The following is a 72,089-nucleotide window of genomic DNA, read 5'->3' on the forward strand; positions in this document are numbered from 1 at the left end:
TTGTATTGCTAGGGCCAATCCAATGAATCAAATGCAAAAATATAGTCTTCTATGCCATTATTATGCAGTAGATTAGGAAATGTTATAGTTGCACTAGCAAAGGGACGACATGATGGTTATTAGAAATCAATAGGGTGGATCCTCCTTCCTCAATCAGAACCATCCATGAAAGTACCTCCACATGTGATGATGACTTTCAAAGTATTATGGGGACTCCTGTGCCTCAAATCGTGGGATGGTATTACCCTTATACCTCTAGGGAATCTACTTTCGAAAGCATTACTCTGATTCTGAGATATAGGAAGTGATATCATACTAGTAAGAGGAAATATCACCCTAAGCAGCCCCATTATCTGAATCAGACCTTCACTTATTTAGCCAATAGATTTGATCATATGTACACCTGATGTAAATCCTCGAAACCAACCCAAGTCAACCTACACACACACATGCACGCACGCACAAAGAGAGAGAGAGAGAGAGAGAGAGAGAGAGAGAGAGAGAGAGAGAGAGAGAGAGAGAGAGAGAGAGAGAGAGAGAGAGAGAGAGAGGGTTAAGATGTGTGAAAGAATGTAATTTGCGAGGTTGGTTTCTACCCAAAGTTGCAAATGGCATTCTTTTGCACATTTCAACTTCTGCAAATTTTGTATGTTAAAGAGTGTGGTCAGAGAGATAGAGATAGATAGATAGATAGAGAGAGAGAGAGAGAGAGAGAGAGAGAGAGAGAGAGAGAGAGTTAGAGATGCATACATTTCTATAGAGGAAACCCCTTGTTGATGTCCCTAGTTGTCTTGATGGCTGTCCTAATAGCTACCGATAGTGGAGTTGTATGTGTTGGTGGTCCTGATACTGGTTGGTATTGGAGGTGGATATTGTAGTTAAGGTAGAGGTGGATGTGGGAATTCAAGTAGCAATGAAAGTCTCAGTGCAAGAGAGAGTGCTGGTGAAGGTTGTTGGAGTAGCATGGAGACAAGATGGAGAGAGCAAGATGATGAAAAGGGAGACTTTATTCATGAGAGATATGTCCAATATATAGGCACAAGTTACATCCAAGAGTGACATCATTTGTGAGCTTGAGAGAGCATCTCTAGATCCACAATTATCTCTCAATCACACACCACACTCCTATATTCACTCAATCACACCTACTGATTGACACATCATCAGTCACACCTAACTCAGGCACACCTACACACACCATGTGATATTTTGTCCCTCCATCCTTTGGTGGTATCCCTTAGATATGCCCCTTGATCTAATGGCTGGGAGTGCTCTACCTCAAATTTTAATGTATCCCTTAGATTGGAGATTAGATGAAGGACTAGGAGTGAAGATCATGGGTCCAAACTCCGGGTTAGAGGTCTCCACGCCCTTAAATGCTTTTGTAAACTTCAACATTCCATTGCCCCACACCTCAAAGAACTCTCATTAGTAATCTCAAATTGCTCTATAATCCCTTGAAATTAGGCAACACTAATTAGAGGCCCTTTTGAGACCCCATTTCTCCCCTAATGTATGTTCTTAAATTTCACTCATGGTAATCATGAAGAGATGCGAGAAATGTTGTGTGTGTCGAAAAAATGAATTTCGTATGACCAAATTGCAAGGCATCCACGTGTTTTGGCAAAATATGGAAGGTGAGAATAGATACTGCAATCACAAAAAAGATAAGTCACTATCATTGTGCTAGAAGATGCCAAAAATATCTTCCTGACAAGACAAATTAATTTTTCTTACCATGCAGTGTGTTATATTGTAACTTCCCCAAGATTGTTTCATTGATTTTTAAAAATTCTTTAGCTCATCTTCTAACACACGGTAATTAACTTGCTCAGGTCTTTTTGCAACAAAGTATGAATAGCTTGTTTAATGATTCCTATACTTCTACTTTACTGTTTCGAGCAACACCATCTGCCTCATGATCTTTGATAGCATTATGTACGAGCTTCTAAAGGTCATACATTACTCTTAAAACATATCTTGGCTGTTTGCTAAGCTTTCTTTCGCTTTGTGGTTCTGATAAAAACCTAGAACCAGCGATTCTGAATAAGAAAACCATAATTGGTGACTATTTCAAAAGATTACCTTGTGAGTTCATTATCCAACTTTGACTCCACCAATGAATGGCTTGATAAGAATGTCCTTTCCATTTGTTGAATTCTTAAGGTCAATTGTGATATGAACATCTCATACATGGAGATCCATGTCCAACAATACTTTTTCTAATGTTGTAAGTTCCTCCTTCCTATGCTTTTTTGGTCGAAGCTTCCAAGCGAATCCAATATATAAAAAAACCAACTTAACCAACTTGTTAAGGTCTATTGTGATATGAGCATCTCCTCCATGGAGATCCATGTCCGACAATACTTTTTCCACTGCTGTAAGTGCCTCCTTCTAATGCTTTTCTAGTCGAAGCCTCCAAGCAAATCTAATATATAAAAAAAGCAACTTTTCAATGATCCGACATAAAGCATGCAATGTATATATATGTACATTGCATAAAGGAATGTCAAGAATGGGATGCGTCAATTTTACGAGCAAAAACCTATGAGCAGGTTTATCCGAGCATGTTTTTCAAGAGATTTAAAAAATAGTATTTCTTAGGAAACAAGGTATTTTCACTTTTATTTTATATAGACTACTCACTCATTCATTTTTACATAACATAAATCGTCTTATTCATAGACATCCATTTGTACCCTTGTTATTACCTTAAAAAAGTGTTGAAAAATAATTCCTTTAAGAAACATCTCTCATAATCACTCTCAATGTAATAATATTATACATAAATAATTACTTATTAAAACATTTATATCATATGGCAATATCTTTTTTATAGTATTAATAACAAGATATTTATGGACATGTTTTTAAAGAAGTTTAAATTACTATAAACAAGTATTAACTTGGGCTTAAATATCACTTTCATAAAATACATATAATATTTAATACTATATATGCAATATTTTCCAAAATATAACCCCATAGATGTGCTCAAATGGGGTTTTCCGATCAATTTGAGTGGCTGAATGACTATATTTGGACATTGAATGTGAAAGTTATGTCACTTTTAAAAGTGTTGTCCAAGGTAGTTTCGCCAGCGAAACTACCTTGGAAGACTACTTCAAAGGAGTTTCGCTAGCGAAACTACCTCGATGGCTTGCTTCAATGACTTTTATTTGGAGAAGCCCTTTCATGAAGATAGGTTGAGAGATTTTTCAATGTCACCCCTTATTAAGTAAAAGTTGTAAGAAGAATCATAAGGGAATTTTCATGGAGAAGTCTACTCTACATGTGGGTTTCTTCAAAAGCCATCCCATTCTATTCTCACCATTCCCAAAGATTCATGTAAAGATTCGTGTATAAAATAGGTATTGCTATAATACTTTGCATATTTCTAAGTGAAACTATGTTTACTTTCGATCCATTTTTGTCATATTTTTGCATAGTTGGAAGCTTTTTTTTTCCTTCGCTCGGACGCTCGGAAGATTTTGCTCAGAAAATGCTTGTCCCCTCAAGAATGGCTCCGAAATTTGGATTCATCTTATCTCTATTAGGTGCTTTCTTTCACCATTTAGGATCTATGACATGTGCGGGCTAATGATTGCTGTTAGCTTTGAAAAGTTTGAAAAACAAGGATATGACGAGATTGGTTATGTGGTCTTAACAGAGAAGCTAAACAGATAGCCCAAACAACTAGGAAATCTATCAAAAAAGGAAGTGACTTATAGAGACATTGAATGTTAATCTCGTGAGATATAAGTGTCGAATATAGAAGAATATCTTTATCCCTCCATCCTTTGACAAGCTTACAGTTATTGTATATACATTTTTAAGTATTTTATCCTTTTTGCACTTTTCAAATGAAAAAATATAAGAAATTGTGAAGTTCTTACAGCGTCCCAAAATGAGCTTCCCTTTTTCCTAATGCCAATGAGTTCACTTAGGAAAGGGTCTAGGATAGTGTTGGTATTCAACTTTTAATCTCCTTGTTCTGCTACTATTGGGACAATGATGAGAAAGAGAATTGGCACAATTTATGTGTTCGGCTACAATCTTGATACTCCGTGCCCCACCTCCACTCTCTACTTTTGTTGACCACTTCGAAATAACACAACCCCTACTGCAAAGTCTATCTCAACCATGAAATGGTGAATAAAACAAAGATGACTACCATAACAATCATTTGAAGCAGCTCAAACTGGACAGGAATCTCTTTTGTTAGGACAAGATACTTGCTTATGAGAGGGGAGACAAAATTGAGATCGGAGACGAATTGAAGGGAGAAGAAGTCAGAAAGGCGAGAAAGAAGAAAAGAGCAAAAAGAAGGGGAAGCTGGGAAGCAAGAAGAGCAATGCAGAAGAGAGAAAAGGAAGTTGAAGTGAAAGATGAGGCAATCCACATTAAGCTAAGTAATTCAATGAGAGTTCAAGAAGAGTAATTTTCTATGCTACTTGGTGTAAATATTATTGTCATGGGTGCATTGCCATATTATTGTATAAGATGATTACATAGAGAGGGATTCTGATTGGCAAAGTCCTCAAATCTTTTTGGCCTATTCTTATGGCAAATGGTCTCCAATCTTATTAGTATAGGGCCGTGGAGTGTTCCCAAAGTTATCATATGCACATCAGCCTCTCCAACCATTGTTGGCCTTTCAAACTGTTCATTTGTGAAGGTAGACTCAGGTCCTTTGAATAAGGTAGATTCTCCCTTCTTTACTTGGCCAGCACTAGAGCGTTTTATGAAACTCTAAAATCCAACGAAACCATGTGGCACATTCGAAGCCATTAGATCAATCGACCTATTATTAGCTACTTACAATAGCCCATATAGTTAGCAGCTGGCCAAGCATTCTAGTTGATATCCAATGACTTTGATGATAGAAACTTTCCAATCCAACTATCCAAGGAAGCCCCTTTTGAGCCAACTACACCTGGTTCCCATCACTCCCTGTTTTCCTCCTTTCATTCCCATTGCTCCCTTCTTTCCCCCCCTCTCCTCTCTGCCTCAGGCGTGTGCCCCCAACAGAGAACAATGAAGCAAACAGTGCACACAGAAACTTCACAAACCTTTGCAACAAATCTGAGACTCGAAAACCTTCGCAAGAATTTTGAATTTCTATATTTTGATTTCTGAAGATGCAGAGGCAGTCCATAACTACATTCAAGAGAGTTCTATCATCAACCTTTAGAAAAAAAAGGGTCTGCGATTCCTAACTGGTGCTGCATCTTCCTGCAAACGTTCTCATTTCTGACATGTATAAAATTTACATTGCGATTGAGTATTTGTCAACTACATCCGTTAATAGAACAGGCTATACATGAAGAGAACACCCCAACGGCAGCACAACAAAATATGTCTGCATAAAGAGTCTCGTCGTATGCCACAAAATTATGACATACAAAACCAAAAAGCCATTCAATTCATAGCTAAAAGAACCAAATGAAGATACAGGCACTCATGATCCTGGCTGAATAAAAGGTATTGCCAAGGTTGTGCTTCACATAGTATTTTCCAGTCAAGGTAACGAAACTGCAGCAAAATTTCCTGGTTCCCAACCTTATCAGAACTCGAAGAATCATTTATAGACTAAATTTCATGTACAATGAAGATTATGGCCCACATAATGTTACAATCAAGTCACCATGCTATACAACTATAGCCTCCTCTTCCATCCATATGAATGGTGACAGTAATCAGCTTCCAGGGTGAAAAAAGCCGTGAATAACGGACAAAATGTTGAAACTCCCTGGGAAATCATAGTTGTTTTGTCAGTCGAACACAATTGATTATAAATGCTCTGTTATTGAGGAGCTAAATCTTTTGGACGGGTCACCAGGTAGATTCGCCCATATGCCCACGGCCAGCCAAACGGTGAAGTAGATCGCTGCAATTAAACTAGATCAACTCAATCTTTGACCACAGATTACCCTCTTTTAAATAAAAAAGTGAGAGAGTGCTTGCACTCAACATTTAACTGATCGCTGCAACTAAACTAGACCGACTCAATGGCTACAGATTGCCCATCCTTAAAATTGCTTGTCCTCAATATACCAAAAAGAAAGAATCAAGATTCCAAAAGAAACAAATTACCAAGGCACATTAAGAAATCTCTTCATGAATGGCATAGCAATAGTCAGTGCTTTGAAGAAAAACTACCCAGAAAGCATGAATGACATGAGCGAAAATTTTATCATGAATTCAATGGACTTTTACATTATCCTGATTAAGCAGTTATCATAGTCAGCATACAGATATACCTCAACTTTTGCGTGAAAAACAAGTGGATGTTGACACACATGACACTCAGTTTTGTGCCGGGGATGCACAGAATCATCTGCCCGCACAAATGCATACACCTGCTTTATTCAAACAACGAGTCACGGGCCTTTCTAAAAGCTTTCTTAAGAACCCTTAGGTCAAGAAACTCCAAAACATGAATGATGCTTACATAGATGTCATATAAACTGATATAAGACTTCATATTTGGAACTGTGAATTGTATGAAAACAACCACATAACTGGAAGTTGCGGCCTGCAAATGAGGGCAATGAAATGCTTCTGTGATAAAGATTCTTACCACTTTGTGAATGTGCGGAAATAGTTATCCAAAAAAGCATCTTGAGAATACACAGACTTGAATTATTATAAAGAATTATCCTTAACGCGTCAAAGTTTTTTGTTTTGCTAATCAATTTTGGTTGAGTTTAGTCTAGATGTACAAAATAAAGCCTGATATCTAACTTCATATTTGAATCTAAACTTAGATGAAAGCATCCATATAAATGGAACTCTGGAGCTTGCAAATGCGTGAAATAAAAATGCTTCAGTCACAGGAATGCTTAGTGAAGAGAGGGAAAGGTCACAAACGGATTATCCAAGACATTTTAAAGATACGTTTTGCCTACTGACTGCTTTGATGAAAGACTTACCCTTAGCATTTTATTTCATTTTGTTAATCAATTTCTATTGTGTTCAACTTACATATATAACTAGCATTTCATCTAGCTCAAGGAACCAATGCTCATGTTAGCAGTATTCCTTATTAAGTTCATACACACTAAGAAACAAAAGGATGCTTTAGAGGGAAAGAGAGAGAGAGAGAAGGGGGAAGGGGAACATTCATCACATTAAAAGATAATACACATTGGCAAAAATTTTGACCAACAAAACCTGTCACTGTAATGGAGCTTCTGCAACTAAAGGTCACAAACCTCTTCTCCACAGCTTGGACAAGATCCCTTGAGTGAAACAAGCTCACCTCTCCACAGACCCTGCAGTGCTGCCACTGACACCAGGGAGAATCTCGCATCAGTATATTTTGTGCTGTTTTTGTCCCAAACAGAGAAACGTTGTCTGCTTCCTACCAAAATTGTAACGGGAACAAGAGAAACAATATATCAAAGTTTTTACAGCACCTCCTTCAAATCATCACAATAGTCATATATTGCAGCATTGTGGCCTAACCTTATTCCCCAAAAACAAGATAGACTAGAACACTCACCCGATGCTATTGTCACAGGAATTCCAACTGAGAGTCCAATTGCACTTGCTATAAGCCCATTTACTGCCATTTGTGCATCAGATGTGAATTGAGAACCGCGAGGAGAGTACCATGCGTGCATAGAATCTCTGCAAACAATACTGAGAGCACAAGCAGGTAGGCCTGCTGCCGCTACAATCCCTGCTACTAGGAGTATTGTCCATATGCCAGCTAGTGCCCAAACCAGAGACCGGTCAACCTGATCCCAAACCCTCCATGCCACAACCAGGATATCCTGACTCTCAATGGTATGTAGAATACAAATTCCAAAATAAACTACCAGTTCAATTCAATTTGAAACGACCGATTTCAAGCATACAATGTACCTACCTCAGCATCAGCATAAGCCGATAACCGCTTAAGACTGCACCGAGGGTATTTGAGAACCAATTTTGAGCCATACCAACGCAGCCTAACCTGTACAATCAAGTGAACTTGCTCTTGTTACGTTTTTGCATCAATAGTCTCTAAAAAAAACCTCTATTACAAACTAGCCAGCATTCTTAGGATCTTGTGAGCTAAAACTATGCTCCGTTTTATCGTGCCACCATTTTTCAAGAGGTATCGCTAATTTCAGACATCGTCCTACACAGCAGACTCCAAATGTACTGTGCTACATAAGAGAAATTACACCTCGACCTTCCTTATTTATTAAATAGTGTTCCAGTGGCAAAACTATGAAAGTGCAAGATGAGAGTTTCTTGAAAACCACAACATGCCCACCCCTATACAGACAAGAGCAAGGCTGAACAAACACATACTGTTAAGGCTAAGAAAAAGTGGAAAGCATCGACCTCCTTTACACCATACTTTAAAGTTCTTCATCATGGTCTATAATAAAAACTGACCAAACTAGAAATTTACATCTCCATCATTGTACCTCAACTTTATCAAACATGTCATCCACAATCAATGGTTGTCCATTGTAGTAGGAATCTCGTGCCTGCCATGTAAACAATTGACATATTAGTAGAACCCTAGAAGGAAAAAATAGACATTATTCAGCCAGATATTTTCTATAAGCTGGAAGGTAATCAGAAGGAAGGGCAGGAAACAAAGTTGAACACTGACATTACATTCCATGCACAAAAGAATCAAAGCATGAGAGAGGACCAAACAACAGGACCTAGTGCTTTAGGCCTAGAAAATCAATCACTTCATGAACTACATACATTTATAAGCTTACTAATTGAGGAGGTTAAAATATAGCAGGACAGCAAAACATGCAGGCCCTAATAGAGACATTGTTTGCAGGCTCAGGCCCTGGCTATCTGCTAAACCCTCGGGCAGCCACAAAGGCTTGCCAAAGTTAGCCAAACCCCCAGACAGAGGAATCAGGGCAGCAGACAGTTAGCAAGCCATGTTGATAGGCACATAGGGTTGCTACATCAACAACCACAGTTCCACGCCTTCCTTTCGCTTTCTCCAGCCTCAGCAATGGGAGAATCAGTTCCACCAGCGCCTACAAGACGCCATAGCCAGCCCTATGCTCAGCCTCTCCATTGAGGAGAGACAAGATATATGTGTTACGCTCAAGTCGAGGTAACATGACCTCGGAAGGGTCAAACGGCATTTTCCTTTAAAGGATCAATGTTTGTATTATATTTGTTTGGGCTTCATGTAAATGATCAAAAAGGAATCAAGGTCAAGGTCCTTCGTGAGGGTGACATGGCACTAGACTAGGTGGATCTAAGGCTAAGGGACCTAAATGCATGAAATGTGCCAAGGGGCAAATGGTTTCAATGATATCCCAAGAGAGGGGTAAATGATGCATTAAGGAGGGACCCTAGAATGAAGACATGTGGCATTCTAGATCCATCTAGGGAATTTTGGGACTTGGTGGAATTTTGTAAGCAAGAGCCTTCACGTAACGAAATTTTTTCGAGAGAGCTTACTACCACTGAGGTCGGCTGGGAGGTGAATTCGTGTGCCTGTGCCCGTAATTTGATGAAAAGCTAGAAGTAAGCAGGTTTGGATGTTTCATTTGGTATCAGAGCATTTCGTGATTGGGTTGGATCGAGGACTCATCAGCGTGGCGATCTGTGAACGGTGAGGGAACGATAGGTGACGCGTCGGACTGTTGATCTGATTTTTCGTCAAGCCTTAGCGTGACTCCACCAGGAAGCCAATAGAGGAGCGGGGAATCCTGTCTTACGGAATCTGAGGAAAAAAAAAAAAGACAGAGACTGACGCACACGCTAGTTTACGGGTGGTTACTTTTGGGATTCCGTCACAACGCGTGCAGGAACTAGCTGTGTAATTTGTGATATCATATCACTTGCATGTGGAAGACAAAAATAGTGTAGCTGAGAACGGTTGCATCGTTTAGTTCAGGCCATCAGGTAGTTCATCAGCTTGGGTAAGCGTTGACGAGCAGCGCACGACGAGAGCTACTGTGTGGTCACGAAAGTATTCCGAAAGCGAGTTTGGTGGTAGTGGTGCGTTGACGATTTTTGCTTTTTTGCGGTGGTAAGAGAGCCCGTAAGCAGTTCACATATTCTGTCTGGTGACTCAATCGAGGTGACCTATGGGTCAATAGCTCTACAAGGTTCGTGCATTGCGATGGACAAATGGTTGTGTTAGTCTGTAGAGATACGTGTATTTTGCTGTGATCGAATATGAAGAAGCTTGGTTATATTTAGTCGTATCATTTGGACTGTGTTCACGAAGGCCTATATGGTCAGCAATAGCCAAATCGACGTCACATACATGAATTCGTTAAAGGAGTCCCACTAAGAATGATGGAGTGGTTTTCAAGGACAAGTTAATCTCGTCATTCAGCAGAAATATCACCAGGGAGCTCTCTATGCCTTCTAAAGTTCATTGGAATATGTACTCGTTTATTTGCATTTGTGTTTGAGTTATTTCAGATTGCAAGAGTTTTCCCTAGCCTAGGGAAAGTGGGTTTTGGTTGAAGTGTGATATATGCCTGGGCAGCTGTAAATTTGGAAGTTGGACTTTCGAATTGTAAATACAGTTTCAAGCGGTGTTTTATTATTATTATTATTTTTAAAAACACCCATCGACCTAAATGGAAGTAGAAGAAGAAGCTTCTAGGATGGATCCCGTAGAGTCGGGAGTCCAGCCGACCCCGCAGGTGTCGCGCCCAGCAAGTCATACACTATTTGGCAGAATTGCAATGTTAGAGGATGCCTTGCAACAGATTTTAGCGCAACAGTTACAAGCAAATGTAGGGCAATATGAGCTTAGGAAAATGGTCCATAGTATGTCTGCTAGACCATCCCGTGAAAAGAAAGGTAAATCTCCAATGGAACCAGAGTCCAGTGTTCATACGGTTGAGCCTAGGAGGGCTAAGGTGCCTAATATTGCCAATTATAGGCCAGAAAAGTATTCTGGTCGGATGTTTGACCGTAGTTCCAATATCATTGAGACCTGGTTATACAAATGGAACGAGGCCTTCGCTATTTGTGAAATCAAGAATGATATGAAGAAAATCCGCGAGGCCACCCATATGTTTAATGAGGCAGTGGATAGGTGGTGGATAAAAGGAATTTAGAAAACACTTCTTACCTCCTGACGAAGCATTCCAAGCTTGGGATCAGTATCGAAACCTTCGTAAGAGAAATTTATCAGTGGCGGAATACGCTGATAAGTTCAGAGAAAGTGTAATGAAGGTTGATGAACCTCTACCTCAGTCAATCCAAGTAAAAGGTTTTATCTTTGGATTGAACGATCGGATCAAGATGGAAGTTCGGACTAAGTATGCGAACACACTAGATGAAGCAATTGCCATAGCCCTCAACTATGAGGATGCAAAAGGGAACAGACCAAGTGGGTTTGTGCAGGTTGGGACTTAGTATGGGTACCCGAAGAAAACTGGGTTTAAGAAGGAGTGGATTAACAAAGGGAGTGTCTCACAGCCAAGTAGGCGAAACCAATTGAGACTCCTAAATCAAGTACCACCATTGGGATGAAAAGAAAAGTAACACCAATGGCAGCTCGGGCTTGGTCGAAGTCTTCTTTGAACCCAGAGCAAAGAGAAAAAGCGAGGAGAGAAGGCTTGTGTTTTGAATGCCTTCAGCCTCATCAGTGGAAAGATTGTCCACGAAACAATCGTCGGATGGCTGAGATGGTGATCTCAAAATACGACGTGGAAATGGAGGGAAGTCCCAGAGCAGAACAGATGCAGATTCAGCTAGCGGGATCTTCTCAACGGTCAATACATGTTTTGTTATGTGTGTCTGTTGCTAAGTTAGTAATTAGTGCGCCTGATAATATCCTGTCAAAGCCCGCAGCAACGGGGTATACAGCCTTTAATGATACGGAGTTAATTAAGGAAAGGGTAAGTAACTAATCATGATGTCATTGTGTTGTTTGACTCAGCGTCAACGCACAATGTAATTAACTCCAAGCTTGTAAAGAGGCTGAAACTAATGACTAGCCCATCTGACTATGCATATACAATCAGAATGGCAGATGGAAGTTCAACTGAAGTATGGGACCAAAGGGTTATCCAGTTAGAGCTTCGAATTCAGGACTATGCTGAGAAGCTTGATTTTGAAATGACAAAGCTTGCTCATGCAGACATAGCCCTGGGTAAGGCTTGGCATTCTAGGAAGAATCCAGCCATAGATTGGAAAAAACACATTTATCAATTCAAGATGAATGATGTGTTGTATGTCTTATGAGGTGAAAAAGATATACCTCAAGGACCGTTGGTGTCCGTAATGGAAATTCGAAAAGCTCAAGAAGAGTTTTTGTTTCTTTGTACAGCATCGGTAGAACCGATTGATGATTCTTTGGCTAGTACTAATGTTGCTCAAAATGGAGAGATGGCCAAGCTGGCTGATCAAATAATAGAGGAGTTCTCTAATTGTTTTAGGGATGACTTACCTTATGGGTTACCTCCAGAGCGGAATGTTCATTATAAGATTGAACTAATCCCGGGGGCAGAACCTATAAACATGCCTCCCTATAGGTTAAGTTTTACCGAAGAGCCGGAGGTACGAAGACAACTGGAAGAATACCTTAAGTTGGGACAGATTCAACCAAGTTTCTCACCTTTTGCTTCACCAGTGATATTAAAGAACAAGAAGATGATACTTTTCGCCTCTGTATAGATTACAGAGCATTGAATGATATTACTATTAAGCACAGGTATCTGATGGCTCGGATCGATGATTTGCTAGATGTATTACATGGAGCCGTAATTTTCAGTAAGATAGATCTTAAATGTGGCTACCATCATATCCGTATTAGAGCCGAGGATGTGCATAAAACCGCTTTTAGAAGCAGGTTTGGACATTATGAGTTTTTGGTAATGCACTTTGGACTTACCAATGCTCCAGCTACATTCGTCATGCTTATGAACGATTTACTACGTCCGTATATCGGAAAGTTTGTAGTACACTTTATTGACGATATTCTTTTTTCAGCAAAAGGATTGCTGAGCATTACGAACACTTAAGAATAGTGTTCAGTACTTTGAGGAAAGCCAGTCTTTATGTAAATAAAAAGAAAACTATACTGTGCATGGTAAGACTTGAATATTTAGGATTCATAATTACTCTTTTGGACTGCGGGTGTTTGAGACACGAAGGACTGAGTTGGGAATGAGTAGTGGGGATCATCCGGAAACGGATGGTTAGACGGAAAGAATCAACCAAATTTTAGAGGATATGCTTAGAGCATATGTGTCATTGAGGCAACATACATGGGACAAGTGGTTGCCATTGTTAGAATTTGCCTACAATGATAGAAAACATTCCTCTACAGGGTTCAGTCCGTTTGAGCTGAACTATGGTTCTAGACCAACGAATCCAACTACAGTTGGAGTACCTCAGAAAGTACCTAGTGCCGCGAACTTTGTGATTCAGTGCGGGAGATGCTAGCACTTGTGAGAGCTAACATCCGCTAAAGCTATGGATGGAGCTAAGGCGTATGCGGATGAAAACCAATCCGCTAGAGAATTTAAGGAAGGAGAAAAAGTTTTTCTCAAAGTTCCTTCGCACTCTAAGTCTTTGACTGCAGGAGAGTGTGCTAAGTTATCACCTCGATATTATGGACCATGGTTAACTCTAAAAAGAATAGGCAAGGTAGCCTATAAATTAGAATTGCCACAGGGTTGTAAGGTGCATCCAGTGTTTCATGTTTCTCGTTTAAAGAAATTTTTGCATACAGGTGACTCACTAATCGAGGGTGTTGTTTTGTTTCAGGAGATAGAGGATAATACAAGACGCAAACCAATAGGAATCTTGGACCGAGGAACAATGCAAGTACGCAATCGGAAGATACCCACGGTGTTGGTTGCATGGCATGGTTTACCTCTATCAGAAGCTACTTGGGAATCCGTATACCAGTTATGGAGAGTGTTCCCAGACTTTATCATCGAGGACGCTGATGCCTGAAGAGGGAAAGAAATGTTACGCTCAAGTCGAGGTAACATGACCTGACCTCGGAAGGGTCAGTCGGCTTTTTCCTTTAAAGGATCAATGTTTGTATTATATTTGTTTGGGCTTCATGTAAATGATCAAAAAGGAATCAAGGTCAAGGTCTTGGTGAGGGTGATATGGCACTAGACTAGGTGGATCTAAGGCTAAGGGACCTAAATGCATGAAATGTGCCAAGGGGAAAATGGTTTCAATGATATCCCAAGAGAGGGGTAAATGATGCATTAAGGAGAGACCCTAGAATGAAGACATGTGACATACTAGATCCATCTAGGGAATTTTGGGGCTTGGTGGAATTTTGTAAGCAAGAGCCTTCACGTAACGAAATTTTTTCGAGAGAGCTTACTACCACTGAGGTCGGCTAAGAGGTGAATTCGTGTGCTTGTGCCCGTGATTTGATGAAAAGCTAGGAGTAAGCAAGTTTGGATGTTTCAGTATGCAGCCCGCTTCAGTAGGGATGTTCACAGATCTATTATTTGTGTACTAGTCTATGGGTCAGTAATCATGGATCATATGCATGCAAATGGTCTCTCTCTCTCTCTCTCTCTCTCTCTCTCTTCGTCCATACCTCTCCCTCCCGTCAGCCATACCTCTCCCACCCATAGGCCGTACCTCTCCCTCCCGTCAGCCGTACAGCCTGTCAGCTCGTAGCTCTCTCTCTCAGCCTGTCAGCTCGTCGCCTCAGCCCGTAGCCCGTCACCCTTCAGCCTGTCAGCCCGTCACCTCAGCCAGCAACCCCCAACAGCCAGTAGCCGCCAGCCGCCAGCCCCCCCCAGTCTAGTCGTCAACAACAAACTGCCCCTAGTTTCTTCAAAACAGCAAACTAACCCTAACCCCAAGTTGGGCTAAATCCCCGACCCAACCCGGGGGTTAGGTTCAGCTAGGGGGTTCAACACACAGCCAATTATGGACTGGCCTACCCTCTCCTCCAAGTCCCCCTCAACTCCTTCAACCTCCATCACGACTCAGTACTCTACAGTTGCAGCCATGACACCCTCTCCATATGCACGCAATTGCCGACAAGAAGGCTCAAAACGACCCATCCTTGGGCAACAGGATCAGATTTTTTACCTGCAGCAGGCACTGAGAGAGCTACGATTGGAACTGGCAGAAGTAAAGGCTCGACTTCACATTCTGGAAGGGCTTGGTAAGCAAGTAGTAATTGATGAGGCTATAAAATCTTGTAAGGATTCCCCCCCTACCTCGAAGCTAGTCTCTACAGTCAAAGATCTTGTTCACATTGAAGTACAAACTACTAAGAAGGAAGTGATTGTGGAAGTGGACACCAAAGCAAGTAAGTCTGATATTCAAGCATAGATTAAAGAACACGAAGCTAGATGTGATAATGTGCTGAAGATTAGAATAGGGGGACTCCCAGAAGATTGGTATAAAGAGGACACATATAGTGAAATATTGACAAAGATCAAAGCAGGCTTGCCCAACATTGAATAGACGGATGATGATGAGCAGGATGATGACTCCTCCAGGCCAGCTTCTATAACGCACTATAAAGGTCATGCAATCCTTACACTGAAGTCAAAAGATATGCGGATCAAGCTTCTTCGACAATCTTACAAGATGAAGGGTACCAAAGTATGGATAGCTGAGAAGCTTAACAATGGGATGCGAGACCTAAGAAGCCAAAGACAAGTGGGATTTTCTTTTTCTCTCATCTTTAATCTAGACCAGAGTAGTGCAGACAGCAAGGCCAATTCAACCACTGGCCAAGTCTTCATCCCCAACGAAGCTCGACTTTGCAAGGTATGATGTAAAAGTTAATCCTCGTATTGCTCATGCTGTGTGAATTCTACACCTAGTTTGGGTTGTCCTATTTTCTTTGTGTTTTCACAATTATTGCTAATTACCATCCCTTTTCATAATCTTATTATCGTCGTACTTTATGATTATATATGTATATATTTTTTAATAATTTCATTTTCACACTTGTTTCATTTTTTCCTCTATTTTTACAAGTATGATATATAAAGTTATACATATGCAGAGTTCTTTATTATTTTTGGTTGACAACCCTTGTTCTTCCCCATCTCCATCAGTGTACGCATCGTGTGTGCCACCAAGTGATGAAGCAGGTCCTGATTCTTTGCAATGAACAATTAGCTCTTGCGTTGACGAGGTGCACTCAACCAGTAACTGAGGTTAGAGGGGAAACCTTAGATAAGTAAAAAGTGCCCATAACCCTCCAAACTAATTATTACATTGGCACTACCTTAATATACCAACATTTCCAACAACGCCCCTACAATGACAATGTCTTGATGTACAAGACGTGATCTCACGTACCAAGTCGAAGCAAGGCCAAAACTTTGCGAAAAGCTTCAAACTTTTCTCTGGGTACAGCTTGGGTGAAAAGATTTGCAACATTCTGATGTATGACAGTAGGGCAAACTGGTCTATCCTGCATGTAATTCTTCCTGTGACATAGTGATAATGTATCTCAATGTGTTCCATGCAAAGATGAAACACAAGATTCCAAGTCACTGCATAGAACGCTGACCATCAGTGAGAATGAGAGTAGATGGTTGCACACTACCACGAAGATCTGTCATCAATCTCCTGAGCCATACACATTCTACTGTAGTAGTGAAAGATGCCCTATACTCAGCGTCACATGATGTTACCACCGTAGATTGTTTCTTACTCAACTAAGAAATGCACGTACAGCCAATAAAGAAACAATTGCCACTCCAATGCCACGTCTTTGGGCTGTACATATAGCTGCTCAACTAGGATACATTGAACTGAATATATGGATAGGTATTGCAAAGTAGGCATCCAACAGTCTGACTGACTGTAACAGCATCAAAATGGATTACTTGCAACACATGGACATGCTGCATCCCTAGCTCCATGGGAGTAGAAATGTGATTGCAGTCCTGAGAATTGAATCTTTGTAACAGTCCCTGGATTTATTTTGACCGTTCTAGCATAATTATTTGATTGCATAAACTGAATGCCAGATATAGTGTATTAGCTGCAAATCAGGCATCTTAAATGAAGCTTCAAGACAATTCTTGTAACCCTGAAATTTTCTCTTCACTTGTGCCTATAAGCAGCATATCATCCACATACAGTATGACAATCGGCAAATTCTCCTTGTCCTTTTTGACACAAAGGGTACTCTCAGTTGGACTATTCTATAGACCCGCTGGTCAAATATGTATGAATCTTCTCATAGCAAGCCCATGGCTTTTTTCAGCCAAAGTGCCTTGTGCAGCTTGCATACTTTGTCTTCCTCACCAGGCATCTAAAAACCAACAGGCTTCATGCAAGTTTCCATTGAGGAAGGCTGTTTTGATATCCAACTGATGTACTTTCCCCCCAAAATGAGAAACCGATGAAAGAACACATGTGATGGTGGTCATCTTGACGGTGGTAATCTGTCCCCTTTTGCTGAGAATCACTACCAAAACTATGGAAGAGCACATGTGGACATAGCGCACGAGGCATGGAAGGCCGTGGGCAGATGTCTGGGACAAAAGAGAGTCAAACCCACGACTTCCTAGTGAAGGTAAGAGATTAACTCGGAGCAATGGGTCACAAGGTGGACAGTAACCAATTCTCCATGCTCCTGGTCACTAAGCTTTTGAGCAGCTGCGGAGGGTTGGTGACACTCTCACCGTTAGGGAACAAGGGAGACCACTCACATTTGAGGAGCTGGGTCTGTTGTTGCTTCAGAAAGAAGCTCAAATGAAGTTGTCAAATGGGAAGGATGAGGACAATGGCAACGAGAAGGCTCTTATAGTGAAGAGCAAGGGTGACAAATGGAAGCCCAGCAAAAGAATGATGCCAAGGTGAGGATGGAGACACTCTTGACAACAAGAACAAGTAGATAGAGAGAGAGCCAAAAGACGTGCTTCTATTGTGACATGCCTGGACACTTTGCCAAGGATTACAGGAAGAAGAAGGATGACCAAGCAAGGAAGGGGGACAAGTCAGACACAGCATTTGCCAATGTGGTAGCTGAGAAACTCCTCTAAGTGACGACACCATGTCTCATTGAGACAGAGTATGCAGACCCAAGGGTGAAGATGTTCATAACAGACATCAAACGGTGGTGCACAGATTCAGACTCTGCTATGGAGGATGGAGAGCGTTGCTTAATCATGGGACCTGAGGACCAGCATAGTACCACATATAGAAATGGAGATCACTAAAGGCAGCATAACTACAAGGTTACACTCATGCACAGAGGATCATGGTACTTCTAGGAGGTACCTCTCTTGCTCCAATCGCAAGCATTACAAGATTGAAAATCTATGGTATGTGTTTTCATTGTGTTTCTGGAAATTTCAATAGATTGCTTTGGGAACAATATATGTACAGGTGCTCTTAGTTCAATGGAGAGTGACGGGTGAAAACCTTCCGTACAGATTGAGGGGGATCTCTCATCACAAAGGCTTTCAATGCCTACTGTAAGGTTGTCCTTGAGATTTACCACAAAGACTTCAACAACTTGGAGTTGCCAATTGACATAGATGACTAAGAGAGGCTTCTCCAGACAGGCCCAATTGCATCATGCATGATGCTCGAAGGAACCAGCTGATGATTTTGTCAGAGCCTTTTTGGTGGAGACAAAGGATCCGGAAGATCAGCAGGTGATAGACTCACGCCAGAGTTGGGGGATTCCAACCAGTAATCTACGTGGATCAGTCACTAGATCTCAGCGGGTGATAGTCTTTATGGTGGAGACAAAGGAACTAGGAGATCAGCGGGTGATAGGATCACTCCAGAGTTGGCTGGAGGGATTCCAGTGGGGATCTACATGGATTAGTCTCTAGGGTCTCACTGTGCACCAGGAATCATGGACCAAAATGCGAATGGCACTGGTTAGATGTTGGGTTGAAACGGACCCAACATCTTTGGTACCTTAAAGGGTTTAGTCCATCCTTATCTTCTGAGGGGGACGACTGGATAGTGTTGTTGGTTCCTTGGGTTACTGAAGAGACCAGAGTGTTCGTGACTTGGACTAGAGAATGTACCATTGTTCTAGACTAGATGGCTCTTTGAGAGCGACGTGGGGAAGTTCCCAGGGATATTGGAGGTGTGGGATTCAAGGCCAGATTAGTGAAAACACCCTCGACAGTTTCTGAGTGCTTCTGCAAAGGAGCTCATGGAGCAATTCTTTGGTACAGTTGGTGTTGGGCCAGTGTGTGTCAATGGGGGTGTTGGAGAAATTGGATCAATGCCCCAACTGTGAGTCCCCAAATGAGGAGAGCTCAAGGGGTTGACACCGCAGCATGTATGGGAGTAGATGAACCTGTAGGGGGGATGAGGTTGCCATGTAGGCAGCAATGTGGATGCCACATGGGCAGCAGAGGGTTTACTTTGGGGGCCACCAAGGTACACTTCCATGGGCTGGAACAGACCCAGCTATATGCCATCCCATGAGGCTTTAGGAAAAGTATAACATTGGGGGATTGGGGCCATTTATAGACCTGGCCCCAGGTCTCGAGGACAACAACCAAGTCAGGGCAGCAGAGGCTGTATACAGCCTGATCTGCAGCAGTCAGTTGGTGGCAGAGCAGACAAAGTCGATGTAGATTGGAGCAGCTCGGCATGCTCCAGGTTGGCTGAGCTGGGTTGGTCTGCAGACTGCAGGTCGGCCAGTTCTAGGCCTATATAAAGGCCTCCCCAGGAGGCATTTGAAGAATTCAGAGCTGCAGGAGCTGAGCATTCATTCGACACTCCAGCCTGCAAACCAGTATCTTGTTGGAGAGCATTGTGGAGGGCAGGAATGCAGTAGCAAACCTAGAAATCTATATCAGCAATACACACACTGAAGCAGTTCTTATAGGAGCAGAGTTCCAGCAACCCAAAGCACATTTAGGGTGCATATCTGCAGATTGTAGGAGAGCATAATAAGGCGCACAGGAGGGAGCTCTGTCAGCAGTGAACTCAGAAGTAGAACTTTGCAGGAGTGCTCAGCCCTGATCAGCTACTAAAGCCCACACAGAGGCACGTGCTGAGAGGAAGAGTTCCTACAGAGGGTGCAGCAAAACAAGGCCTGGTTTGGTACTGGACCACAGAGATTGTCTCTAGGCACATTGGAGGGCAAGTTTTGGTACTAAGGATTCTATGTGTGTCTTTCAGTTTTCATCTATACATCTCAGTACTCTTTCAAATCTGAATTGTCCTCCTACTTTCAAGTACAGCACATGTCTATGAGTTGTGTTCCACGCATTAGTATCTTGTGAGCTTGGGGTTCATCTTCTGTTGCAGAATAGTGTTGGCCCTAAGCATGCAACCTACCTCTACGCTTTTTAACACTTCCCTGTATGACTTTTCTCCACAGCATCCTCTTTGATATAAGGGAAGGTCAGGCCCCACTCACGTGGTTGAGACTCTGCATGAAAATGTTGGACTCTTAGTGGCTCTTAGTGGGGCATATCAATTCACCGAGAGGCATGAACTGTTATGGCTGATCCAAAACACCCCATTTTGATACAGTTAATCAAGGGCATCAATGATAAGAGGGTGCACCTCCTCAAACAGGTGTAAAAGTGCAGCAGGAATGCGAGCAAAAATTGAGAGCAGAACAAGGAAATGTGAATGGAATGCGTACGAGATGTCAAGGAAAACCCTGCATTGTCTGCTGAGAAAAACCTCGACAAGTGGTACAGATACAAGAGGACGGGGTCCTATTTATGGAGAGTTTCCATTTCCATGTAACTGCTAACAGATAGCCTTCGTCAGCCTCCACTATTGCAGGACCACTGACTTAAAGAATTACTGAATACAACGACTTGCAGAAACTGACAATTCATAGGACCAGCCTCCTCCATACACAACCTCTTTTCCAACCCCCATAAGAGAAACAGCATTGTAATGACATACCCCCACTATTTGCCTCCATATTTCAATTGATTGCTTTGTGCTGAATACTTGCTAGCTTGTCATCCTTTCACCCAAGCAAGTGCAAGACTGGTCAGTCGGCCTCAACCTCAAGCGAATTCACCCTGATCTAACTGCCGTAGGGTGCACCTGATGTTCAAAATGACAGCTACCAGCCAGCTATGTCATTGATGCTTTTAAGAGTTTCTGCCCTTGTGATCCTTCTGCAAGAAACGTTCATGTTTCTTCTGCTAGTCACAACATCCCAGATAAGCTGTCAGACAGACATGAATCTCTTATACCTTTTAGTAATTCAAGGCATCATGTGCACACTATAGCCCTGCACATGTACTTGAAATAAGTTTGTATAGCCAGTTGTAAGTTTGGTTCAAAGGCAGGGTGGTGATAAAGAGTCGACTCTTAGAATCATAGAGCGAAATACATTGGTTTAGTATAGGATAATTTAAAACAGTCTCATGAACATGCCAGGGCTTTGGTTCTTGGGATTAAATTCTCTTTGACAATCGATGGTCCACCTGGTATTGTTTGACTTGCCTTAAGGACTCCCTTTTTTTTTTTTTGCGCTGTACTGAAATGAAAGTGCCAATAGCTCCCTATACGGGTGACAAAGATAGAATCCAGAACTGCCCCTGGGCTTGAGCTCACGACCGGCACATACACACCCACTCGTTTTAGTCGCTTGGTCTAAAAGTTGTTGGCAATCTTAAGAACTCCCTTGAGCTTCCATGCAACTGATTTGACGCTCCCCTATAAGCTTCAGTCTTTCATGGTTGTCTAATACATTTCTTCAAGATAGCGAAAGTCTACTCAGGAACTTGGCAGACGCAAATGTTTTGAACACACATTATTTCATGAGACCAATAAAGACTCGCGTAAGTTCGACTACAATGATATCGTACTGGAAACAAGATTTCAACGGGTTCGGAGATCAATCAAAGAGAAAAGAGACGTACTTGCTGATAAAGCGCTTCTAATCTGTCCTTTTCGGCAGTCTCGACTGGTCCGACAAATACACAAGAAGGACCTTCCCTCAGCCCCGCACGACCAAACGAGGACTGCAGCCCAGTCCCGCCAATACATTCAATAGCTACTCTTGTCCTCAGCCACTTGCTCTTTGAAACATGGGCTTTCCGAAACGGTCTACCAACAACTCTGCAGCGCTCGGTTGTCCTTCTCTCGCCAACCCATACAGGATGGAAGGTTTGATTGTGGGCAGGACTCAACGTTACCTCAACATCAGTAAGTGGGATTCTGATGATGGCAGAATTTCTACAGAGGGATAAGGAATCATAGTTGAGATTTCGAAAACAATCAGAGCTCAATCTGGCGGAAGGAAGAAGGGCTCTGGAATTCAAGACCATTCTGGGCTATGAACTAATGTGTTCTGCAAGAGCATAAACATCATCAACAATCGAAAATGGGCTCTTCGCTCTTCATGCACCGGACCTGTGCTCCTCTTCACCATGGATATCCTACGTGTCCACATTCAACTGGTCCTCTTCTTTTCATGGCTCTCACTTTGCCATGTCATCGCTGCCACCTCACCCATGTTGCCAAACGTGTGAGTTTGATCTTCCTTACCCCTCCCGTCTCTAAAAGTTCACAAATAGAGGAGTTACCGAGTGAATTTGATGTTCCTTTTTCTATTCAAACCCCTCCCACCTCACAACAAGAATAACATGGGACAATAACTACTTAGGTATTGCCACATCAGGGGCAATCACTATCCTTATAGCATAGGTTCATCATCGTTCAACTCGGCTCACGTCCAATGGGTTGATAATTTTGGATATGTAGGTTACTTGTTTGTTTGTCCTAAACATTGTGTATGGTTTCCCAAATTACAAGGTGATTGTGTCTAGTGTTAGGGTGGGTTTCACATGCGAGCAGACGCTCACGGAGATGTTCGTTTCCGTCCAATAATCTCATTGAGTGTCGAACCATTCACATGCGGGCGGACGCTGCTTTGAAAAATTCCAGTTGGCAACGTAGTCACGCGTGTGCGCATACCCTGGCGCCCAAGGCTGAGCGCGACGGCTACTACCCAATCAGCAAACATAGACGATATTTGAAACCAGCCCAAAGTCCAACGCATTTACCAATAAGCCATCTCTCTTTGTTGAAACATATGCAGTGCATTTACTATTTATTTAAAACATGTCTGCCCTTTATGAAAAGCTCGACGGACGAACGCTTTAGAATCTACCAAAACAACCCAAACATGAATTTTTAGGGTCTCGCCCATCCGCAGACGGGTGTGAAACTCCCCCAACTTTATATGCAAAAGTCCAAACGAGGTTCACAAAAGTGGAGATAGTAAGTCTACCTAAATAGTGTGGGAATAGTATGGTATGCTTAAATGATGAAAGGATAGATAACTGTAAATAGATCCCCCAATTGTAAACAAATAAAAAAAATTAATTCCTTGGAGGCAAAATGAGGGTGTATTGTATGGGTCTAACATTGAAGGATATCAAGGTGTAGGGAGTTGTTTTATTGCCGATTGTGTTAGTTCCCTATTCTATGTGTCTTTAATCTTTTCGTGCATCTACTAAATAGTCCCCACAACGTCTATTACTTCATATACCATCTGCATCGATGCCCTCACAATCGTCAAGCATTTTAAGATTACTTCACCTCTACCATCACCCTTTCTCAGCATTCTCACCTTGAACAATAGTGTTATTTCACGATCTTGCTCATGTCTACGCATAGTCGAGAATTCAAAAGTATGTAGGTGGCAGATGACTCAAGGCTTGTAGACTTCTACAATAAGATGCTATTGAATGTTTTGTCACCTATGATGTGTTACAACAATTTGTGCAAATCCTCTTATAGGTCACAATGGAGTCGATTATATTGTGACATGTAATTGACAGAGTTGACTCCATTGTGACATGTATCATATTGTGATTTTTCATGTTCTAATCATTACATTCACATTCTATAATATGGTCATTTTGTAATTTATGTTTAGGTTTATATGGCATCTTTGAAAAAGCATGCGAGGTTATCCCAAAGTAACCAAAATGCAACACAATCCAAGAGAGGGAGTGGATTGGCAAAAAAGATGTAGACTAATTTGAAGTTTTGGTTATGCATAAGAGGTAATTGTGACTCTTGAGGGCACACAAGTGAGGGACAATTGGAGGAACTTACTCTCTAATCATATCCTTTTTAAAATATAACCAATATAGCCCCATGTAATTGCGAGATAATGCTCTTTATGCTAGTTGTAAGGCTGAAAAGCAAGGAGAAATAAAACCAAGCCAGTTTGAAATAATATGACATAACACACAAAGTGACTCCTACATAGCTATTTTTAAAGGTAGAAAATAATAGCAAGAGTGATGCTACGAGAGAGCACATCATAATGGGGAGAGAGAGAGAGAGAGAGAGAGAGAGAGAGAGAGGGAGGGAGGGAGGGAGGGAGGGAGGGAGAGAGAGAGAGAGAGAGAGGGATCCGTTAGAGACCAAATTATGGTTTATGGAATCCACTCATGAAAACAAAAGCATGAAGGCATGAAAGGTACAAGAAGTACAAAAGTGCAATGTACATGGTATACCGATACTCGAGACCATACATGCTTGACCAAAATACAACACAAATATAGTGGTTGATTGACGATTAAATACCTTGGGCAAGATGCCTAAACATAGGTAAGAAGTTGATATTGATGGGTGAGCACCTATGCCCATGACACTCAAGTGTCATGGACTATGGAGTCTAGTAGGTGAGGAGGTCCATGCAAGACTTGTTCATACATCTACATGATGTGCCCATGTCCAAAGCAAATGAGAAGTGTGTGTTTCTCAGTCTCTACATCATTCAAGAAGGTGCAAAGTAGGGCTCTAGTAGCTACTCCCCCCAAGACCACTCTTCACTGCAAGACTATGGGATCTAGTTTAGATCATGGTGATGATGCATCAAGCTTGAGGTAAAGAGTGACACTTGTAAGTGTGGTTGTGCTTGCTCTTTTGTGTAGTTTCACACTACACAGATGTGCAGTAGTACTCAAACATGGACTGCTTGGGGGTCTCTTTCCACCGTCTATGCAAAACATGTTGGCGTATAACATTTAACTTAATTTTTCAAGAGGCAAATTTTATAGCCACTCTAAACCCCCATCTTAAGAACCATACCTATATGTTAAGGACCTACCACATCATAAAGATCTTGCCCTTGACTGTCTTTTGTAATTTATACCCATGTCCCACCCTAGCTTGGATAATGTTATTGGGTATCTCTTCGACTTTTGTGATATATACTCTTTCCAATGTAGAAAACTCTAGTGGCCTCAGTTTCTAGCAAAAGGACGGAGGAATGAGTGCTGACCTTGATCCCACTATATCTCTTAGAAAAGTATTTTGAATATTCTTGATACCATTCCAAGTGCACCTGGAGATGCTCCCTCCTCATACCTCTACTCCATTGAGCAAGACATGTATGACATAAATAAGATCTAAGGTGACATTCACAGAAGTCTCCTTGATTGCATTTGTATTCAAGGATTAGCACTTGGTCAAGTCTGCAAGAATCTTTGGCTCAAAGCATCTACGCCAATTTAATTTGTTGGAATTTTAAAAGCATTTGTGCCCATATCAATTTGTTGGAATTTTAATGCCCCAAGCACTTGAAGTGTTTAACTACCTCAATGCCTTGCCTAAGATATGCAATGTGTGATAGCTCTTTAGACCAAATATTTTAGTCATAGACTTTATTTTCCCCACATTAATTGATAGGTTCTCCTAGCTACATATGCAAAGAGCACTACATCATCTGCATAGATGGAAATAAGAGTGTGTAGTGCCTAGGTGGGGTCCATCAACTCCTTTGACTCATGCGAAGATCATAACCATTGTTTCTAGCTCATCTATATAGAGTGCAAACAAAATGGGAGAGAGTGGGTAGCCCTATGATCTATTACTACCCATAGCTTTAGGGCACCCTAAAATACTCCATCCATGCCCATAAACTTTTGTGGTGACTAGTATCAAAAGCCTTTCAGAACAATAAATAGACCCTTGTCCCACTGAGTTGCTAGTCCCTTCATAAGTACTTGAATGGTGACAAGATGATCAATAATGCTCTATTGGGGTTTGAATGATGACAAGGTGATAAAAAATGCTATGTTGGGGTTTGAATGCTACTTATCGTTATGATCTCTTCCCCAAATTTTCTACCCATTTGTTGAGATTTTATGTTCATTGGTATTGAAGAGCTTCATCATGGTGAACCCTACCATTATGGTCATAGTATTTGGAAGCCCGTGGGTTTGCACCCAATTTTTCTATGCCTCCAGGAAACCATCTAGCATGGAATATTTCAAAATTCAAATATCCATTCTAACACTACACTTCTTGACAATTTCAGCAATTCAAAGCATATGTTTGGTGTATCTACACCTTTTCCATTGGTCAACCTCTTCAACCATGCCTTATATCTTCTCGATAGGAGAAATGGCTTCTATGTGCCTAAGTACTAATCAAGAGAAAAGCCAACCACTATAACTATTGACCCTTGGATACTTTTGGATGCAGATTAAGTGTCATCTTTTGCAAAATATAAGCTTCTATCAATGCTTATTTTCATATTCCACAAATGAACACAACATAGACACTTATCTCAGCACATTTCATGAAAAATTTCCTAGGGTGGATTATGGAATGAGCAATCCATAATTCCATATTTTGTGTGCATCTGCACATGTGTGTCATGTACGTACATGCGTGTGTGTGCGCGTGGAGGTCTCGTGTAGGTGTGCATGTGGATGAGTGTGTGTGTGTGTTAAAAAGCTATCTAGAAATAGATACAACGACAACAAAGTAAATAAGGAAACTAGCCAATCAAAAAGGAAAAAAATTCTAATTTAATTAAGGAAAATGCATAAATATATAAGAGTATAACTCTATACATAGAAATACATAACCATATAAAAAATATATGTACATATGTATACATACATACATACATACATACATACACACACACACACACACACACACACACACACACACACACATAGATATATACATATACATATACATATACATATACATATATATATATATATATACATACATACACACACACACACACACATATCAATAAAAGCTTACGTAAATAATTCTAGAAAAACCTTAAAATTAACACTCAAACCAAGTATGGCCAACTCTATAAGGTACGAACCTAAACATTACAAGACCACATGTCTATATATATATATATATATATATATATATATATATAATGTTATAATTGGCATTACAAACCTATAAGCTTAAAAACCACTAACCACTAACCACAGGTAACCACAATCAATTAAAAAATGTATCTTAACTAAACCAATCAAAATACTTAAAGATCAAAACTTTAGGTAAAGCTTAGCAACATAATGAACAAAAAATTTTCACTACTTCTATACAAAAACAAAAATCCATAAATATAAATATGAATGAATAAATGAATATAAATAAGTAAATAAATATATATACAAAGACACGTAAATTAGGTCAAGCTTTACATCATATGAACATGTGCCTCTGAGTACTCATGCTCACACCAAGACAAAGTGCAAAAAAAAAAACAAAGAACCATGAGTGGAGCAACCATATGGGCTCAGTCGAAACAAAAGTATACGAGCCCACATGAAAATCAAAGAAAGTCAAAACACTATGTAAAAACATACAACTTTGGAAGAAGAGAGCTCTAAAACAAAGCAAACTGCATGTGAAGGATACACCAAGGTGAATGCTCATAAATCATTCATAAGGCCTGCCTGAGATGTGCAGTGTGGAAAAGAGGATGGAAAGCTAGAGAGAGAGAGAGAGAGAAGTTTGTGTATATGTATATATATATGTGGAGAGACGTATACATATAGAGAATGGGGGGGGAGTTGAGAGAGAGAGAGAGAGAGAGAGACGAATGTAGATATATATATATATATATATATATATATATATATAGGGGGAGGAGACAGAGAAGAGATAGAGAGCAAAGAGCAAGCAAGCAAGAGAGAGAGAGAGAGAGAGAGAGAGAGAGAGGTGTGTGTGTGGAATCAATTAAAGGGCTTCACAAGGTGACATGATAAGATACATTCCCTAGACACTAGGCATGCTTTTCTTGAGTTACTTTTCTTAAATTACTTAGGAAGAATGCTTTTCTTAAGTTACTGTTAATTGATTGGTTAACAACACGGCACTGCTGGTTAGTGATGTCATTTGATGTATAGTGGCATGTCCATAGAGCTAGGATTGTGCCTTTGACCCAAATAGGCCCAAGATGGTTGTAAACGAATGAGGAAAGAGAGTGGTATAAAGGGAATAGGGTTGGCCCTCCCTTCAAAAGGTGACATGTATACAAGGCCAAGTGGTTGACTTTGGTCTTCATTGTTGGATGCACAAGTTTGCAATACAAGCTCCCTATTCTTTTCCAAGAGTGTTTTTGGGTGTTCTCTTGTTTCCTTTGTAGTTCCTTTGTGTTTGCCACTCCATCCCCATTCATTCTCTCCTCTTCTCCTCCCCTTCTCCCTCTCTTCTCGCATCTCGCATTTCCCTTCTTCTCACGTGGAAACACATTGCAACAATCTAGGAGCCGCTTGAGTGACACTTGCGGATGGCTCGTGCTTTGTATTGCTCTCACAAGGAGTAGGTTGGAGTGGAGGCTCCATCAGAATTCCTTAAAGATCCCCACGACACGTGAGTCACCATCGAGACCACACATCTTTGTCGCCATTGCCGAGGAGTTCAAGGTATGCTTTTGCATTGCACTTGCCTTGTCTCATCATCTACCCATTACTCATTGTTTCAAGCTTAACTTGGAACTTTGTTAGTGGAGTTGTAGGAGAGGAATGAGTGAAGTAGTGAGAGTTTAGGAAGAGAAAAGAAGAAGCAATCATTTTCTTGTTGGAAAGCATTTTGGATCATTTGAAGCTTGCTTTTTATGTTTTTTAGTGTTTTGAGTTGGTAGGAAGATAGTTTGGAAATTTTCTATGGAGTGTATGGTGTCAAAACTCACAAAAAACAACCAAGAATGAGGAATAATGCTGAGAAGTGGTTTTGAGTGTTGCCAGTCACCTGTTCAAGAAATCTCTCATTTTGCATTCAAATGTTGTTCTTTTTTGTTGTTTTTTGCATTGAGTAGGTAGACTAGGTAGTTTAGCATCCCCTTATTACAAAAAAACCTAAATAGAAACTTCAAGATAATCAAAACTCATCAAAAGCTAGTTGGCTATATTGCAATTTTCTATGTCCCACCATGACTCGTCACCATATCTCAGTATCCCACCGACCCATCGCCTTAGGCCTCTATCCCACCGGTCAAATAGGCATTGACCCAGTGCCATAACGTGATCCCATCAAACTGACACATGTCAGTACCTAAACCCCCCTCCTAATTAAGTTTATTGTTAGTCAGCTATCCCACTGGTCAAACAGGCATTGACCCGGTGCCATAACTCTATCCTGTCGATCGTTGCTTTAGCTCTATCCCGTCGGTCGGTGCTTTAACTCTATCCTGTTGGGTTGGTACCTTAGCTCTTTCCCGCTCAGCGGCCGATGCTTTGACTATATCCCGCCAGTCGATGCTTTCGCTCTATCTTACCAGCCGTTGCTTAAATAACTCTATCCCGCTGTCGATGCTTTAATTCTATACTACCGGTCGGTGCTTTAGCTCTATCCTATCAGGTCGGTGCTTTATCCCATTGATCATTGCTTTAACTTTATCCCGCCGGGTCATTCTTTAACTCTATCCCACACACCTACTATCCCACTGGGTGGGTGCCTTCGGTTTGGTGCCTTAGCTCTATCCTGTCAGTCGGTGCCTTAGCTCTATCCGCCAGTTGGTGCTTTAGCTCTATCTTGCCGATCATTGCCTTAGCTCTATCCCGTCGATCATTGCTTTAGCTCTATCCCGCCATCCGGAGGGATAGCTCTTGGAACACAAAAATAAAAAAAAAGCAGGGATATAAGTGTAATCTAGCACCTGAAAGTTGGAACCTTGAGCACTGAGAAGTGATAAAATTTACATGTAGATTGCATTGAAATAAAGCCCAATTTGCAAAAAAATCGCTTGACCCCACATCGAGGCAGATCAACCTAGAATTGGGGCCTCAACTGTGCCAATGTACACATGATCTTGAGATCAAGAAGAGTTGTACAAGCTCACCCTAAGCTTGAAGATAATGCCTCAAATACCATCTTGTAGACCTCCTTACCTAGCTTGGCATCCTCAGGGTCAACAAGCTCAAAAGTCAATTCTCACTCCTTCTAAGAACCACTAGGACCACCGATGTATCGGACAGGGCCCATAGTTCCACAACCTCCTCCTATATTACAAACGGTCCTTATGGATGAAGCTATGAGAATCCTAGTGCAAGCTCTAGGAAGGGGGCCCACAATGCCACCTCCATCTTTTCTAGGAAGGGATACCAAGCCCTTAAGGAGCAAGCCTGCCACAATCTCTATAATAATCACCGAGTTTCTAGGAGGAGACCCAGTTTCCCATGTTGAGAGATTCGAACAAAAATCTGTAAGACCTTTGGTGATATCGGGGACCTAGAAAAGGTCAATTCTTTTGGCTCGAGTCTTGATGGCAACGCTAGAAATTGGTTCAGAGCCTTAAACCCTAAGGAGAAAATAAGTTGGGACACATTGCATAAATCTTTCATTGCGGGGTTTGCACCCAGTGGTCCCAAGTGGACATCAATTAACTAGCTTTATGAGGTGAAGCAAAAGGAGACTGAGTCCTAAAGAGACCATATCACCAAGATTAAACATCTAAACTGGTGATGTGAACACCATGAGAGGATGAGTGACGCTTAGCTCTTACCAAACTTCCTCATAGGGCTAGGGGATGCTAAGCTACATGATCATTTGCAGGTTAGCATGTGAACTGATGCTGTGAACCCCATGAGAGGATGAGTGATGCTCAACTCTTACCACACTTCCTCATAGGGCTAGGAGATGCTAAGCTACATGATCATCTATTTGCTATGAACCCCACATCATTTGAGCTATGCAGCAAGACGGCCATGCACCTAGGGGATAACATGAGTGAGAAGCCCCAAAAGGATAAATTCTTAGCTTCCTCTAATATGTCCCAAATGACAAAGAAATCAACCTCAGAAGCAACTAAGGATGCAAGCATGACACCCAAAGTGCTAAACATGGAAGAGTTGGCCACCGATCTATTAAATGAGTTGGGCAAGCAATGGAAGGTGAAAACATTGAAAGATTCTCCTAGCATTCCCCATCTATTTCCACAAAGAGATAACATATGCTGTGGGGTATGCAATGGAAACCATCCCACTAATGAGTTCCCTCATCTTAGAGCAACGGTGGCACTCTACTGTGCCCATTGTGTTCATTGGGAAAACCATGATACATCCCAATGTCATTATCTTGGGGTGATTCCTCAAACCATGTATCAACAAAGGCCGCAACTAACACTGCCTGCACCACCCCATCCTTCCCATAAGGCATAATTGGAAATACCAAGAGCTACATCAACCAATCAAGAGCAATTTAGGGCTCAAAATATTCCATTACCCCTGCCAGTATTGGGACCTTAACCACCACCACAAATTACTCCCCTAAATCAAGTATTGGTGGAAGAGCACCTAGTGTTTGGGGCGACCCTAAACCTACCTTTACTGGAAATGAGTACCCCCAAAATAATGACAATGCAAATTGGTCTAGCATTATAAGTTGCTATGTCAAGCAATGTGACCAGTTTCTCCCGATCAATGTGTCATGGCCCCCACCAATCCAATGAGTGTCCCCTCAAGGGAGAAACTAATCAGTCGATCACATGTACACTAGCATCTAATACACCACTACCACCAATGTGCATTGGATGTGGTGTGTGTAAAGAATAAGGGAGAGAGATAGGAGACTCAAGTTCACCTTTCTTCACAACACACAAGCGAGAGAGGACACAAGGTTGGAGGGTGAAGCCTTTCTTCACTTTTGCACACAACAACAATACAATAGAAGAGGGAAATACCCTATATGTCAAAACCTAGAATACGTGGTTCATATGTGAACCCAAACCAAAACATACGTGGTAGTCTAACTACACCACAAGTACAACTAACATAGGCGGTGACATAAATGATAGTCATCCAGGAGATATGTCGGGGATAGAGCTTGATATCTCAACACTCCCCTCAAGCTCAAATCCATCTCACGTACACCAAGCAAGCTCCTAAATCTGCGAAGCTTCTCGGTACCCAATGCCTTCGTAAAAATATCAGCCACCTGCTCCTCAGTGCTGACATAGACAAGATCAATCTCACCAGCTAGAACCTTCTCTCTCACAAAGTGATAATGCACCTCAATGTGCTTCGTTCTAGCATGATAAACTGGGTTATTAGCAAGCATGATGCTGCTAATGTTGTCACAATGAATGACAACTGCTGCATGAACTGACTGTCCCATATCTGCAAGTAGCTTCCGTAACCAAGCTACCTCACATGCAGCCATTGCTGCACCCCTGTACTCTGCCTCTGTGCTCGACAAGGCAACTGTTGGCTGCTTCTTGCTGCTCCAACTGATGGCACCACTCCCAAGGGAAAACATAAAACCACTAGTAGATCTCCTGTCTGAGACACTACCAGCCCAGTTAGCATCTGTGTATCCATGTACCTGTAATGCACACCCAGCTTCATAAAACAGTCCATAATGCAATGTGGACTTCACATACCGCAGTATGCGCCTAGCCGCATCCAAATGTGGCTTCCTCGGTGCCTGCATAAACTGACTCACCAGCCCCACAGCATAGCTCAAATCTGGTCTGGTTATAGTCATGTAAATCAAGCTACCTACTATGCGCCTGTACATAGTAATATCTTCAAGAAGCTCACCTGGAGCTTCACATTCTGCTCCAATGGAACAGAAATAGGCTTACAGCCTGTCATCCCATATTTGGACAGCATGTCCAAACCGTATTGCCTTTGCAACAGCCATATCCCACTCGGGGATCTAATAACCTCAATGCCCAAGAAGTAACGCAGCTCTCCCAAATCCTTCATCTCAAATTTCTGCTTCAACAGCAGCTTCACTTCATTAATGTCTGCATCACTATCACCTGTAATAATCAAGTCATCAACATAGATGACTATAAGCACAATCCCTCTGTTTGTCCTTTTCACATAAAGTGAAAAATCTGAATTGGAAATCTGAAATCCAATAGTGACAAGATATTGTCCTATCTTGTCTGACCATGCCCTCGGCGCCTGTTTTAAGCCATACAAGGCTTTGCGCAACCTGCATACAAAATCGGGGTGTGACTTATCCTCATAACCTTCTGGCTGCATCATATAAACCTCTTCCTGCAAATCACCATGCAAGAAGGCATTTTTCACATCCATCTGATGCAAAGACCATCCCTTTGCAGCAGCCATAGCAATTACTGCTCTCACGGTTGCCATCCTTGCAACTGGGCTGAAAGTTTCCTCATAGTCAATTCCATATGTCTGTGCAAAACCTTTGGCAACCAATCTTGCCTTGTACCTGCTAACAGACCCATCAGCATTGTGCTTTACTTTGTAAACCCACTTGCAGCCAATAGCCTTCTTATCATGAGGCAAAGGCATCAAATCCCAAGTGTGGTTTGCATCCAAGGCAGCCATCTCTTCATCCATAGCTGCTTCCCAATTTTTATGCCCTGCTGCATCCTCAAAACATGTGGGCTCTGGCTCCTCTAGAACCTTGACCATATAAGCATAGTGATGTGCTGTATACCCATCATATCTCAGCCTGTCAACTGGATACTTAATACGAGTGGACCTCCGTACAACTGGATCAGTTGCAGGAGTCTTTAAATCATGCCTGCTTTTCCTTGCACCGGGTGTAACAACAGAAGAAATCCCAAGTTCCTCATCAAGGCTCATTTCAGAGCCGCTTGACTCTCCATCAACATGAGAGCTACCAGCAGACACATCAAACACTCGAGTATGGTCCACTTTTTCTTTTCCCTTATGTGATACCTGCACAACACTATCAGGACTGCCATGTGACGATTCACTAGATCTCAATCTCCCTGTCCATGCATTAGATCCACTAGTAGAGGACTCTCTGGGTCCACTCAAGGCTTGAGATTGCTGCTCTGCATTTATTGCAGCATTCCCATTTCCTGCATCTGCATCTCCTACCAGAACAGTTGGTGCATACCAGCTGCTCATTTCATAAAAAACAACATCTCTGCTCACTTGCATTTTGCGAGTGGAAGGGTTATAACAGCGATACCCTTTCTGGTGCTGAGCATATCCAATAAAGATGCATTTTTCTGCCTTTGGATCCAGCTTGGTTCTCTTCTCATCAGGAACATGAACATACGCTATGCAACCAAATACCTTCAAGTGAGAAATATCTGGTTTTTGGCCTGTATACATTTCTTCAGGCGTCATGCCATGGACAGCTGCAGTGGGAGTTCTGTTCATAATATAAACAGCAGTTGCTACTGCTTCAGCCCAAAAATAATCAGGCATGTTTTTCTCATTTAGGATCGCCCGTCCTACTTCTGCAATATGCCTGTTCTTCCTTTCTGCAACCCCATTCTGCTGAGGGGTAGGCCTGCATGAGTACTTCCTTTGAATTCCTTGTTCTTTCAGATATTCACAAAATTCTTCTGAAAAGTACTCTCCCCCTCCATCAGATCTTAGCACTTTAATATGCACACCTTTCTCTTTTTCAACCATGGCCTTAAAAGCCTTGAAATGGCTGAACACTTCACTTTTGTGCTTCATAAAATAAATCCACACCTTCCTAGTGTAGTCATCAATAAACGTCACATAATAATGGCATCCACCAATAGAAGCAGCTTTGGTTGTCCAAACATCTGAATGGATCACTTCCAAAGGTCTTCTGCTCACCTTAGCATTTTTGGGAAATGCATGTCTGGCCTGCTTACCCATTTGGCATGCTTCACATACCTTTTGCATTCCCTCAACTCTGAATTTAGGCAAACCTGCAACAATGTTTTTCGTTTGCATAGATTTCAGCCTTTGTATATTCACGTGCCCAATGCGCTTGTGCCATATCTCAATATCTGCAATGACACCTCTCCCATGCGCAAACATAGCAGCTTTCACCTCAGGCATATCAACATCCAAGGTGAACATTCTGCCATTTTTGTTGCCTTTCGCAACCAAGCGGCACTTATTTTTCAAGTCCTCAACGAAGCATCCATCAGGGTTAAATCTAACCTGCAGACCTTGCTCAACCATCTGGCCAACTGAAACCAGGTTCTTAGTGATTTTTGGAACATGAAGTACATCTGCCAAGTACTTTGTTTTGCCATCCTGCATAGCCAATGGCACTTTACCAACCTGCGTAATTGGGTGCGCAGTATCATCACCTGTTTCAACATAACCTGGCTTATCCAAATTTTTGACATCATGAAACCACTCACCATGACTGGTCATGTGGTTAGAGGCATCTGAATCAACATACCAAACATCATTGCAAGCTGCAGCATCTCCTGACATGGAGTTAACCATATGCTGCATCACAAAAAGGTGCTCATTTTTGTCGTCACCATGCCCACTTGATGATGCATAGTTGCTTTGCTGCAACTTTCCACTTTTGATGTCATTCTGCTTTTTATAGCATGTATTCTCCTTGTGTCCAGGCTTTCCACAATAATAGCATTCTGTGCTGCTATTTACTTGCTGGTTCCTTTGCCATGAACCACGGCCTCTTTGGCTCCCCCTGCCTCTAGAACTACCACGTCCTCCTCCATAGGACTGGTTTTCCTGTTGTTGCTGTTGGTTCTGATTTCCTGCACGGCCACCAGAACGGCCTCTTCCTCTACCCCTGCCTCTACCTGTATTCGAGTAGAAAGCAGTCTCTTGAGAAGTTGAGGTGGCTGAACCACCATTCCTTTGCTCTTCACTCAGCAAGAGAGCAATAAGTTCCTGAAAATCAGGAAATGTTTCACGGACTCCAATGGATGTCCGAAATTGTGCATTATCTTTCCCAAGACCATTCAAGGTCACGGACACTAAGTCCTCATCATCAACAGGTGCTCCAATGGAGGCAAGAGAATCTGCAAGGCCTTTTACCTTCAAGGAATACTCATTTATATTCAGATTTTTCCTTTGCACATTGTGCAACTCCTGCTTTAGCTGCATCTTTCGCGCTTTGGTATTTGTGCTATACAGCTTCACCAATGTATCCCATGCCTCCTTAGGCGTCTCTAGATCCTGTATATGCACAATCATAGAATCTGAAATGCTAACGGACAGCCAATACAGGCATTTTCTGGCTTTTTCATGCCATTCTTTAAAGGCCTTCAATTCAGCAGGAGTGGGAGCAGCACCCAAAACTGGTTCTGCAGTTTCACCACTGATGTAATCCCAAACTCCCTTTCCCATAAAGAAGTTTGTCATCCTGAACTTCCATGCTTGGAAGTTGTTCTTGTCAAGCTTCTCACTAACAATGGTAGACAGATTCTCAGACATTTTACAAATCACGAATTGCAACAGCAACCTGTAAACACAGCAAATGCCTCAGAAGGGCAAATAGCAAAACTTCTGCAAAGAGCCTCACAGGGGCAGATCTGCAACACTGACGAAAGTGGTATTTCACCACACAGTCACTTCCTAGTGACGATTTTGCATCAACAGGCAACAGGCATGAATCTGCAACTCCCAATATCTCTGCACACAGGCATACGATGCAATTTCTGTGGCACCTTTCCACCGACTGGCCGCGCGCAGTGGTCGCACAGCAAAAACAGGGCCTTTTTCTGAGTGCCTGCGAAGGACTTCCGCCTTCAAAACGGGCCCCGAAACGGCCTCAAATCAAAAAAATAAAGTCACCAAGGGCTTTGCCCTCACCCGCAGAATATACTGCGCTCTCGCCACACCGCGAAGGGCCTCTCAATCTGAAGCAGTGCACTCCTGCACTTCTGGCTGTGCTACCTGCAAAGATTTGCTCCCAAACTCGAAGTAGGAAAGCAACACTGGTCCTCTTACCAGGACACCACAAACTTGGCTTTCTTTCTTGAGCTCCTTACCATGAACAAGGCTCTGATACCATGTAAAGAATAAGGGAGAGAGATAGGAGACTCAAGTTCACCTTTCTTCACAACACACAAGCGAGAGAGGACACAAGGTTGGAGGGTGAAGCCTTTCTTCACTTTTGCACACAACAACAATACAATAGAAGAGGGAAATACCCTATATGTCAAAACCTAGAATACGTGGTTCATATGTGAACCCAAACCAAAACATACGTGGTAGTCTAACTACACCACAAGTACAACTAACATAGGCGGTGACATAAATGATAGTCATCCAGGAGATATGTCGGGGATAGAGCTTGATATCTCAACAGTGTGGACCATCTTTTGAAGGGTTGCCCAATGAGAAGGCCACCTAAGTCCATAAGCCTTAACTTGTTAAGCGTTGAGAGAGGCCAAGTGTCATTAGTATCCTTGAATGTAATCACGAGGTTGCAAACTAAAGTCCTTAATAATTTGTAAAAAATCCAAACGGGATAAAGCTAGCACATCACAGCCTAGGGAGGCAATTTAATTAGTGCGAGCAAGCACCAAGGGTGCAACAAAGATTGGGAATGGGGATAATAAGGTCATCATCCAAGATGGGTGGGATGAAGACACGACCTCCCTAACAACATCATCTTCCTCTAGTGGTACTTTCTCAAAGGGTAGCAGCAACAAGCACCTACATGAGGAAAATGAGGGAATGATAAACTTAGCATGGCCAAACCACAACACCTAAGGGTCACTGTGACTATCCCAACCCATGGGTGGTGAAACAATGTCTCATCGAAGTGCAGAAATTGGTATGTAAGTGCCAAGAGGAATGTGAGCAGGGGCTCAAGGCAAGCAAGAGTGTTGATACAATTCATCCAAGACATGAGATAGCCACTCGAGCCTCAAAAGCTTTGCGAGTACCCAAAAGGGTAGATGAAGAAGGTATGTCATGCCCTTCAACAAAGGGATCCACCCTAATTCAGTGGATGTTTGAAGAAGACCTCGCCCTACAACACTTCAAAGAGGATGGATGATAGGTCCTTTTATGATTTTAAGGAGCCAGAATCAATTGGATTGGAGCCAAACATGAGGCCACAAGAAGTTGTTGGTTTAGCCTCTTTTTTATCCATAGAGGTGAAGATGACTATTGCGGCATTGCTTCGAGGCAACCCAACTCTTTGGAGAGATCCTCATGATTGGATGAATGGGTAAATAGTGACACCTCAGTCCACTAATCTTGAAAATGTTGAATCTCCCAATCAAGCTCAAGACCTTCCAAGTGTGCCAACAAACTGGGCCAATACTTTGTCTTGAAGACTCTTGGTGTGCTCCTTTACCCAAACTAGAAGACTCACTAAATGGGATGCATACACTGGCAACAGTTGATCTACCAACTACTAAAGGCACTCAAACAATGCACCTTGACAAGGATAAACCTACTACCATTATGCCTCTTTACACCATAAGAGCGTCACTACCTAATCAAGTTGAACCTAAAATTGATAATGCTATTGATCCTAATGAGATAGATATGACTCCATCTCAAATTTGGGTAGAGCTGACATTAGTAGGTGCAACATGCCAAATATAGGCCGTGGTAGATTGGCGAGCAAGCAATAACCTCATCTCCTTGGAAAAATCAAAAAATCTTGGCCAGGTATGCCTTCAAGTATGTGATTCTGAAATTCAATCATAGAGGGTACCTATATTAATATTATGGGATCTTTAATGTTGAATGTTTCCTTGGACAATTACATTGTGCCTTGCAAGTTTTTTGTAGTTCCTATAGGCACCTTGACGGTAGCCGCAATTCTTGGTAAAAGTTGGATGCAAGACACTAACAAAGGGTTATTTGGTGATGAGTCAACCCAATAAGATGTGCTAAGAACTACCAACTGGCCCAACATTCAAGCATCAACATCAACATCCACTTCCACTTCTCAACCTCAAGAAGGATGCCACCAAGGAATAAGACAAAGACAAAAGGCAACCAAGCAAATATGGGTCCAAAAGGATCTATGAAAGGCTCAAGGATATTGTGAGGGTGAATCATATTTTTGGATTCCAAAGAAACCTCAACATATAAAGTCACCCCCTCCTCTAAACATCAAGCCTCACCATCGCCAACCACCCCCTCATGTAAACAACAAACCTCAACATTAAAGAAGAAGACAACACCATCAAATAAGGAAGGTACATTACCAATTAGTTCCCACAAGGCTACTCAAGGCCCAAGGATATTACCTTGGCAATTCTTATATATGGGTACCCAAGCCTCACCATCCATGCTTGCCGTAAGCCTAAATGTACACAATCTCCATCGCAAAAGTAGAAGTGGAGCCCCAAATCTATCATTACAAAAGCATCAACGAGTGCAGATGCACTAGTAGTAGTCACACAATAACCTACTCTGCAAAGATGCCAAGAATAGTGAGAACTTGCTTGCAAGGACAAGGGAAAAGCACCAATGTAGGAGGATAATATGCAAAGGACTTAATCTACCTCCTCTTGAGTAGTTACACAAGAACCTATCTCAAAAATGGAGACAATAACACAAGAACCTACTCAATCACAAGTCTATCAAAAGGCATGTCAATTTATTGCATCATCTTCAAGGCAACTAGCAATAACACAAGAACATGCTAAGACATAAATGGAATCCACTTTGGGTTTGAGGTTGATGGATTCTCATCTCGACGGGGAAATGTTCGCAGTGCATTTGGGCGAGATCATTAAAAAAAAAAGCCTAACTAGATTAAAAATTTAGATTAAAGTTAGGTCAATTGATTAACAAGTTACATTAATATTAGAATAGTTTTTTAACTAAATTGATTACATTTAGTAATTAATCAATTAATTATATTAATTGAGTAATTACATTAATCTAATAAATTAGATGACTTAGATTTATTAATGTAATTAACTAGATTAATTACTCTAAGTACATTAATTGTAGCATTAAGTAATTAGTCAATTAATTAGATTAATCGAGTAATTAAATCAATCTAAGTATTTAGATTACTTAGATATATTAATGTAATTAACTAGATTAATTTCTCTAAGTACACTAATTGTAGATTTAAGTTAATTAGATTAATCTAATTGACTAAATTAATATTATTGTTTATTATTTATTTAATATATAAATATTAATATTAACACTTTTATTTTTTATTTAATATATTAATACTAATATTAGAGTAATTAATTTATTCCATGGTTCCCACCCTTCAAAATCACATGCTAGGGACTCGATGCTTGCTCTCTTACCCCTGACATTATGAGTGCATTATGGGACAAGTACTAGTGTTGCATTCAAACAAGGACATATAATTTTCAAGCAAAGCATCGCTTTCTTCACAACATTTTTATCTTGGTCCATTTAAGATACTAAAGGCAAATAAGTGGTAAGGTATGTGCTTTTTTTAAGCACCCAAAAGCATTCATTTCCTCCTCAGGGGGTGTACCACTAAGAAATCCTAGGTATCATGTGTGTTCAAGGGGTATTAAAAAAACCCCTCGACTAAATTTTTTTCCCAATAAAACAACCCTTGTTTACTTATGAACTAACGGATTTTTTTTAAAAGTTGAATTAAAAAACCCCTCCTATTATTGTAAACCTATTAAAATTTTATTAAAAGTGAAATTAAAATATCCCTCCATTTGAATCCATCTCGTACACTAAAAATTTGAGAGTTGAATCCCTCGAGATTTCCTCACATTGAAGAAATACTTTTTTAAGTGATATTTTTTTCCTTGGGGGGGTAAAAGTGTCAGATTTTATTAACTAAAATAATATGGGAGGAATTAGACCCAAACAAACCCCTAAACAAAAGCCAAGCTAGCCCAACAATGAATAACAACAACCGAGCAGGGCCTACACATCATTTAACGCGTAAGGAGATAGTTTCCTGCATCCTTTAGATAAGTCCCCACCAAAGCATCATTCCTTATCAACATAGATCCAAAATCCTACAAAAGCACAAAAACTCTAGCCTAAATCTCACGTACTAAGTCCAACCAAAATCTCATGCTCCATAGACCCAACACCACTTGGCACAGCAAACGCTTCTTGATTACGAACACCCCACACTACCATCTTCACCGCCATGGGCAAAAATATGGCTAGAAGAAACCAAAGTCAATGTGATACCCAAAGACTCCCACATCAAGCCATCCTCCATCTTGAGGTTTGATGTAGGAGTAAAAAATCAGATCACACTAGCTCACCATTGCATCCACTTAGCCATATACCATGCACTACCGAGCAAGACTAGTACAAATGCAAAACAGCCTCAATCGCTCAGCGAGTCGAATTCATGGACACCCCACTTTGGTAGCTTCCCACAGTACACATGCAACAATAAGTTAAGTGGCCTTACATAAAGAAAACATTAGTGTGGAAAACCCCTAGGGTGCCAACTCCCTTTAGTAAGAAAGTCTATCAAAATCTTGAGTATGAGATGAATTTAACAATATGCCATGAGTAGAAATTATTCAAATTAACATGGTTGTGTTCTACACTAAAAGAGCTTCAAATATGTCTTTACATCTTGAAATTTGGGTAGCACATGAAAAAGTTACATTAATTTGAAAGGAGGTGGGTTTTCATATTTTAGTGTATTTTTTGAATTACCCCCCCCATCTAAAATCCCCCCCCCCATTAGGGGAGAATTGGGGTCTCCAAAGGGCTCCCAATTAGTGTTTCCTAATTTCAAGGGATTAGTGAGGTATTTGAGGTGTACCAGTGGGAGTGCTCCTTTTTGTGGGGCAATGCTATGTTGAGGTGGAGGGTGGGCAGACCTGCAAACAGCCCCTATTGGCTACTCCTCTTACACCAGGGACCCACTCAAACCATCCCCCCTCCCCCTCAACCCATGCTTGACCCTTCTCCCATATGCATCTCCCCCAAACAAACCTACAAGTCATTCAAGAGGTGATGGGCCCTTCTGGGCGAATTTTTCCCCCCTCTCAGCTTGTTACAGGCTTGCCCCCTCCTCTTTTCTGGTCCAGCTCCATTCTCCCTCCATTTTTCAAACGTGGGAACTCATTTGGCATCTTCTCTGCCCCCTCCTGCTCTAGTTCACTGTGTTTCTCCCTCTCTAGCACCTCCTATAGCAGCTGCTCATTCTCTCTCCATTCCTAGCTATAGCACCTCCTACAGCATTAGCTACTCATCCCCCTCTGCTCTTTCTTCCTCCATTCCTAGCTACAGTACCTCCTATAGTGGCTGCTCATCCCCCTCTACTCTTTCTCCCTCCATTCCTAGCTACAACACCTCCTGGAGTAGCTGCTCATCCCCCTCTACTCTTTCTCCCTCCATTCCTAGCTACAGCACCTCTTGGAGCTTCTCTCAACCTTCAGTTGCACTCTCTATACCTTCTCCCTCTCTCTCCCTCTATCGGAGTTGCTCTCTTCCTCCAAGCTGCACTTTCTAGTCCACTATTACTATTGTGACCTCTGTACAAGCATGGTGAGGAGACCATACATGTACTCTATGTCCCATAAAAGCAAAAATGCAATGGGTGAATGGGTGCCTTTTGCACCTACAGCTTGAATGATTGGATAGTCATGAGAGGATCTACCAAGGGTCCACATAAGCTTCCTAAGAGCAAAAGAGGTGATCTTTTGCATGAGTGGAAGGGCTGCATCATGAAGTTCAAGCTTGGGAAGAAAGGATTGCTTGCAAAGGTGCAACACATCTACATGGGGAAGGACATGCGCCTTTCTCCATCAAGCAATCAATTCACAATACCATCGCATTGTAAGTCTGCATTTTGTGTAAGATTTTGAAGTGTAATGAATCAGCTTGAAATTGTATTTTGAAATAGAACCAGTGTAATGAGTCAGTTTAAAATTGTATTTTGAAATAGCACTTGTGCATAGCAGATGTATTGAGGAGTGGGAACCAGTCGAGTGCTTCTTAGGTAAGTTTACTGCCATTCATGAGGATTTAGGAAGGCAACTGCATGCTGGAGAGAAGTCCTCTACTTTCAAACAGAGAAATATCTATTGGTATAATGCCAAGTACATTACTCCAAGGACGGCATCAGGCTATGGCCATCTTTAATGCATTGCAACACCACAACTTGAAGACATGGATTGTAGCATGGTGGACACAAGAACAATGCAATCATACAAGGAAAAGATTGCAAAGGATGTGGACATGGCCATGAAGTTTACATTTAGCTCTAAATAGGTAAGGTTGTCTTGGTTTATGCCTCTACACATTTTTGCTTCTTGTTTTCATAATATCCAAATGCACAGAACAAAAACCATGTGGTCATGTAAGTGCCTACATGAGAATGCCCTTGAGGAATTGCTTGGGGTGAATTGGGGAAGTAGGTTAGGTGAACAAAAGGGTGATGTATTTCAATGCCATGTATGTAAGGACAATGTGGTTGTCAAGTACCACATCTCCTGCCAAATGTTATATTTTGCTTTCCAATATAGGCATTGGAAGAAAACAGGTGGCAATTGGCTCCCCCTTGATTCTAACGATGATGATAATATAGGGGTAAGTTTATGTATTGGTTCTCATTTAGGAGATGTCAAGAATGTGATTGTCACATCACAGTGGACTCTCAGGGACGTGCGGAAACACCTATTGGTCATGGAGGATGGCATGTCTGAGTCTTTTCACTTTACCTTAAATGGTGAAAAGGTAGGAAAGCGTGTAGAGAAGCTCGTGCATAGTGCCACTTTTGTCCCTCTTGCAATATTGAAGATTGTCTAGAAAATGTGGGGTGGAACAATTCTGGATTTTGACATTTTCCAATTAATAGTGGTGCAATTAATTTTGATGTTTTGAATGGTTTTGTTTCATGTCAATGTCAAGTTTTTCCCAAAAAATTTATAATTGTTTTTATTTTTTATAGTTAGTACATTTGGGTATATATAGGTTATAAAGTTGCTTTAGTTTCAAAGTTTCACTATCATAGCCATAGTTCTCCTAGCTACCAAACTACCATGGATTTTTCTAGTCTGCCTTCCACGATTTCATCTCCTGTACTCCATTAATTGATAGAGAGGAGGAGTTATTCCTAGTCTTTGATAAGAGCATAGATGTCCTAGGCACCTACTTGGGAGCCCGAGATGATTTTAAAGACCTCATCAAGTACATGCAAGACTACATCACGAGTTTTGCATATCAACTTGATGAGTCTACAAAAAGATGGGTCCCAATTGATTATTTGAAGTACTTGTTCAATCAAGAACCCAGGTTCGTGAAGCATTTAGATCACTCTCTCGAGCCTAGCTCACACCCTTAGGGTTTAGGGAGGTGGACATTGACGACCTCCTAGCATGTGGAGTCATTGGAAACACATGAAATAGGTTCCTATCTTGGGAAATGACCTTTATTTCCCTTCTCTAGGAGGGACAAATGGAAGAGGAGGCCTCGACCTCAAGCCTTGACCCTGCCCCTACCCTTTTCGATCCTCTTATTTTTGTAGATGAGCCCAACATCTACAATGAAGAGCCCATAGATGAAGAAGCTGAGGAGCGGGAAGTCGCATTGGCCCTGGAAGTGCTCTAGTGACCTCCTGAACCCCATTCTACTTCTCAAATTCCATCCACCTTAGGCACCACCTCTGTTGACCCTACAACAATGATATGGTTTCTTGCTCCCCTTCTTGTCGATGGAGAACAATACCTCTCCATGACATAGAGGTTATGTTTAGTCTCCGAGAGGATGAAGCACTTGGTATCCTGTGTGGATACGAGGTGGACATGACTATGCAAGAACCTGGGTTTTTGGGAGCACATGATTCAATAGAAGAGGTTCTTGCTTTAACACTGGCCCAAATCAAAGATGCAGAGACATCAATCTACTTCGACCTACTTGATGTTCCAGAAGAAGCCTCCACATCTCACTCCAGACAGCAGGAGGCCTCTGGATCCATCCTCATTGACAAAGAGGAAGGGATTGAGCATGATGACTCCATAGTGGTAAGAAACTATGAGCTTTGAATTTCTTTTCTCTTGGTATACTTTTGCTTTAATGGAATTCTAATGTAATGTTGGACTGTTGCAGGAGGCATTTGAGGTCGACCTATTCTCATCTCGGCAACACCTTGTTCGCAGTAGCTTCGGCTGAGATCACTCACTGGCACATTACCTTGGCCAAGTAAAAGGGTGCTTTGTGGGTATCCACAAAATGTTTTCTCCACATGGCGCTGATGACCTCCTGAAGTGCAAGGCCTTGTCAAGAGTGATTGGTCATGCTGACATCCATCGCAATGCTGACAAGGTCATTTTAGTGAACCGCATGGTTGCCCTCAATGCCTTTGGAACCAATTTTCAAGGTATGGCATTGATGGTAGCAGCCATGTCCCTGGCCAGCAATGACAATAGCGTTGACTCTCTATTGACTAGGTTTAGAGCTAGGAGTGTATTTGGGAATTCAAAGCCCGATGTTCTCAGTGTTTTAGAGAAGAGATAAAGGCTTTGAAGCCCTGTATATAAATTTTATTTTATATGAATACAGCTATACTTTTTATACAGTACCCCATTTTGTGTTCTTTTACAAAATTTATTTTTTACTATCATTGTATTTTGTAACTTTAATTGTTGTTGGCATTAATATTTTCATTCACTATTCTGTTCAAAAGCATGCGATGAGATAAATATTTGTGCTATAATGGTCATTTCTGAGCAATCCAGTAAGAATCTCACCACACGGCAGAAGGCAAATGTGTTTGGCATTGCGCAGGGAGTCCACTCACTGTGGCACGTATGGGGCCTATTTGACCAAGTCAAACAAGCCAAAATGATTCAGGTTACATCAAATGAACCTAAACAACATCTAGGGCCTAAGGGAGGGATCAGAGCGGATGCGCTTGGCGAGTGCAAGGCCCTTGTCCATCACTGTTACTCTTTTGGCATGGATAGCACATAAGTTTGCATCTTCAAAAAGACCTAGTGTCATCTGCTCTGTTGCCTCTTGAATTGCTCCCATAGCGCCTGAAGTGAAATGCACATCACTCTTGTAATGCTGTGCTATTTCACGTACAACATGCTGGATGGGTGCACGAGGAATGAGATTGTCCACAGTGGTTTGGAACTTGCAGATCTCTTGAAGTGCCTTCACGCCTGATTTTTTGTGCCTCTTAATCTTTGGGGGCCCCTGAACTGGCCTTTGGACATGGCTCCATGGCCACTGTTATGGATAAATTTGACCAAAGTAAAAAGGCATAAATATGAGTGTATGTTTGTATGTGTGGCAATAGTATAATAAAATATGGTGTGCATAGGGCCCAGGGTTGAGGTGGTAGGGCATGATCATGTGCCACCCTTCCATGTAAGAGGACCCATAAGGTGTGATGTACATAATCCATGGTAGTAATATTATAAAATGTAAGGTGGCATGGCTCCTCCATGTGCCACCCCTCCACCTAGGTTGCATTTAGTGAGATATGGCCCAAAGACCATGGGAGAAGTAATATAAAATAGGTAGAGATGGATATTATATTGGATTATTCCCTCCATGTAGGATAGGCCCATGTGGGGGAGGTATAGAAGGTCCAAGAATGCAAATTAAATAATGGGGAAAGTAGGATGAGGTGGCAAGATTCCTTGTGCCAACCCTCCACTTGTCCTCCTAGAGGTTTGAACGTATCATAGACTTGAGATATGGGGCTTGATTTATGTGGAAAAATGAGGCAAAGGGTTGTCACACAATTGAGAGTGCATAACCGCCTAGCCCACATGGGAGACTTTTCCACACACACCATGCATGTGGGAGGATGCATTTATTGCGAGAGACCCCCTCTCTTTGCTATAAAAGGAGGGGGCTATTCCTTGATGAGACACGCTCATTCTTGTAAAGTCACCTAGCTAGTACTTTGATTTTCCCTTTCCCTTCTTTTCAAATAAAGCATGGTCTTCTTTCCTTGATGTCTCCATCTTTATATTCTTCCTCCCATCATGTACATGCTTCTCTTCCTGCTCTCCCTTTCCCCTTGTGCCATAGTCTCCCTCTTCATTGCCTCCCCTTTTAATCCCTTTTCCCCTCCCATGATAACATTTTTCCCTCAAGTTCTCCTTTCCTCTATGGCCCTTGAGCGTTGCCATGCTTAGTGTCTAGCCTCTTGTCCTGATTTCTTTTCCGGCTAACAAAAATGGTGTGGTTGCTGGGATTGAAATCTCCATGGCTAGTGGTGTAAATTCTGTTACTCCTATGATTGGGTGCGACTTTGCGGCCTCTTTCGTGCGTAGTTCTCTACTTTTGTACCTCCAAACTGTGTGCCTTCCCTATCTCTACGGTTGCAAAACCTCCCTGCTTCTGTACTTTCGGTCTGCCTGCGGTTCCTATGTGTATTCTGGCTAGCGAATCTTCTGCTCATACCGGTCGCATCTGTAGAATTGCAACATCTGTGCTCCCTCTGAGCTCCGCTGAGTACTTGGCACTCATTTTCGGGCTACAAAAGGCACAAGAACATCACATCAAGCAACTTGAGGTACAAGGAGATTCTCAATTCGTGTGTGAACAAGTTAGTGGAAGGTGGAAGGTGCGGAGCAAAGGCTTGGTTCCACGATAGCAACAAGCATTGGAACTTTGCAACCAATTTGAAGAGGTAAAAATTCAGCATATCCCTCGAGCTCAAAATATAGTTGCTAATTTCTTGGCACGTGAAGCTTGAACTTCAATCACGCATGACGTAAGTGGAAGCACCACCCCAACAAAGCTACAAGCCACGAAGGAGGGTGATCATTTGTAAGGAGTGCAAAGGTTGTGGTCATCATGAAACTAAGTGTTGGGCATATTTGATACGAGTTTACCGACTTCGGAAGATCATCAGAAAGGTCCTCAAGGACATTGCTCAAAAGAAGGATGCCAGACCGCACACCCCTTGAAGAAATAGCATGGCGAATACAAGAACTAGAAGAAGCTGAAGGTGATGGGCAAGCTCTCCAACTGTTGACATTTGTCATGGCATTCTTGTTTGCCTTGATGAACAACCTCATGCAGCGCCGCATCTCTAACACTCGCTTGTAAAGATGGCTGCGATATCATGAGGGTTGGTCCTTTTAAGATTCTCTATGAGCTATTCTATGCTAAAAATTCTTCCCGGGTAGTATTTCACAATACACCAGTCACACCCTACCCTGGCTATGTGTGCTTTGTGGATGTATCTTCACCTGATTTTCAGTTCAAGCTACCTCTTTCCATTGTTTGCCCATAGATAAGCCTCATTTCATCTCTCTCTTTTCCATTTTCCAAGCATGGCTGACATTCCCATGTTTTGTGGATGGGTTGAAGAAAATCCAAATGAGTATCTTGTGGCCTTCAAGCACCATTGAATTTCTCTCAACTTTCTTACTAAAGACAGATGGCTGTTGGCTCTTCCCACATTTCTAGAGGGTTTGTTGGCTCAAGTGTGGTATGAGAAGTAGGCCAAAGACATTTGTCAAAGCTGGCCAAGGTTGACAACAGCGATGATTGAGTATTTCGACAAAGAAGAGGAGCCAGAGAATGTGTACTTGTAGGTGGCAAACTTGAATCAGTCAGAAGGTGAGACGGCGCGTCGATATGTGGATTGAGCGGCCATGATCCTAGACCGTTTATTTGCCACGTAGGAGGACAATGCCAGATTTTTGACTCAGCATGTATTGGGCTACCTTATAGCAAAAGCAAGTGACGAATTTTGCCTCAAGCTTAAATGGGAGAATCCAGAAACTATGGTGCTAGCACATGAGATTGCTCAAAAGTTTGATAAAGCTTAGTTTGACCCCGCTTCAAAGAAGATGATTGTCCCTCCGCAACCCCCTCAATTCTTGCAACAACAACTTGGGGGGTCTAACTCAGGGGCATACTCCCACCCCCCATCAGGGATGTATCCACCGCCTCCACCTCAAATGTATGGCCCTCCCTTAGATGCTTACGCTCAACAAGGAGTATATCCTCAACCTCTGCCTCAAAGATTTCCCCAGCCTCGCCCACGAGCCCCCCTCTTTTCTACTCCCTTGGCCCCTCTAGCTAAAGAGGCCCCTCCTGCAAAAGAACCCGGAGTCAATGACCTAGCGAAGGCCTTGAATGATCTTCGGCTTGAGATGGTGGGCATCAAAAATCAAGCCAATCGCCCTCCAAGAGACCGTGCTAATTTTGTATGCTATGAGTGCCACCAGAAGGGTCATTATTGCATGGAATGTCCCAATATTCCAAGGGTGAATCTTCTAAGTGAATCTGGCATTGAGGATTCTGATGTAGAGATCCTTAACCTCAAGAAAAGAAGTCGTACCACCTTGGACCCCCTTAGCCTTTGTTCAAGGGAATAAGGAAGTAGAGTAAGATTTCTTAGTGCAATCAAAGAAAGATATGTGGTGGCTTGCAGCATTTGAGACTCCGAAAGAGTGCCATGAGACATTGAAGTGGGTTCTAGATAGAACAGGAATCCCATCGACGATCTGAAGGCAAGAGGAAGGGCAAACACTGACAGTTAATGGCCATGGAATATTTCAAGTTGAATGGCATCTTGCTGGCAATTTGAAAACGCTCAAGTGCTTGCATGGTTGTGATACATGGACAAATGCAATGAACACATGCCTTTATTGCATGCGTTCGCAATGTAAGCAAAAGGTTGGCTTACAATGGAAGAATGGCATTCTATCTTGCAGCCAAACGCAAGTTCCAAATCGTGTGACAAGAAGGATCCAAAGTGGGATCCCATCTTGCCCATCCCACTAGAGAGAGTACACATATGTACTTTACACACAAAACTGCACGTACTTGATAAGTTGTTGTATTTGCATCTTGTTTATGCTTGGAATTTAATTTCGCAAGAAGTATCCACATGGTGCATTGCAGAAGCTAAGAAGTTGCTGTTAGAGATGGGATTCCATGGAGGACATGTCAAACTTAAGGAGGATAAGAAAATATCTTGGGCAACACAGAATCTTACTGCAAAAGTGTCCATGGGTGGAGGGAAGGCAAGGAGATTCCTATCGAACCACAATCTTGACAAAGACAAACATACATTTCCTTAAAGCAGTTTGGGTTGGGAATACTGGAAAGCATTGTGTGAATGCACGACCAATAAGGCTTCTCATCCTCAAGTAGCAACTTTGAGAGCTAAAGTATGGACAAAGGTAGATGCATTGATAAAATTGCTTTGCTAGGTTCAAATCGATGAGATGTATCATGAAAGATTCAAGATGGCTGTGAAAGAGTTTATGAAAGAGAAATCAAAGTTCTAAGTCACATAGAGAAGTTGGATGCTGAGAGTAGAGAGAAAGTTGAGATTTGAGCTGGAAAAATCCAATGCCTCCATTCCATGTTGTATGATGAGAGCATCGATGTAAACAAGTCCTACCCATTAGACGCCCATTGGTTCTACAAATCAATTTGCTCCTATCATTTGGCTATGTTCTAACTTGACATTTTTCTTTGAAATTTGTGGTGGAGATGCCACTCATGCCAACTAGTGGGTCTCTCCATATTTGAAGAAGTGCTCAAATTTTTAGTTCTAAACGACCTCCCTCCTCGAAGCGAGGGACGAGAGTTGGAAGCACTTCCTTCATATGTTGTATTTAATACTGTAGTTAGCGATTCAAATGTCATAGATTTGAGAAGTAGGGGGATGGCACGATTGCTCTCTTACAGGGTTTATCATTGCTCTTATTCTAGCTCTACCATATCCTTGCTGGTTGTAGCCTCGGCCACGCCCTTTGTAAATATATTTCTATACATCTTTTACTTGGAGAAGGATTTGAGTATGGTGTGAGTGACCTTGAGAAGTATGCACAAGAAACAAATAAATTTAAAGCACTCTTCAAGAAAGCACGTGAAAAGAATGGAGATGAAGTTGATGAATGGATTTAAGACACATTCTGGTTCTGGTGTAGCACATTTTTCCAACCTTCACTGTGCTACCATCGAATCCATAATCTATGAATCGGATGAGCAACTGCAACATTGTACTATTTCCTTCGATGAAATGGTAATGGTAATGAGCCACTTTCAAGGTTCCCTCATGATGTTCCTGCTCATACAAAATCTATCCTTCACTACTTTGTCCGGTGGGTTAATTCCACTATTCAACTCGAGACTTGCAAGTCTAGAAAAAACCTCGACAAGTCTAAGAACAAAAGTATGAATGGAGCTAGGGAAGGGGGATTACATCCTGAGCAAGCGATGTTACAAGAAAAGGATAAAGCATTGAAGGTAAGATCTATACTTGAACAAGCTACCCAAAAAATGTTGTGCATGAAGAAGCAACAAGATAGTTAGTGTGATGATCTATCCTCATCAGTGACACTCTGATAAGACAATTTTTGATATGAAGATCTATAATGACGAACAACACACGTAGGAATCATTTGCTATCAACTTAAATCTTCTTAAAACATATGCCACTACTCAATCTATCCAAGAATTATGAATTAATAAATATGTACAAGATTTTGTTGTAATTTGCAAGCTCCAATATGGGCACTTGTAATCCTCATCTCGATTGGGAACATAACTGCTTGCAGAAAATTTCTACATTTCCCCGTGGCTTTCCACGGGTGTCAAACTAGTCATATTTATATACATTAATCTAATTAATTCATTTATTAGTTACTTTAATCTAATTAAGTAATTTATTAGTTACTTTAATCTAATTAATTAATTAATTAATTAGTCTACCCAAACCTAATAGACTAATTAACCTAAGTGACTTGATTAATTAATTTATTAATTACTCTGCTCTACCTAATTAATTAATTAATTAATTACTCTAATCTAACTAATTAATTAATCTACATTATTCTAATTAATCTACCTTATTAACCTAATTAATTAATTTAATTATTATATTATTCTAATTCATTAATCAACATTATTCTAATTAATCTACATTACTTTAATTTAATTAATCTACATTATTCTAATTAATTCTTGAATGACATTTTCATAAAGTAAACTTTCAATTTGGGAAGGATTTTAAGGATTAGTCCAAAGGTAAACATATGAGTCCAAAATTAATGAAAAATGTGTTTTATGTCCAACGCCTTAACTTGAACATATACAATCTAAACATGCCGTTTCAATAAGAGGATGCCCTATGTAAGAACTTTTTGTTATATGATACTAAAATGTTGTAACAAGAAAATGATGACTAAGAAATGTATAATAACTATTTGAATCACATTGCCATATGGAGAACCCTCTTAATGGAACACACGAACAAACACGTTAATGCATTGAAAAAAAGGCACATACTTTTTTTCAATGGAATGATGGGAACGACTCTTTTGAACAAATGGATGGCCACCAAAGGAAGCATGTAGAGACTAAATCATCAAATTTATTAACCAGTTTGTCAAAGGCTATGTGGGACTTTCTCGAGTTGACTTCTACAAAGAAAAGTATGGGATCATTGGTCAAGCATGGGGGTGAGAGGTTGATCGGATACATAGAAAAACTTCTAGAAAACTATGAGAAATTCAATCACTTAATGCAGCTACGTGTACATAGAACACTCTAATGCATAGACAAATGTGATTACAGACACTTTCCAAACATTGTTCACCTCTTGCCTTTCATGAACGATATTGAATTCTTCTCATTAGCACCTCATTAACCCGTGCCCTATCCTATTTTACCGGTATTGTGTAAAAATCAAAGGCTCTTTGACTTTTCTATAGTGTTTATTAAACACAATGTCTTGATACATCACCACTTCAACTTGTAATTAGAAATACTGCATACAATCACAAGTCATGAAAGGCAAATTAACACCTAGTTTTAAGGGACTATCATGAAAGTTAGGAATATCTTGCATAATTTATAGCACACAAGACTACAATCTAACACTTGGTTTTATTCAATTAGAGATTGGCATGAGCACATTACTGTAATAGTCCAGATGGCCTTAGAAATATCCCCACGTTGTACATGCACCTATAATGAGAATAGCATGGATCTATTCTTATGTAAGTGCAATTGTAAGTTTCCCATATTAATTGACTTGGAATTCTCTTTCTTAAAGACTAAGTCTTGGTTTGTATGACCTATGCACCACTTTTTCATGTGGACAAATTTAAATATAAGGGTCCCACGTAAAGAAATTAGATATTTCCCATCCTACATTGAGTCTTGCTATCTCCTCAAGAATAAATCTTTATTAAAGAGACTAACCCTTGTTCCTTCTCTCCTCCAAGTAGCTTGCAAAAGCATTCATCTTTGATGATTATGGTTGCTTCTTTTCTTGGATTCTAATAGTTCGCTGAAATTCATCTAGACATACAAGGTTTTTATGGAGTGTAGCACTAGAGAGACTCGTGGGTGTGGGTCACTTATTGATTGAAGAGGGATGCTCTAGAGACAATTGAGAAACCAAGATGACCCTTGAAGACACTTTCTTGAGTATACAAGTTTTGAAAATTGAGTGCCTACAATTTGGTCTGAACTACACTCTGTCAAAGGTTCGAGAGGAAGGTTCAAGGAGGAGAAAAGCCATGCTTGGCGTTCAAACATAGTGTCATAGTGACGTTCTCTTTGATGCAAATGGAGAAGAATTTGAAACCCACTCTTTGAACGCGTCTGAGACGCGTTCTGGCCTTTATATGTTAGCCTACCTCCTTTGCTCTTCAGGTGCCATTCTTACAACCACAAACGATCAGGTCAGCTACATCAACCTCCTCCTGCCTCTAGCATGAACAAGCTCCACATCTCTCTTGAATCTATTCCTTCTTATTTCCTCTGCCCCATCTCCCTCCAGCTCATGCTTGACCCCGTTACCCTCACCTCTGGCCAGACCTTCGACCGCTCTAGCATCGAGCAGTGGCTTGATGATGGCCATCGCACTTGCCCTGTCACTCGACAGCTCCTTGCCCCCGACGAAGAACCCATCCCTAACCACGTCCTGCTGCGAATGATCCAACGCTGGTGCGTGGAGAACAAGTCGTTGGGCGTGGGCGTTGAAAGAATCGCGACGCCCAAGCAGCCCCCTGGCCTGGCAGAGATCCAGCAGCTCGTTCATGACATCAATGTGAAAAATGCCGGTTCTGACAGTTTGCAAAGATTGAGCAGAATAGCGAGGGATCATCCCAGGGCCCGGAAGCAATTGTTGCAAGCGGGGGTGCTATCCGGATTGGTGTCCTCCCTTCATCGATACCTCAAATGCTCATCAACCGCCTGCTCCAGGGCTGACTGTTTCACGCCAAGGATGCTGGATAGGGCGGGCGAGACTCTCAGGCTTCTGGCATTTTTGATCGAAATCCCTGGTAGTAGCGCGGTGTGGGAACCTACCGTGGATCACATCTCCTCGATCGTTTGGTTCGTCGCCAACGGCAAACCAGATGCAAGATTGAACGCAGCAATAATACTAACCAAGACGAAGCACGTGTTCGACACTCCGAACCGGAGGTTTGGCGAGGTGGAGGGGTTGATGGGCGGCGTGTTGGAGCTGGTGACGAACGGGCGGTATACGAAGGAAGCGGTAGTAAAGGGAGTGAAGTTGTTGCTGCAGAGCTGCGTGCGGGCGAGGAACAGGATGATGGCGATAGAAGCAGGGGGAGTGGAGGCACTGTTGGGATTGGTGAGGAGGGAGGGGGAGGAGGAGGGCAAGGAGGTGGCGCTGGAAGTGTTAGACATGTTATGCGGGTGTGCGGAAGGGAGGGCAGCCATGTGGGAGGGGGACGGCGAGGGGTTGGGGACCATAGTGACGACCATGGGTAGGCTATCCCACAAGGCAACCACGCATGCACTAAGAGTCCTCTGGTTGTTAGTGAAGTGGGCACCTCAAGAGACTTCCATCGCCAAGGAAAGAGCCCTCCAGGCAGGTGCCTTTGCCAAGATTGCTTCCATTGCCCAAAGCACATGGGCTTCCAGTGAAACCAAAAACCTTGCCCTCAAGACTTGGCTTCACTTGAGCATGCTCTTACCTTAGGTCCACCCTCACAAATGCTTACAGGTGAGACATTTTAATTACACACTCCATTTTGTTCGTTTATCCATTCATCTTGTATATGCATTTTAGAGTGGTGAGTTTGGCTCAGGTTTAAGGGCTCTTTCACAGAAGGAATTCGCCCCCCCTTTGCTTAACCTTCCCATAATTAAGGTAACTCCACTAAAGTCACCTCTCATAGCTCAAAATTTCAACCTCGATTAATCCCCTAAACCCTCCCTCTCGTCCTCCACATAAGGGTAAAGGCTGGAGCACTTTTCGGTTATAAAGTCCTCAAAATTTTGGCTCGTAGCATCCCGCCGCTCGCCATATTTCGAGGACTTACTTTGTAAGACGTTCGGTAGGCCCATAATGTAGAGATGAGCTTGTGCTCCCAGTCAATACAAATGGCTTCAAACGATGCGAGTTATAATCTTGCAACATGTCTTGTCCGAGCTCTAAGCCAGGCTGTTTGCTCTAGGGTAGTATGGCATCAACTTCCTATGTATGGGGTGATATGGCATCAACTTCATATGTATGATCATGAATTCACTAGTCAGGATCGCAATAGTTTCATTGAGGAAATGAGTTCCTCAATCACTGACCAATTATAAGGGGCACCCAAATCGTGTGATGGCCTATTCGTATAAAAACTTAGCTATGGACCGTGCATCGTCTTTTCTTGTGGCTTGCCCCTCCACCCATTTGAATAATCTACGACCAGGATAATGTATCTGGCCCCTGTTCCTTTAGCGTTTGATAATGTAATCTGGCCCTTGTTCCTTTAGCAGTTGGGCTTATTGGGCCAATAAAATCTATGCCCCATTTCTCAAAGGGATGATCGATTAATATTCCTATTAGGGGCATTATCGTTTGTAGGCTCTGTTCCTCTTGAGGGCCTTGTCCAAAGGCAACCCGTTTGCCAGGTAATTTTGGCTGCCCACTCTGGAATTATGTCAATGAGGAATAGGAGAGCATCTAGGAGGTCATCCTTGAATCTCATTGGAGCTTCCCCATTGGGAATCCTTGAGAGGTGGTCAGCTAGGATGTGGGTCTTTTCTTTACATACCGCGACTATGAAGTCGAACTCCGAAAGGATTAGCATCCACCTTGTGATCCATTCTGTCATGCACGGCTTGTTAACCAAATACAGTAAGGCTTGACGATCAACAAAAAAGATGAACTTGTTGGCTAACAAGTAATGCCTGGGCTTCTTAACTGTGTAGACCATGGCCAGGTCCTCACTCTCTATTGTCGTGTAATTAACCTCAGCATCATTTAATTTTTGGCTAGCATTAGGGAAGAAATGCACTCTCAAAACGGCCTCATACGGAATGGATTAGGGGAGGATTATGAAACTTAATCTAAGTCTATATGGAGGGGTCATAATGGAGGCTTAGATGGTTTGGTAAGCTAGAGGTGGTTTTTGAAGCAATCATGAGGGAGTTGTCAAAAAAACGTCCAGTAGGATATAAATATATTGAACATGTCAGATTATATGGCCACATGATCGGTGGTTGGATTGGTGGCTAGTACCTAAGGGTGGGGACCACGAGGTCGCGAGTTCAAATCCTCCAAGGCGCATTTAATTTTTGGCTCATTTTTGGTGGAGATGGTGGGCTTGGTTGGCATCCAAGGTGGTGGCCTGGCCACATGCATGTTGGTGGCCTGCTCTATCCCCATGATTGTACTTTGCAACCCTCTCTTGTTGACTTTTTGGACATGCCTTAAATGAACCCACTATACACATTTTGAATTTTGGGACACATGGCAGCACATGTTGCTCCTTCTCCACATTTGGTGGTTTTCTTCCCCAAAACCATCGTATTCCTTTGGCCTTTTTTAGATTGAAACCACCTTTGTCAAATTGAAACCACCTACGACCTAAGCATAGCAAATGCAACATGCCACCTCAACATACCATTGCCCCATACAAAGGAGCACTCTCATTTGTACAGCTCAAATCCCTCTCTAATCCCTTGAACTTACGAAACACTAATTGGAGACCCTTTTGAAACCCCATTTCTTTGTAATGCAAAAAATAGTGGGTAGTCCAAGTTGTACTCCCCTGGTTGGGCTAACACACATTTGATAGCAAAGTTTGAGGCATCTATGTGGATGTGGAATATTAGATTCTAGTCCAGGGCCCGCAATACCGGTGCTGTGGCTGGGGTTTCAAAGGATTTCTGACATTGCTTAGTCCACTCAAAGACTACTAACAGCTCGTACACAATGGCCGGGCTATGTCTACATAAAACAGGATGAACCTTTGATAGTAGCCCATATGGTCCATAGACCACTGCACTCCCTTGGCATTTGTGGGGGGAGGTAAGCCTAGGATGAGATTGATCTTGTTGTAATCAGTGGAGATTCCATTCTTGGACACTGTGTGACTGAGAATCATGCCATGTTTGACCCAAAATTGACACTTGCGGGGATTCACGGATATCCGATACAACTTGCATCTCTCAAGGACTAGTTTCAAGTATCTTAGGTGATCATCCCATGTCAAGTTAATGCACATGTCATCCAAGAAGACTTCTATGAAATCCCTTAGGTACTCCTTGAAGACGGTGATCATCAACCGTGGAAATGTGGCAGACACATTATGTTAGATATCAATGCTCCACTCTCATGTAACTATGCGGGAACCAGCTAACTCTACTTGTAAGCCCCCCATATGAGGAGAAGGCATTTGAGTAGCTCAGTTATCCGGTAGGTCCTGGTTTGGACACCAGATGGGGGCCATGTGTGGCCTGATGGCTGGACGGCTTCAAATAGAGTTGGCACACCGCCGACTAGGCTACATGCAAGTGCAGGAAGGCATCCCTTGACTGACCACATTGAGGGTAGACGGAGCATTTCTTGGAGCAGCCCTCTCGGGTTATGGGGCCCGTTTGGAGCCTCAGATGATCTCGGATGGCTGTGGGCCGAACGGTGACCATAGGTCAGTTGCTTTGTTTTGCGCACTGCTTCTATCGTATGGTCGGTGGCCTATTTCGGGACGGACCCCCAGTCGACCGTTTTGGGCAGACTGGGTCGGCCACCCAATTGAGCCTAACCGACTACGACTAGTGGCTATATAAGAGCAAGCCCGTGAAGCCCATTTCATCACTGGCTACAGCAACCCTGATTCCTTAGCATTCACCGTCCATCTTCTATTGTTTCTGGCAAGCCATCGAAGCTTCTTTCATAGGAGCGCATGGTTGGGAGGCAGCGCCATCTATTGTATCAGTTCTACAGTAATCAAATTTTTGATTCTCCATACTATCTTGTTTTCTCTCTTGCGTACGAGATCTTCTTATTTGTTGAGCACAGACGTATTATTTTCTTACACATTGGTAAGCCCAAATATCATTACTTTGGCTGCATACACACCCCACTAGTTGCAAAGGTAGTTTATGTTGATCCTGTAGGGCGATAGATACCTGATTATATCTCGAGAATCCATCTAGAAAGATGTAAGCTTCCTTTTTGGCTAATCTTTCTAATGAAAGACAAGGGATAGTGGCCATGATTGGTGGTGGCATTGAATTTTTTTAGAGCCATGCACACTAGAATATTTCCATTCTTCTTTAAGACTATCACGATGGGTGACACCCAATTTGTATGCTCTATCTCATAGATGAATCCCACATCTATGAGTTTTTGGATCTCCTCCCTCACTATGAGCGCATATTTGGGATTCATAGGATAGGGACGCTAACACACTGGCCTGACATCATCTAGCATGGGTATCATGTGCTCCATGACTTCAATGGGCACACCCTTCATATATGTGTACTTCCAGGCCATGTAGTCCTTGTACTCTCGAAGGAGGGCAATTAAAGCACACTCGTCATTGGGGTGAGGTCATCTTCTATGAATACTGGTTATGGCTAGTTGGGCCATTGTATCCTTGGAAGCACCCTTCTTCCTGGGTTTTCTTGGCCTGCTGGTATTAGATCTTGAGATCCTCGACTGTGTAGGCCTTGTAATGGGAAGGTACCTATCGTAGGTCCTCCTTTTCTTCATCCTCCTCCTCAACTCCTCTTGGGGTGGTGTCCCTCTTGGCTCTGGTGGGAGCCTTTGGGCTTTTGGAACTTGGGAGCTTCGGACCTAAGGGGGGCTCCTTCATGGCACTTATGGAGTTGACTGGAGAGGTAACTTTTCTCAATCGTGATCCCCAATTGGATGAGAACTCATGGTGAGTAGTAGTGGCACCCACATATGTTAGCCAGCGGAGTTTTTATTTGACCCTGGTCCCTTACTATCCCTTTGCACACCTTGTGGGGTTTGAGCATGTTAAACATTCTCAGGGGAACCACCATGCTCAACTCTTCATGCTCAGGGGTTGTTATTTGGAATCCTATTCTTTCTAGGACATCATTTTTTGTCAGAAAGTGCATCCAATTTTGAGAGAACTCTAGCTCAGGGAGAGGGGCATACCAAAATTCATCTGCCACCTTCTCGTTCCCCTTTGTTTCACAAATTTGGAGCAGTTTCAAGGATGCGGTCCTGTCGGTTGTGTTGGATTTAGTGGAAAATAGTTGTCTTGATAGTGGGTGGGCATCATATATATGCAAGTCCACTCGTACAATTTGCTCCTCATGCCATAAATAGATGTTTTTTGTGTGCCAATCATGTATGAGTCCAGACATTTGCAAGAAGGGCGGATTGCCTAATATGGTTTCATATCCAGGCTGCCGGGGTAAAGTCCATGACTACAAATCTAATTGGGTACATGAAGCCGAATACCTTAATGTTAATACCCGTGAGGAATCCTAGAGGTTTACTAAGTTCCACCCCGTCGGCTAGCTTCACTACTAGGTGGGTTTGCTCGAGGGAAGGTTTTCCCCACCTCTCCCAACATTCCTTGGTGTAAATACTCACACCCGCTCCCCCATTCAGGGTTGCATCAACCTTTTGGTTCTGATACGTTATAGGGATAGCTGCATTAGTATCATCACCTTCAAAGTATTGGCCTAACTTATTGAGGAATGACTTCACTAGTATTGGACCATTCATCCAAGACTTGTGCTTGAAAAGTGCTTGCATCTATAGTGGTGGCAAGTTGGCATTTTAATAATTGGCATTCCCTTGTATGCTCCTCAATGCTGAAAGTTGCATGTTGCCAAAGATTGTTGCATGTCTTCAAGCTTTTCTTGGCAATCTTAGAGCTCTTCTTCTTTTTGGATTAGAGTTGTTTTTCTGCACATGTGCCAAAAGAGCTTCGAAAGAAGCTAGATCCTAAGTCTAGGAAATGCATCTTTCTGGGTTATGGTGAAAGTGGAGAGATGGGCTATCGTCTCTGGGATCCAGAAGCAAAGAAGATCATACGCAGCCATGATGTAGTCTTCAATGAGAAGAAGATGCATAAGGCAACCATGAGGGATGTGGAAATGAGGAGAATCACTTTCAAGGATGTGAATCCACCTACATATGTTGATAGACAGCAAGCTGTCCATGCACCAAATGTGTAAGAAATGGTACCACCAAGTACTCCCATAGGTACACAATCAAGGGTAGATGATGGATCATCTATTAGTGGAAATGATGAGACAAATGTGGCTGATATGCAGGTGGGACAGCAAGCTGAAATGCCCTTGAGAAGATCATCTAGAGTGTCTAGACCACCTGATAGGTTTGTTCCAGGGGTAGACTATGTGATGCTTACTGATTGCGAGGAGCCTTCTTGCTACAGAGAGGCTATGATGCACGAGGATCAACGCAAGTGGGAGTATGCTATGCAATCAGAGATGAGTTCACTTATGAAGAATAATAATTAGGACTTGCTTTCTTTGCCACATGGAAAGAAAGCATTGCCATGTAAATGGGTTTACAAGATGAAGGTCACAGGTGATGATGTGCCTAGGTACAAGGCCCATTTGGTCGCTAAAGGGTTCAAGTAAGAGAAGGGTGTGGACTTTGATGAGATATTCTCTCTGGTTGTGAAGATGACCGCACTTAGATGCATGCTTGCACTAGTGGCAGCAGAGGATATGGAGCTTATGCAGATGGATGTCAAGACAGCTTTCTTGCATGGGGATTTGCATGAGGAAATTTACATGGTGCAGCCAGAAGGCTTTGAGGAAAAGGGCAAAGAGCATTTAGTTTGCAAGCTGAAGAAGAGTATCTATGGTCTTAAGCAAGTGCCTAGAGAATGGTATCAGAAGTTTGATGCTTTCATTCAGTCCCAGGGTTTTAGAAGGAGTGAAATTGATCACTGCCTCTACACTAAAAGGGCTATGGATAATAGCTTGATAATCCTGACACTATATGTGGATGATATGCTATTGGCTAGCAAGAATACTTATGAGCTAGATGCATTAAAGGCCAAGTTGCATAAGGCCTTTGATATGAAGGATTTGGGACTTGCAGGTCATATTCTTGGTATGCGCATCACACGTGATCAGAGTAGGAAACTCCTTTGGCTTTCACAGAAGGAGTATGTTACAAAAGTATTGCAGCAATTCAATATGGAGGGGGGAAAGGTAGTGAGTACTCCATTGCCTCCATATGTGAAACTAAGTCATACAGATAGTCCCAAATCAGATGAGGAGAGGGCCATGATGGCCAAGGTTCCTTATGCATCAGCGGTTGGGAGTCTTATGTATGCTATGATAGCTACTAGACCAAACATTGCATTTGCAGTGGGAGTTGTTAGCCGGTATATGGCTAATCCAGGAAAGAGGCATTGGGTGGCAGTTAAGTGCATCATGAGGTACATGAAGGGTACCAAGGAGATGTGCATCTGCTGCTTTGGTAAAGAAGACATGCGTGTACTTGGGTACACAGATTCAGACTATGCAGGGCATGTGGATAGTAGGAGATCCACTTCTGGTTATGTGTTCACCTTTGCAGGTGGTGCAGTGTCATGGATGTGTCGCACACAGAAGTGCATTGCTTTGTCTACCACAGAGGCTGAGTATGTTGCAACCATAGAGGGTTGCAAGGAGGCTATATGGCTTGATCGGCTAGTGGGAGATTTGGGGATTCATACAAGTGTACCGACATTGCATAGTGATTCCATGAGTGCTATTCAGCTAGCACGGAATCTGGTCTTTCATGCAAAGACCAAACACATTGAGGTCAGGTACCATTTCATCAGGGAGGTACTTGAGGACAAGTGCATAGAGCTTGTCAAGGTTCATATAGATTCAAATCATTAAAAGAAACCAAGCAGCTTTGATTATCCAAGTAGAGGTATCCAAGTAGATGCACCATAGCCATAATTAATCTAGCCACCAAAACTAGACCTTTAAGATCACAAGGCTTATTACACTTGTAGATATGCTGACGAAGAGTCTACCTAGTCAGCGGTTTGAGTATTGTCATGTATTGATGGGCATTGGATAGTATGCTCATTGGTTGTTCTCCCTTAAAGGCACATTGTCCTTTAAGTGGGAGGTTGTGGGGGTTAAAGGTCACTGTGCCTTTACCCCGGTTATGTACAATACTCAAACACATATATAAATGAATGAAAAAGAAGATTAGGGTGTTCTGCACCCACCAAAACTTGTGTGGCTCTCTGTTTCTCTCTCTCCCTCTTCTATTCTTGCTTCCGTTGAGAGAGCGTTGAGAGCACTCTCACTTCAAGGGCACTGATGTGCTACTTGACCTTGTTCAATACTTAGCAGATTGATGCTAGTACTCTTGGGTGGGGTGGTCGGAGTTGTTGGTCTCCTCAGGGGGCAATACTTGAACAAATTCTCCACTTTGCACCCAGCACACAAGGGTGTGGGGCCTATTGTTGGTGGGACCACCGAGATAAGATCCCTATATGGATAGTCCTTTAGAAAGTGCAGCCCTTGGCATTTAAAGCATGATGTGGGGGTTTCGCTGAGCCCTTATACATGCATTAACTTGCCCTGTGTGGACCTTGGCAAGTATAGCATTGGATCGGGGGCCTTCACACCATGGAGTTCATGTCCTTGTCCTTGCAGCTTTACTATGGGCGTTGCTTGGAACACTGGGGCATGTTGATCCTCATGTAGGAGGTAGTGACTTATGATACCACTTCCCTCCTTGTAAGGGAAATATTTGGGGTGTCCATGATCCTATTTTGGCTCCTCCCAATCATTGGGTAGTTCCTCGACCAACACTTGTTGATTGGAGTTATACGATGTGGGGGAGGTGTTGCGAACCCAATATAGGTGGCAGCGATAAGGGAGCCGGTTGTACCCTATATTGCCCTGGATTGTGGCTAGAGGGGCACCTTGTGCATTCATCAGGCTAGGTGGGACGTCATGGCTAATGGGGGCCTCACTTGATAGATCAGTTGGGGAAGGACCTTTGGGAACTGACACTGGGAGGTATCCTAGTTTCCCCATCTATAGCAGTGTGCACAGTAGAGTGCTTGCCTTGTCCTAAGGCAGGGGCACTCATTGGAGTGGTGATTACCATTGCATACCCCACAGCAAAAATTGTCTCTCTTGGGAAACAAGTGGGGGTTACTCCTGGTGTTTCCTTGGAGGTTCTTGAATTCCACTGCTAGCCTAGGTGATTCAGTAGGTTGGAGGACAACTCGCTCATATCCAAACCCCTAGGTTCATTGTTCTCCTTTTGGGTAGGCTTCGTACTAGAAGACCTTATTGATTGTGATACCTCAGATGGAGTTGTAGTTTTGTCCTGGACAACCTTATCCATAATATTATCACTTATATAGATGGCTACCTTGTTGCAGAGCTCAAAGGACATGGGATTCATAACCATTAACAGCTTCAGGTTTGCCAATCCAATGAGAAAGCGAGGCAACAATCATTCATCGCTCATCCTCTCATGTGGTTCGTATCGATAATTGAGGTGTTTGATCCTAGCGATGTAATCACGGAGGGATTTCTTGTCATTTTGTTTCACTTCATATAATTGATTAATTGAGCGCCACTAATGACCACTGGGGGCGAACCCTACAATGAAAGCTTTCCGTAATTCCTCCCAATTGACTTTCTCTTCTGGGCTGAGGGCCCTATACCATTGGCTATGCAGGGGTTATAAAAAAAGTGTGGTGGGTTTGGGATTTACTAAATACAAGGAACCCTACAATGAAAGCTTTCCGTAATTCCTCCCAATCAACTTTCTCTTCTGGGCTAAGGGCCCTATACCATTGGCTATGCAGGGGTTGTAAAAAAAGTGTGGTGGGTTTGGGATTTACTAAATACAAGCAGATTGTAAATACATTTTCCATTTTTCCAATAAGCAATACATTTTCCTTAGAATGCATTTTCTTGTACTGTCTCAGTTGTCCACTTGTGATGTACAAGCTAGATTGAACCAAGTGCTCTACAAGCTATCTCGACTAAGTGCTCTTATATGATAGTAGTGATCTCATTTTCTTAGATTTTCTTCAACATTAACATGTTCAAATCTCCTCCATTTTAGAGCGATAGGGTTGTTTTTCCTCATTTCATTTGGACATACATCTAATTGCCTCTTCCTCAGACTACAATGTGTGCATGCTCCATGAATGCATTCAATGTGGTGCCACTAGGAGTCTCCCTTTGAAAGACTATTGGCTCCCATAGAGACCTTAGGCTATCAAACTTGTCTCCCTCACAACACATGATGAGGATTTGGGTGGCCTACAGGCTGCACATTCATTTGCAATACATGGGCATCTATCTCCATGGAGAAATGCTCCAACATGACCAGATCTCAAGTCATTCAAAGCTTGTTGGGGGCTAGGTCAAAGTCTATGTGTGTTTTACAACAACACACATCCTGTCTTTAAGTTTCGTGGCATATCAAGGCTTACAATGCTCAAAAGCTCCTTTGCCCAAATGAAAGGTTAGGTTCTTGATCCATAAACTTCAGATACAGCTCCATCTACTCACCCAAAATGCAGGGAATAAATTTTGGGAAAAAAACACTATATATTCTGCACTAGTATGGGGAAAACATACACATGTATATGCAAAAAAATACTCTACTTAAGCTACTAGAATATAAAACAATTTCACTACTATAAAACAAAACAATTTCACCACTATAAAACAAAACAATTTCAACCACTAGGTTGGTTTAGGACAGTCACATAAATGGTGTTCTACCATAAGGGCAAATGCATGCACAATCAATGGGGGAGGACATTTCCCCTTGATGGCTGGATTTGTAGATCCACAATAGGTATTGATGGGCTATGCATGAGTATCCTTTTGTAGTTGCCTGGATGCCCAAGAAGAGGGTTGGATAGTCCCATGTGGACTGTCATGGATAGAACTCAGTATAGGGTTGACCAAGAGCGCTGATGGGTCTACAATAGATTGGCTGGATGTTGCCTTATTTAGGCAAACTTGGAGGGTCCAAGATGGGATTGGGTGTGGGGAAGATCTATCCTAAATCTGGTTGGCATATCTATAGACTAGGTCGCCCATTTGATTAACTAGGTCATAGAAACATTTTGGTTGATATGTATGTAAAAAGTGGGAGTGTGGATGATGCACAGTGTGTCTTTGACAAGCTAACTCGTGGCGCTATGGTTACATGAAATACCATGATCTTGACATACACTTAGCAAGAAAAAAGTTCAAAGGCTTTTAGACTTTATGCTCAAATGCAAGAGCAAGTTCTATTACCAAGTAATTTTACCTTTGTCACCATCTTGAAAATATGTGGCAATATAGCTACTTCTCCAGAGATTGGAAAGGAAATCCATTATCAATTCAAGAGGGTTGGTTTTGAGACCATTCAAATTATGGCAACCATCTTGATTAACATGTATGCTAAGTATGGGAGCATGGATGATGCCCAATGGTTGTTTGATGCATTGCCCCTTGGGGGGTGCACTACTAAGAAACCCTATGTGCCATGTGCATTCAAGGGGTATTTTAAAAACCCCTCAACTAAAATTTCCCCCCTTACTTATGAACTAAGTGATTTTTTCCTAAAATTTAATTTTAAAAACCCTCCTATTATTGTTATCATGTTAAATTTTTTCAAAAAGTTGAATTAAAATACCCATCCTTTTGAATGAATGTGGTACACTAAATGTTTTTTAGGTGAACCCCCTGAGCATTGCCCACAATTGATGTTGTATGTTGGAGTGCATTGATAACAGGACATGCCCACCGAGGGGAGAGTGAATTTGTGTTTCATTTGTTTGAGAGAATGAGACAAAAGGGCATACATCCACATAGTGTCACATTTCTTAGTGTCATCACTGTGCGTAGTTATGAAGGTATTGTGGAAAAATGTCAGAAGTACTTCCAAGCTATGAGCAAATAGTACGGCATTATTCCAAATATTGAGCATAATACTTGTATGCTAGATCTCTTTAGTCAGGTAGGCCAAGTGGATGAGGCAGTGATGATGGTAGAAAAGATGCATGTCCAACCTAATTTGATGTTGAGTGCTTGTCAAAAGTGGAAGAATGTATAGATTGCAAGGCACCCCTTTGAAACATAACAAGAGTAGATAAAAAAATCCCTGCAGCATATGTGTTAATGCCAAACACATATACTGATGCTCACATGTGGGAGGATTGTGGAAATATCTAGGAAATGAGGGATAATGCTCAAGCATAGAAGCATATATAGTAGACTAATCCTACTAGAATGAAACGTCACCATAGCAGAGATCTCACGGTTGTAATACACATTAAGACACGACACATCAAACATGCTTCAGACACGAGTGTCTAAAGTGTCTTAAAGATAAGACACATAAGACACATCATTGTGGTTATAATAATAAATATTTAATTAATATATGTATAAGTATACAACTGTACAACTTGCTCTAGATTCTAGAAGTACAATAAGCTACACTTAACAGTGCAAGAAGTGACAATGCACTTGTATATGTTAGTCACATGTGACGAATGAAATTTGCATCTTGATACATATATTAATAAATGCAAAAAAAATCTTAAATGCGGCTGAATACTATGTGACATTCATTGATGATGCAACTAGGAAACTATGGGCTTATGGTATAGCGCGGAAGAGTGATGTGTTCCAGGTATTTCACAAATGGCTGGCCTTGGTTGAGAATCAGTCAGGTAGAATGCTTAAATACCTACGGACTGACAATGGTGGAGAGTACTCTCTCATGACTTCCAGCATTTCTGTGATACACGTGGGATTAAGAGGGAGCTCACATCCCCTCGTACTCCAGAGCAAAATCCAGTTGCAGAAAAAATGAACCGTACCATTCAAGAAAGGTTGCAATGCATGCTTTCCAATGCAAGTCTTTCTGGTGGTTTTTGGGCTGAGGTAATGAAGACTGCAGTGCATGTGATCAATAGATCACCTAGTAAGAGTTTGGATGGTGGTATTCCTGAAGAGGCATGGAGTGGCAAGAAGCCCTCTTACTCTCATTTGCGTATATTTGGGTGTGAGGCATATGCACATGTGCCAAAAGAGCTTCGAAAGAAGATAGATCCTAAGTCTAGGAAATGCATCTTTCTGGGTTATGGTGAAAGTGGAGAGATGGGCTATCGTCTCTGGGATCCAGAAGCAAAGAAGATCATACGTAGCCATGATGTATTCAATGAGAAGAAGATGCATAAGACACCCATGAGGGATGTGGAAATGAGGAGAATCACTTTCCATGATGTGAATCCACCTGCATATGTTGATAGACAGCAAGCTGTCCATGCACCAAATGTGCAAGAAATGGTACCACCAAGTACTTCCACAGGTATACAATCAAGGGTAGATGATGGATCATCTATTGGTGGAAATGATGAGCCAAATGTGGCTGATATGCAGGTGGGACAGCAAGCTGAAATGCCCTTGAGAAGATCATCTAGAGTGTCTAGACCACTTGATAGGTTTGTTCCAGGGGTAGACTATGTGATGCTTACTGATTGCAGGGAGCCTTCTTGCTACAGAGAGGCTATGATGCACGAGGATCAATGCGAGTGGGAGTATGCTATGCAATCAGAGATGAGTTCACTTATGAAGAATAAGACTTGGGACTTGCTTTCTTTGCCACATGGAAAGCAAGCTTTGCCATGTAAAAATGGGTCTACAAAATGAAGGTCACAGGTGATGATGTGCCTGGGTACAAGGCCCGTTTGGTCACTAAAGGGTTCAAGCAAGAGAAGGGTGTGGACTTTGATGAGATATTCTCTCCGGTTGTGAAGATGACCACACTTAGATGCATGCTTGGACTAGTGGCAGCAGAGGATATGGAGCTTATGCAGATGGATGTCAAGACAACTTTCTTGCATGGGGATTTGCATGAGGAAATTTACATGGTGCAGCCGGAAGGCTTTGAAGAAAAGGGCAAAGAGCATTTAGTTTACAAGTTGAAGAAGAGTCTTTATGGTCTTAAGCAAGTGCCTAGAGAATGGTATCAGAAGTTTGATGCTTTCATTCGGTCCCAAGGTTTTAGAAGGAGTGAAATTGATCATTGCCTCTACACTAAAAGGGCCAAGGATAATAGCCTGATACGTGGCTAGGCATGTGACTGATTGGCGGCTCTAATTTTGATTAATTAAAGATGGCTCATGATTATTTGGATGGCACCACCAGGCCTCCAATCATCGTGATGGATTGTATTTTGATTATTTTAAGGTGTGTTATTAATATGTCTTATGATTATTTGTGCACCAGCAGGCCTCCAGTCACCACGCTGGCTTGGATTTTGATTAATCTAAGGTGGCTTATTAAGATAGCTCATGATTATTTGGATGGCACCATTAGGCCTCTAGTCACCATGGTGGCTCAAATTTTGATTAATTTAAGGTGGCTCATTAATTTTTGTACCCAATAATACTATTTAACCATGGCACTTAACTTGGAGAATGCTATTTGGCTACTTTATTCTCATTTTCCCTTACTAAGATTCTTTGCTCCATGCTTCCTCCTCTAGTTCTCATCCACCCTTGCTCTCCTACTTTGCTTCACGATCCCTTCTCTAGCTCTCATCCACTCATCTATTCATCTTCTCCCCTAGTCATCTGGTCCACTACTCACCCAATATTTTTACCATGGAAGGAAATGTAACCACAACAATACTACCCCCCGTCAATACAATGTGATCCCAATCCAATCTTGTCTACTTTCTCGTACAAGGTCATTGTGTCACACTCGCCAAGAATTGAAATGCCTGCTCTCATGGAATGTCTTCGTAATCTCCATCAATTCCTCCCACATGTCCAGGTTGCCACCTTGGATGGTATGCACACAGTTGGCCTCTTTATGGCTATGCTTGATGGATTCCTTGGAGACTTAATGAAGGGGGATTTCAAGGCAAAGTTTTCTCGTGTTGTTGTCGGAGATAGATTCTAACTCTCCTCCATCGGCTCCCCAAAAAGTTGGATGTAGCAAGCTGGGCTAGCCTGTGTGAATATGATAATGTATAGTGTTCTATCAACAATCAACAATACTAAGTTGTCCAAATACCCTTTTTGTAACTTTTGCTAAACAAGACTCATAACCACTCAAGAATGGCTGAGTGGTTATCCTTGACAAATGTAATCTCTTGGGCTTTAAGGCTCTCATCAATTTTTGAGTTGTTAGTTTTTTTAAATAGTCTTTGGATGTAGATGTAATCTCTTTTGTTTAATTTTTGATCGATGAGGGCTCTTAGCAATTACCAAGTTGTTAGTTTTTGAAAGCTATCTTTGGTTGTAGATGTAATCTATTTTGTTTAAGTCTTGTTTATTAAGGCTCTCAACAATTGGATTTGTTATAAATTGTCTTTGGATGTAATCTCTTTGTTGAACTTTTGCTCACAACAATGGCTGAGTTGTTATACTTGTTGGGTGCAATCTCTTTTAAGTTTTGACTTTAATATAAATAATACTATTATCATGGTCGTTACCAGTAGCGTTCGTTGCACAAGCAATTGGTGCACAAGGAAATACATTTTTCCTAGTTTTAGCTAAGAATAACTACAAGTAGCACTGAAATAGTTCCAAGAACCAGCATGGTATTTGTAAGTCCTTGGTTTAGGATTAACTTCAACCCACACTAAAATAGAACTAGCATAGTGTTTGCACAAGGAAATACATTTTCCTTGGTTTTAGGATTAACTACATGAAGCAATGAAATAGTTCCAAGAACTGACATAAGAACTAGCATGGCGGTTGCAAGGAAGTACATTTTCCTTAGATTAGGATTAATTGCAACCCGATTTAAAATAGAACCAGCGCAGTGGTTGCACAAGGAAATACAATTTCCTTTGTTTAGGATTAACTTTTAATCACTTGTTTTAAACTATTAATGGCACTCTCAATACACTAATAATATGTTGTTTCAACCATAGGGTGTGTTTTAAACCTGCCAATGGCATGTTGAAAGAACATTAATTAAGAAAGGGGACCCCTCAATGCAAAATATATGAACAATTGTGGGGCTCCAATGTGGGTCTCACGTGACCCAACCAATAAAGATAAATATTTTTTCTTTGGTTTAATTAGGAGTAGCTACAGCCATCTCCAAGAAATCACATGGTGGTTGCACCAAGCTAGTGTTATCACAATGGTCGCAAATGTAGATCAATGCAAAAAAGGTACACATAGATGATAGTTGGCAAGCTACAGGTAGATGATAGGTAGCGAGCTATGGGTAGATAACATTATGGATTGTGGACAGTTTGATGCACGAAGATACAATACAGAGACTACATGAAGGAGGGTAGAACAACTCAAGTAATAACCTTTTTTGAACACTGCGGTGCTTAGAACAGCAAGTTTTGAGATATCATGTCTCATTATTACACTGGTAGGGCAATTATTATGCTAGGAAAAGTTTTGATAAGAGCACGAGTCCAGCTAAAATCCAAAGGATTTCCCATCAATGCGTTGCGATGTGTTGCGGCACCAAAATACCCCTAAAATATTTTATGATTGGCTACACTCAATCATGCATTGACCCATTTCCTAACTCAAAGTCATATTTTGTGTTGTTTTAATTTAAGGAATTAGAAGAAAGGGTAAAAGCTTCTAAGCTTGAACTAGAGAAGACAACTCCCCAACCATTTGAGTTAATCTCTAATCATCTAGAAGATCTATATAAGAAGCTTCAGGGAGATATTCAAGAGAATCTCAAAGGAGAAGTGAAAAGCTACTTAGATACATAGGTGTCCGTACCATTGGAAAAAGTAGTAAAAGAACAAGCTAAAAGGTTACAACTCAACTCAAAGAAACTCGAGATTGGGGCTCTGTGACAACTGAAATTTAGCATAAGGCTCTTGGAAATACACCCATGAGAAAATTAGCAAAGCTTTATCATCATTGAATGGATAGATTTAGACTTTGAGATTGGTAAAAAAGGAGCGCTTGCAATTCAAGACATTAGATAAAAGAACATAAATTATGATAGAGTCCGATAAGTTGAAGGGTTACAAGTGTGGATTGAAAAGGAACTCACAAAAGCCCAATTAAAGAACAAACCCTCAAAACTTGCAAAGGTAAATGCGGCCATAAAAAAAGAAAATGGGCTATCCATAGAGATGGCATTGCATTGCTCAAGGACTTCCAAATCTAAATCAATCGACCCTCACTCTATAACTGATATATGGTCTACATTTGTTTTCTTTTCTTCTTAGCTTTACTGGTTGAACTAGCTATATTTGGAACTTCAACTTCTTATCTTTTCATTTGAGACATAATACAAAAACCTTTATGAAAGGCTCTCTTATAGGCCCCTTTTTTAGTCCAATTTTTTCTATAGTACTATGATGAACAAAGGTTCTATGGCAGAACTTGTTTGAATTTCTCATTAAAAACAAATAAGATAGATTATTTCAAACATAGAGAGCAAGTTGTATTACTTTGAACTAGTTTGATTACAAAGAGCAATTTGCATTATTTTGAACACAAAGTCATATGCCACTAAATTCATGGATACTTAGGCTCATATGCCTTAAATTAAACATATACAACAAAATATTTTCTTCAAAAGGAGGTTATACTTTGTATGGAAAAGGCTTGTAACAAGAAAAAGGCCCAAAAATGGTGACCACTTTTTATTGAAAATACAATTAAAGTAATGACATAGAAATTGTGAAAAAGTCTATGAATTGTTTGAATTGCATTGCCATATGGAGAACCCTCTCAATGAAGCGCATGTTTTTGTCTATAGAATTTTTTAAATCAAAAGAGAAACTCAAATGAGGGAAGAAGTGGTAAGGTTTGAAAGAAGAGAACCCAAAAATTAAGAAAGGAGAAAGACAAGGTACATTTTGCTCAAACCATTTTTAAAGGAATGAAAATGAAATGGGATGGGAACCATGGATGATTTTTTCACATTAGTTTCATTAAGAAGCTCAACATTTATATTGGCATTGAAAGTTTGTATACCCTAATAAAAATAAATGTTTAAAACATTCGCCAGGATTTGAAACTTTTATGCTAGAATAATTTAAAGTTTCGCCCAGATTTACATTTTTCCTTCAAAATTCAAAAGAAAACATATTAAAAGTACTACAATCTACCAATATTATGAAACTAA

At 41.7% G+C, this 72,089-nt stretch overlaps 2 protein-coding genes across 2 annotated transcripts; one reads left to right on the forward strand and one right to left on the reverse strand.

Moving 5' to 3' along the window:
• Nucleotides 1-5,252: 5,252 nt before the first annotated feature.
• Nucleotides 5,253-22,400, reverse strand: LOC147889319 (PGR5-like A protein). Its single transcript, XM_087392067.1, has 7 exons — nucleotides 21,783-22,400; nucleotides 8,427-8,489; nucleotides 7,877-7,963; nucleotides 7,508-7,745; nucleotides 7,218-7,291; nucleotides 6,264-6,362; nucleotides 5,253-5,890 (listed from the first exon to the last, which is right to left on the reverse strand). Exons 1-7 carry the CDS (start codon nucleotides 22,188-22,190, stop codon nucleotides 5,807-5,809), a joined length of 1,053 nt encoding a protein of 350 aa, XP_087248193.1. The 5' UTR covers nucleotides 22,191-22,400; the 3' UTR covers nucleotides 5,253-5,806.
• Nucleotides 22,401-53,472: 31,072 nt separating this feature from the next.
• On the forward strand, nucleotides 53,473-54,708 carry LOC147889320 (E3 ubiquitin-protein ligase PUB22-like). Its single transcript, XM_087392047.1, has one exon. The coding sequence runs from the start codon at nucleotides 53,473-53,475 to the stop codon at nucleotides 54,706-54,708; it is 1,236 nt and encodes a 411-aa protein (XP_087248173.1).
• The last annotated feature ends 17,381 nt before the right edge of the window (nucleotides 54,709-72,089 follow it).

This window comes from Dipteris shenzhenensis, chromosome 20 (genome assembly GCF_047967505.1).
Source record: "Dipteris shenzhenensis isolate YYH24624 ecotype China chromosome 20, Dip_SZ_1.0, whole genome shotgun sequence".
Classification (NCBI taxonomy): domain Eukaryota; kingdom Viridiplantae; phylum Streptophyta; class Polypodiopsida; order Gleicheniales; family Dipteridaceae; genus Dipteris; species Dipteris shenzhenensis.

Excerpts from the sequence above, each read along its gene's own strand:
- LOC147889319 (XM_087392067.1), bottom strand. The coding sequence starts at position 22,190 with ATGGTCTTGAATTCCAGAGCCCTTCTTCCTTCCGCCAGATTGAGCTCT. Across the intron at positions 8,490-21,782 it reads TAGAAGCGCTTTATCAGCAA|GCACGAGATTCCTACTACAA; the intron begins GTACGTCTCTTT and ends TTTACATGGCAG. Across the intron at positions 7,746-7,876 it reads CGGCTTATGCTGATGCTGAG|GTTGACCGGTCTCTGGTTTG; the intron begins GTAGGTACATTG and ends GTTTGGGATCAG.
- LOC147889320 (XM_087392047.1), top strand. The coding sequence starts at position 53,473 with ATGAACAAGCTCCACATCTCTCTTGAATCTATTCCTTCTTATTTCCTC.